The sequence below is a fragment of the Nicotiana sylvestris genome, chromosome 4 (assembly GCF_000393655.2).
Source record: "Nicotiana sylvestris chromosome 4, ASM39365v2, whole genome shotgun sequence".
Lineage (NCBI taxonomy): Eukaryota > Viridiplantae > Streptophyta > Magnoliopsida > Solanales > Solanaceae > Nicotiana > Nicotiana sylvestris.
In genome coordinates, this window is record NC_091060.1 from 125,689,660 (window position 1) to 125,761,748 (window position 72,089).

Consider the following 72,089-nt stretch of genomic DNA (forward strand, 5'->3'; position numbering starts at 1 on the left):
AAATTATAACCCGTTGTGTTATTTCCGCTGGGGAACATTACTCATCGTCGTGTTGTTCCCGTGTGTGTCGGGGCAAGTCCTGGTTTGCTTAATTTCGCTTTCATTTGGAGAGAACTGTGCATTTCCTAGGTGAGTCCCAGTTCGCTTGATCGCAGCAGACTCAACATAAGGATGAGTGGGCGCTAATACTTTTACCCAATAGCGATATCGGGGTCGATTTTCCACAGGGAACTTCAAATTGGAGTCGAGTATTTGTATGGTCTAGGATAGTGTTTTAGCTCATAATTGATCTTCTAACATTTTTGGTTTTCTTTTGTTTAAGAGCTACAATTTATCAACTACAGTTGTAAAACTAGGTTATGCTAAAATTATGATTCTAAATTGTATGCAAGATAGATAAAAGCACTAGGGATGCAGCATTTACCTAGGTGGTCCACTAACGGGTAGAAATTCCTAATGCAAGAATGACGAATATGGGGCTTATGCTATAACCGTTGCACCTTTTACACCCACTCTCACACCTCTCGGTAGAGAGAGTGATTTTGCCCAATTGACTCTCTCGAGACCAATTGGGTAGGCTAATTTGCCCAAGCAACTTATGGTTCAAGTTGGGTAATTACTCTCTCGAGGTTTAACCCGTTAATTGGGACTACCATTCTCATGGGTCCATCCCGATTCCTTGTTGGAGTTAATCTTGAGGTCATAGACTCTCTTTCTCAAGAAGAGTCAAGACCCACTAAGCTAGACTTAGTGTTTGCAACCACCAAATCTTAGTGAAAACTTAAGATTAATCCAAATAGCAAACACCCAACATCATTCATGCACTAAACAATCACACCCATCAATTTCCCACACTAGGGTTGAGCCACAACCCTAGCTAATGGGTTTAGCTAGACATAGTAGTAACAAAAATCAAAGAAATAATAGATGAAATTGACATAATAGTTAACTACAATGTTAATCTACTTGATTCCACTTTAAAACTAGAAGAAATGACCCAAAATAGGCTGATAATAGGGTAACACGAGTTCAACTGCTCTCTGCTCTCGAACCGCCTTCCAAAAAAAACTGCTGCTAAAAAGTAAAATATTCTATTTATACTACACAAGAAAAACCAGACAAAAATACCCCTGAGGGTCTGGCGCGGACCGCGCACAAATGACGCGCGGCCGCGTAGGGCTCTGGGTCTTCATTACTTGCATCTGGTACTGGGGGCGCGGACCGCACAAAAGTGACGTGCGGCCGCATGAACTTCATCCACGCGGACCGCACTAATTAGGTGCGCGGTCGCATGGGCTTTTGTCTCGAGTGATTGCTTCTCTGATTCTCTTAGGCGCGGACCGCACAAAAAGGGACGCGGACCGCGTTGGAACTGGGCGCGGACCGCGCGAAAAGAGGCACGGACCGCACAACTTATCTTAAAAATATCATGGCCTCTGAACTTTCCTGCGCGGCCGCGTGGCAAAACAGTGCGGTCCGTGCAAGTTGAACTTGGATATGCCCAGCTTCTGAACTCTCCTACGCGGCCGCGTGACAGAATAGTGCGGACCACGCAGGGCCTTTTGATCCCCCCTTTCAGTTGTCTCTTGACACTTGGCAGATTTCACTCCTTTTTGAGCCGATCTTTAGTATTTGTCATCTTGTCGCTCAAACCTGCAATCAAGTGTCATTTGTAAGCATTTTGGGACTATTATATGGCAATAAATGCACAAAGCTCAGGTAAGAATAGGTATAAAAAACATGCAGAAATCGCAGTTATCAACTCTCCCAAACTTAAACCTTTGCTTGTCCTCAAACAAATAAAATGAGACCTACCCCTCAATGGAAAACTACCAAGTAATTCTTGTTTATCCTAAAGTAACCTCAGCAGGCATCAATTGGGACTAGAAATTTCCCTCAATGCAAATGCATCCTCAACATATTTAAACTTGCAAACTTGTGGATCAAGTGCGACACAAGAGCATCAAGAGTTCACACATTTCATCACGGAACCTTTCTCAATTTCTTTGGTCATCATGGAACCCAAACTCACACATCCTTGACTTTCCCTGAGTGAATCTCACCTATTAGGGTATTTGCACACAAATCGAGATGAATGGATTTCTCTCTCGTCTCTCACAAAGAAGAGGCCCTGAGTTCGGCTCTAAGTACCATATGCTTGCCCCTTATGTAAGTATCCACTAATGTAGGCTTCCCTCAACTCAAGATCATATAGGGCTTTTGAGGAGTCATTGTGAAGGCTTTTGGTAAAGGTAGGACGTGTTTTTGTTCAAATGGGTTTAATCTTCCCTTAAGCCCTTCTTTTGATTTATTTTGGCACACTTTCTTGACTCAATTGAGTAGTTCACTTCTTTCAAGGGGTTAGAGGGACACATTGTCACTCTTTCTTTTGCAATTCAAATCCTTTCTCCTTTTTATCACTTTTCTACACCTTTTTCACTTCTTTTTGTCGTCCTTGGATTCCCTTTTTGGTTTTTATTCATTTTTGTCTTTCTTTTTGTCTTTTTCTCTTTTTCATTGCCTTCCTTTTCTTTTGCTTTTGCATCTTTTTAGCACATTGATGCCCTTCCTATCTCTCCCACCCAAACTTAGACATTTGCCATTTACTCAAGGGAAGATTTGGGTGCCAAGAGGGGGTTTCGTTAGGAACGGGTATAGGTTTTTAGCTTGGTTCATGAACGAAAAAGATTTAAGGCTCAAAAGGGTTGAACTAGGGATTATTTCATTGGTAGGTCATGAAAAGTGTTCAAATTTTGCATTTTGGATCAAGGAGAGCCTATACTCACGTCTCAAGTCAAGTTCTACCTATGATTTCGCCTCAACAAACATTCAGGGCAAGTTCTAGACCATCGGCTCGGTACTTGGGCTCGCGATTCGAATTCTCACCACACACACTCAATGGTTGCCTAAGACGGAGTTGAGGGCCCACAACAACCTTAGATATGATTCAAGCACCCCATGGCCCAAAATGACCACGTGATGATTATTTGGTCAACACAAGAGTCTCAAGGCCACAACTTTCACCATCCTAAACACAACATAATGTCTTCGACCATAGGATCAAAGGCAAATGTGTTAGGCCCAAGTGAGGCTTTGCCTGAGGTATCCTTAACTACAAAAACTTGAAAATCAAAAAAGAAAAGAAAAATCAAAAACGGACTCAAACCCTTAAAAAGGTTGTCACACCATCTATCATTGGGAAGAGCCACCCGGTTCGCACAATATCTACCCTTGGAAAGAACCGTGACATTAAGAAAACCAAGGGCTTATTGCAAACGCCAAAACAAAACACAAAGGCTACGAGCCTAACTTTGCAACTAAAACAAAAAATAGAAAATCAAGATGAAAACCTAATGAATATGTACAAACGGGGAGTAGAATATACAACCAGGGGGAAATGAATATATACATAAACTCTGAAGATCATCTGGAATGAACAGTTATACACAAACCATCTATCCACTACTAATGTATAGAAATTAAAAGAAGGTAAAATAATATATACAGTCATCCTGACAGTTAATCCAAATAGTAGGGCCACACCCCCATGAATAAGAGCTAGCATTGTCCCCAATGCTAACTACCAAATAAGACATCAAAAATAAAAAATAAGCAAAGGATATAGAGCGGCCCCTCAAGCCTCACTAAACAATAGAAATCCAAACTAACAGAAAAAATGAAAATAAGAAGTTATACTAGTAGAGAGTAATGAGAAGAAACAAAAAATTAGGCTATGCATGAAATGAACAAGATTTGTTACCAGGGATTAGTGAAAAATCGACTAAATGAGCAGGGAGTGCGGATGAACAGTGAAAATTTAGAGCTCCAGATGAAAATTTGCGAAAAGGTTCAAATGATGCCCAAGGCTTCTATTTATAGAAAAACCCTGGGGCTTTCAGCTTACCTACCAGCGCGGCCGCACAAAAATGGCCGCGGTCCGCGCTGGTTTTCTTTTAGTCACATTTTGACTACTCAGCCCACGCGGACCGCACTGCTTTGATGCGCAGCCGCGTGGGAGTTTATCAGAGACTTGGTAATTCCCGCTTCTCACACGCGGACCGCACAGAAAAGGACGCGGTCCGCGTTGAATTTTTTTATGAGGATGAACTCACTGTTGCTCAAGCCCATGCGGACCGCACTGCTTTGATGTGCGGCCGCATGGGGCAATTTCCATGGACTGATCATTTTTTTGTACTTCTTCCCTGCACTGGTTCAACATAATCCCTGCAACACTTCCCAAATTATCAGCTCAAAAATCCTACTCTACAACAGAAAAACAAAGAAAAGGAAAAAGACATGGGTTGCCTCCCACGAAGCGCCTGATATAACGTCGCGACACGACGCATGTTACCATCACAGTAATTTCAAATGAATGCGCGCTACCACGTGGCTGTCATCAATCTTTCCCAAATAATGCTTGACGCGATGCCCATTGACTCGAAAGACTTCACCATTTTTATTTTTGAGATCAATGGCACCAAAGGGAGTTATCCCAACCACTTCAAAAGGGCCGCTCCACTTGGACTTCAACTTGCCCGGAAATAACCTCAACCGGGAATTGAAAAGAAGAACCATATCACCCACTTTGAATTCCTTCCCTCTGGCATACTTGTCATGAAGGTACTTCATCTTGTCCTTATACAAGGACGAGCTGGAGTAAGCATGAAACCTAAACTCATCAAGTTCATTCAATTGCTCCACCCGAAGATTTGCAGCTACATCCCATTCTAAGTTCAACTTTTTCAGCGCCCACATAGCTTTATGTTCCAATTCTACCGGAAGATGACAAAGCCTTCCCAAACACCAACCGATACGGCGACATACCAATCGGCGTCTTGAAAGCTGTACGATAAGCCCAAAGAGCATCATCCAATTTCTTCGACCAGTCAGTCCTATTTGCATTGACAGTTTTGGATAAAATACTCTTAATCTCACGGTTGGACACCTCAACTTGGCCACTCGCTTGAGGATGATAAGGGGTGGTTACCTTGTGATTTACCCCATACTTGGCTATCAGAGAGTCAAAAGCCCGGTTGCAAAAATGAGAACCCCCGTCACTAATTATGGCACGTGGAGTGCCAAACCTCGTGAAGATACTCTTTTTCAAAAATGCCACCACACTTCGAGCTTCATTATTTGGCAAAGCTATGGCCTCAACCCATTTCGACACATAGTCAACCGCTACCAAGATGTAAGTGTTGCCACAGGAACTTACAAATGGTCCCATAAAGTCTATCCCCCAAACATCAAAGATGTCAACCTCTAGAATTGTGTTAAGGGGCATCTCATCTTTCTTCGAAATCCCTCCGGCATGTTGGCATTCATCACATCTTTTCACAAAGTCACCGGCATACTTGAACAACGAAGGCCAATAGAAACCACAGCTCAACACTTTAGACGCCGTCCTTGCCCCGCCATGATGGCCACCATAGGGCGAAGAGTAACAAGCTTCCACAATACTCAGTTGCTCTTCTTCAGGAACACACCGGCGAATTACACCATCGGTGCAGATTTTAAAAAGATACGGCTCATCCCAATAGTAATCCAAACAATCCCGCTTGAGCTTCTTCCTTTGGTTAGAAGAGAGCTCATACGGAACCACACTGGTAACAAGGTAATTGGCAATGTCGGCAAACCATGACATGTCTAGCATTGAAACCGAGAGGAGTTGTTCATCCGGAAAAGCATCATTTATCTCAAGGCCATCCAAAGGCCTGCCTTCCTCCTCCAATCGAGGCAAGTGGTTCGCCACTTGGTTTTCACTACCTTTTCTATCAATGATCTCCAAATCAAATTCTTGAAGAAGAAGCACCCATCTCATTAACCTCGCTTTAGAATCTTTCTTCGTCATCAAATACCTAAGGGCGGCGTGATCGGTATAAATAATCACTTTGGCCCCCATAAGGTATAGGCGAAACTTCTCCATGGCAAAAACAATGGCAAGCAATTCCTTTTCGGTGACCGTATAGTTCCTTTGAGCTTCATTCATTGTCTTACTTGCGTAGTACACCGGATGGAACATCTTGTTGATTCTTTGGCCCAAGACCGCCCCCACCGCAACATCACTAGCGTCGCACATGAGCTCAAAGGGCAAGCTCCAATTTGGTGCGGTAATAATGGGGGTAGTCGTCAACTTTTGCTTTAGAAGCTCGAAAGCCTCCATACATTTCTCATCAAACACATATTTGGCATCTTTCTCAAGCAATTTACACAACGGGTTAACTACCTTAGAGAAGTCTTTGATGAATCTTCGGTAGAAACCCGCGTGTCCAAGAAAACTCCTCACCCCTTTGACAGAAGTAGGGGGAGGGAGCTTCGAGATAACCTCAATTTTCGCTTTATCAACCTCAATCCCTCTTTTTGAAATTTTGTGACCCAACACAATGCCTTCTTCTACCATAAAATGGCATTTTTCCCAATTGAGAACCAAGTTTGTATCTTCGTATCGGGCCAATACACGATCCAAGTTTTGCAAGCAATCACCAAAAGAGTCCCCGACCACACTAAAATCATCCATGAAGACCTCCAAAATGTCTTCCACCATATCGGTGAAGATTGCCATCATACATCGTTGGAAAGTCGCCGGTGCATTACATAACCCAAATGGCATTCGAGAGAAGGCGAATGTGCCATAAGGACATGTGAAAGTTGTCTTTTCTTGGTCTTCCGGGGCAATGAGAATTTGGTTATAGCCTGAATACCCATCCAGAAAACAATAGAAAGCCCGACCTGCAAGACGATCAAGCATTTGGTCCAAGAACGACAATGGGAAATGATCCTTTCTAGTCACCTTGTTCAACTTCCGGTAGTCCATGCATACCCACCAACCCGTCACAGTGCGAGTTGGAATAAGTTCATTATTGTCATTAGTCACCACAGTCATTCCTCCCTTCTTTGGCACACATTGTACTGGAGAAGTCTACGAACTATCAGAAATTGGATACACCACACCGGTGTCAAGCCATTTGATGACTTCCTTTTTAACCACCTCTTGCATGACTTCATTGAGTCTCCTTTGATGTTCAAGAGACGGCCTAGCATCATCCTCCAATATTATCTTGTGCATGCAAAACGCGGGGCTAATACCCCGAATATCCGCCAAGGTCCATCCAATTGCCCGCTTGCGCTTTTGAAGAACCGCCAAAGTGGCTTCAACCTGCACGTTAGTCAAGCAAGAAGAAAGTATAACCGGCAAAGTAAAATTAGGACCAAGAAATTCATACCTGAGGTGAGGAGGAAGTGGTTTCAACTCCAACACCGGTGGCTCCTCAATAGATGGCTTGGTGGGAGGAGTTTTGCGATTTTCAAGATCAAGAGATAACTTCCTCGGTTCATAAGAATATGAGCCCATGCCATGTAATGCATTCACACACTCCACCCTTCTAGCATCATCATCAACATCCATGTTCAATAGCACGGCCTCAAGTGGGTCCTCAACATTAGCCATAGCGCTTGTGTCATCCACTATCACTGCCGTGACAATGTCAACAAACGAGCACACCTCGTTGCTATTTGGTTGCCTCATTGATTTGCATACGTGGAACACCACCTTTTCATCACCAACACGGAAGGTCAATTCTCCCGCTTCCACATCAACCAAGGCCTTTCCCGTAGCTAGGAAGGGCCTCCCAAGAATGATAGGCACCTCAAAATCCACTTCACAATCCAAGATCACGAAATCGGTTGGCAATATGAACTTATCAACACGAACAAGGACATCATCAATAATTCCCAAAGGCCGCTTCATTGATCGGTCCGCCATTTGAAGCCTCATAGAGGTTGGACGAGGTTATCCGATTCCCAAGGTCTTGAAGACCGAATATGGCATTAAATTGATACTTTCCCCCAAGTCGCAAAGGGCTTTTGCAAAGTCGTCACTTCCAATGGTACATGGGATAGTGAATGCGCCGGGATCCTCAAGTTTTGGAGCCATAGAATGCACAATTGCGCTCACTTGATGGGTCATCTTGATTGTCTCACACTCCATTGATCTCTTTTTTGTAACCAAATCTTTCATGAACTTTGCGTATCCCGGCATTTGCTCGAGTGCCTCCACCAAAGGCACGTTGATAGTCAAACTCTTCATCATTTCAATGAATTTCTTAAATTGGTTGTCACCCTTTTGATTGGCCAACCGTTGAGGGTAGGGCAGAAGAGGTCTAGGCAAGGGTGCCTTGTCTTTTGGCACCTCCGGTTCGGGCATATCAATGACGTGTTCCCTAGACGGGTTCACGGCCTCTTGAGTCTCCTCCTCACCCTCATCAATTGCAATTCTCCCATCATCATTTGCACTTGGTTCGACAACATCCTCAACTACCAACGGGGTCTCATCATTTTGCAACTCATCTTCATCTACCGGAACTCGGTTATCTCTTGAGGCATGCACATCACCGCCTCGTCCACTTCGTGTTGTCACTGCCATCACATGATTGTTGTGCCCTCCCTTGGGGCTTACTACCGTGTCACTTGGTAGAGCACCCTTTGGGCGAGTATTTAAAGATTGAGAGATTTGGCCTAATTGCACTTCCAAGTTCCTGATAGATGTGTTATGCGAAGCTAATTGGGCCTCGGAATCTTGACTTTTTTTCATCATTTGTTCGAACATGCTCTCTATTCGACTTATGTCATTGCCCAACGAACTCGACCCTTGAGATTGGAACAGAGGCGGGTTATTGGGCTGTTGATACATTGGGAGCCTTTGATAGCCTTGCCCCCTATTACCTTGACCACCATTGTTGTTGTTCCAATTGTTGTTCCCGCTCCAATTTCCTTGATTCCCAGAATTATTGTTCCCCCAATTGCCTCATTGATTGTTGTTGTAATTCCAATTGCCGCCTTGTTGATTGCCCCAATTACCTTGGGGTCTCCATTGCTGATTCCCTTGGTTGCCTCTATTCCCTTGGTAGTTGTTGACATATTGGACTTCCTCACTTTGGTCATCAAAACCTTCATTCGAATACCCACCACCATCATTGTTGTTGTCATATTGTTCACAATTACCTTGAGGTTGTTGTCCTCTTTGCCTCCTTTTCAACATAGAAACACCTTCCATTGCATTGACTTGGCGCGGGTTTTGGACTTGTTGCAATTGCGGATTCATAGTTGTTGTAAGTTCGGCTATAGCTTGGCCATGATCGTGCAATTCCTTGTGCAAATGGATGACCGTGGGGTCACCTTGTGGCACATTTGCTCGGCTTTGCCATGCCGAAGAGGTGTCGGCCATTTCATCAAGTACATCACATGCCTCTTGGTAAGAAAGTTTCATAAAATTCCCTCCGGCCAATTGGTTCACAATGCATTGATTTGTGGTGTTGATGCCCCGATAAAAAGTTTGTTGAATCATAGCCTCGGTCATGTCGTTATTAGGGCACTCTTTCACCATTGTTCTATATCTTTCCCATATTTCATGCAAAGGTTCTGTTGGCTCCTGCTTGAAAGCTAGAATTTCATCCCGAAGAGCCGCCATATGACTTGGAGAGAAGAACTTGGCAATAAATTTGTCTGCCAATTCATCCCATGTTGTGATAGAATGATTGGGGAGCCTTTCTAACCAATCCAATGCTTTACCCCGAAGAGAGAACGGGAAAAGCCTCAATCTCAACGTGTCTTCGGACACGTTTGTCTGCTTGCTACCCCAACAAGTATCCACGAACCCCTTCAAGTGCTTGTAGGCATTTTGATCGGAGGCACCCGTGAAATAACCTCGTTGCTCGAGCAAGGTCAGCATAACATTTGTGATTTGAAAGTTCCCCGCCCGGATTCGGGGAGGAACAATAGCACTGGCGTATCCTTGATTTGGTAGAACTCTGGGAGCCACTCTCGGCGGTTGCGGAGGAGGGTCTGGAATGTTGTTGTTCTCATTTGCATTTATATTGACATTCCGGCCTCTCCGTGGAAGTTGAGGTAAGACCTCATCTTGTTCTAGATCTTCTACCTCCTCCCCCGCTATCACATTGACGAGAGGGTCATTTGCATTAAGAGCCATGGTACCTGATTGATCAACACACAAAATTAGTAAATAAGAAGGAAAGAGAAGCAAAACACAATACTAGCTACACAGATAGTCAACACCGTAAAGTTCCCCGACAACAGCGCCAAAAAGTGATCGCAACAGACTCAACCTAAGGATGAGTGGGCGCTAATACTTTTACCCAATAGCGATATCGGGGTCGATTTTCCACAGGGAACTTCAAATTGGAGTCGAGTATTTGTATGGTCTAGGATAGTGTTTTAGCTCATAATTGATCTTCTAACATTTTTGGTTTTCTTTTGTTTAAGAGCTACAATTTATCAACTACAGTTGTAAAACTAGGTTATGCTAAAATTATGATTCTAAATTGTATGCAAGATAGATAAAAGCACTAGGGATGCAGCATTTACCTAGGTGGTCCACTAACGGGTAGAAATTCCTAATGCAAGAATGACGAATATGGGGCTTATGCTATAACCGTTGCACCTTTTACACCCACTCTCACACCTCTCGGTAGAGAGTGTCCCAATTGACTCTCTCGAGACCAATTGGGTAGGCTAATTTTCCCAAGCAACTTATGGTTCAAGTTGGGTAATTACTCTCTCGAGGTTTAACCCGTTAATTGGGACTACCATTCTCATGGGTCCATCCCGATTCCTTGTTGGAGTTAATCTTGAGGTCATAGACTCTCTTTCTCAAGAAGAGTCAAGACCCACTAAGCTAGACTTAGTGTTTGCAACCACCAAATCTTAGTGAAAACTTAAGATTAATCCAAATAGCAAACACCCAACATCATTCATGCACTAAACAATCACACCCATCAATTTCCCACACTAGGGTTGAGCCACAACCCTAGCTAATGGGTTTAGCTAGACATAGTAGTAACAAAAATCAAAGAAATAATAGATGAAATTGACATAATAGTTAACTACAATGTTAATCTACTTGATTCCACTTTAAAACTAGAAGAAATGGCCCAAAATAGGCTGATAATAGGGTAACACGAGTTCAGCTGCTCTCTGCTCTTGAACCGCCTTCCAAAAAAAACTACTGCTAAAAAGTAAAATGTTCTATTTATACTATACAGGAAAAACCGGACAAAAATACCCCTGAGGGTCTGGCGCGGACCGCGCACAAATGACGCGCGGCCGCGTAGGGCTCTGGGTCTTCATTACTTGCATCTGGTACTGGGGGCGCGGACCGCACAAAAGTGACGTGCGGCCGCATGAACTTCATCCACACGGACCGCACTGATTAGGTGCGCGGCCGCATGGGCTTTTGTCTCGAGTGATTGCTTCTCTGATTCTCTTAGGCGCGGACCGCACAAAAAGGGACGCGGACCGCGTTGGAACTGGGCGCGGACCGCGCGAGAAGAGGCGCGGACCGCACAGCTTATCTTAAAAATATCATGGCCTCTGAACTTTCCTGCGCGGCCGCGTGGCAAAACAGTGCGGTCCGCGCAGGTTGAACTTGGATATGCCCAGCTTCTGAACTCTCCTGCGCGGCCGCGTGATAGAACAGTGCGGACCGCGCAGGGCCTTTTGATCCCTCCTTTCAGTTGTCTTTTGACACTTGGCAGATTTCACTCCTTTTTGAGCCGATCTTTAGTATTTGTCATCTTGTCGCTCAAACCTGCAATCAAGTGTCATTTGTAAGCATTTTGGGACTATTATATGGCAATAAATGCACAAAGCTCAGGTAAGAATGGGTATAAAAAACATGCAGAAATCGCAGTTATCATCGCTCAATTTTGCTTTTATTGGAGAATGCCGCATGTTTCATGGGTGTGTCCCAGTTTGCTTAGTTATGCTTTTACTGGAGAATGCTTCATGTTTTATGGGCGAGTCCCAGTTTGCTTGATTTTGCTTTCACTGGAGATTGTTTTTCGATAGTTGATCTGTACTGAGACATTTCTGTTATTTGTGATATGCTGCGACTTAGAGGGTTTTGCTCGATTATTACTTGTGAGATGGCATGCTACGAAACCATTTCCTGGGGTGTTTTGGTGGCATTGGTCCCTTGCTTGCGTACCTATGCGAGTGCTTGCGTTCCTGTTTTGAACCAACAAAAGAGTGAAGATAAACCCAAATGAAATTATCTGTTACCTCGACCCAGCAAGCTGGTGAAAGGAGAAGCGGTGTTGTAGGGTTACTCGCTCCGCCTAGTACTCGAATAGTGGTTTCTGATTTGGTAGCCACATTTAACTTTGCCATTTAGCTGCGCCTAGACTTTCGTGAGTTGGCTTACCTCACCCCACACCGAGGCCGAGTCCGATTCCGATATGCGTAAACAATAAGGGAAACATGTCATGCTTTGTTTATAAATCATCCAACATGCGTGATACGAAAATAATACGGGATATGCCTGATCTTCCAAAGGGTCATGTAGTAGGTTATCATCCCTTCCCAAGGGGTGGAAGTACAGGTCGGTATACAGGGTGAATACATCGCATTGGATCGCGGTCATGACAAGCACATAATGATCGTGGTTCTACTTCGATCGTGTGTATGACCTGCTAAACCCATCGTTACGATTGGGGCATGGGTCTCGTATAGACATTGGTCATAATTTTTATTTTGTGCAGGGATCTGACCTAGATTGATATGGTTATTTCAAAAACTTATCTACCATTCTTTTCAAGTTGGCTTTGTCATCGAAATGGTGAGGTTGTAACAGCCTGGAAGTAATACTTGACTGGTTCTAGATCTAAAAGAAACTAAAAAGTTTAGCTAAGAAATCCTCACATACAACGCCAAATTAACCAAAAAGTGTTCGGCCTTTTAGTTAAACCAATTAATGATAAAATAGAGAGTAAATCTTAGCCAAACTTAATCGTCTTTAGATCTAAGCATAATGGGTATTAAAATCAAAGAGACCGAGTTTATACAACATTTCTTAGAATGATTGAAAGACATTAAATGTAAATAATAAGCTTACATCGTTGATATAATATTCCGTACTTGTAAAAGCAAAGAAGATAGGGAAGGAATCTCGTTGATAACTATGAGATCTAGCTTTATTGATCCAACTAGGGAGATTACAAAGGTTTGTAACCCAAAATCTAGACTTCTTCCTTTGTTCCTTGGAGGTCTCTTCCATGCCCTCTGTCCTCCTCCTTCTTATTCCCAGACCCTCCTTATATATACTATCAATTTTTCCTTTTGCCCAACGGTTCTTAACCAAATACCCTCTCATGACTGTACTCTCCCTCCCTAGCCTAAGCGTTATGCTCTGCTTTATAAACCTTCTGACGGCTCGATCTCGACAGTGGCCGAGATACTCGTCGCCATTATGCCTCGGGGGCACGACCATGACTTGGTCGACCCCTTACCATTCCCTTTAATTGATAGCCATCTGGTGATCAAATTTTGACCCATACACCTCCCATGTCTATTCATAACTGAAATATGAAAATATATTGGTTGATGGTAATAATAACCGTTATACCCGTAGCAGTCAAAAGAGGGAGGAGAGTCCGACGAATCACAGATTCGAAACGGGCCGTGAGGATGAAACGTGAAAAATATTGTCACCGTTTTACGTGGAGCCGCCAAGTCATGATGAACGGTGCACCCTAGCCCACGGATTTTCGTGATCTAGTGTTTTTCTCCGGAATCCCGGTGGGTCCCACACTCTAACCCACCACTTTTGGTTATAAGTACCAGCTCAGCTCTCTCCAAATTTCGCCGTTTAGCAAACAGCGTTTCTCAAAAGATTTCCAGAAGTTTCAATTCATCTTCTCCTTTCTCCCAAAAAACTCCGTTTTCATATCATTTTTCAATCTCCGACACCGGAGAATTTTTCCAGTATTGAAGCGGTTACTTCTCCGTTTATTTCTCGTCAAAAGTCTCTCAGCTTCCCTTTCTTTCAAGGTTCGTTTGTGGAACCTCCTTTTCCGCTAACTATTTCCTTCTAGAATGTACTGTAAACGACGGTTGCACTTGTGTTTTTCAATTAGTGTTGCTTATTTACGGTTTTCTATGATAAATCAATGAAGTTCCAGTTTCATTGCCTTTTTGTGTGCTAATACCTATGAAAATGCAGCTAAAATTTATTCTGCGCCGAGTTTATGATGCACTTAGTTTCGATGTTGTTAAACTTTTATTCCACCGAATTCCCGGCTATTTTCTTTTAATTGTTTCTGCAAACCTTGTAATTCAAAGGTTTAGATGTTTTTCCTCAGCAGGCACGATTTCATTTTTTATAAATTCATGTGAATGGTTTAGTATTTCAATTTTTTGTTAACTGTTAATCTCCTTATGCGTGAAGACTTGTCAAATTAGTTCATGAATTAGTGCTTATTTAAGTTTCTTTTGGTGTATTTAGGATAATGGCTCACTGTCAAAACCAGGAGTTAGAGTATATGGTGGATGAGTACTATGACACTACTGATTTTGATGACAGTACTTTCGCGGATGAATCTCCACGAAGTACTGATGTTGATGACTCTTTAGACTCCGATTTTGAGGATGATTTCGAAGTGGTATGCGAACAAATTTTAAACTTTTGACATGTTAGTGGTGGTATTGTTAATTTTTAGTTAACCATGTTGAGTTACTGTTCTTTGATTTTGCAGAGTAAGTCAAAGACTGATACATCAGCTGTAGAAGCTAGAAATGGCAAGGATATACAAGGAATTCCGTGGGAAAGGCTTAATTTTACAAGAGATAAGTACCGTGAGACGAGGTTGAAGCAGTATAAGAACTACGAGAACCTCCCCCGCTCTCGTGAAGATCTTGAAAAGGTTTTTCTTCCGCTCTTTTCCTTTCCAACCAATCAATACTAGGAGTTTATGCAATTTATGCAACTTTGGGAATTGACAGTTGGAGGAACATGTGGATTATCTTATTCACGGTTTACTGGCTTATATCTAGAGGATCTAGACTTATGTTATGTGCAGTTGAGATCCCTGAAGAGGTCTGAAATGACAGCGTGGACTATGATTAAGCACCTTTTCTTGGAATTTAAGAAAAATTTAATTGATTGACGTTTTATAAAGCTGCTGTCTTTTAGTCCATAGATGCCTTTCCTTCAGTTAGTGATTTTAGGAATCTTTAAAATGGACAACTAGTGTCCCTTTTTTGGTGACTGTTTGGTGTCATATTGTTCCTTTTAGCTTATCCCCGTACATCTTTGGAGAATTGGATTAGTTTCATTATTTGTTTATTTACATCTTTCACCAGAGTGATCATGTAAAAGTTGCTTCGTAAACAAAATTAGTAGGCCTTTGCAGCATAAGACAATCGAAATCTGTTCAATGCCAAGTTAAAAGCTTTTTTTTTTCTAGTCTTTTCCAAGCTTCTATTTAGAACTTTTGACGTGGCCAAGTCTAAAATTTCCCTCACTATTTTAGGGGTGCAAGGAAGTAGGAAAAGGACACAGCTTCTACGACTTCCAGTTCAATACAAGGCTCGTCAAATCCACTATTGTGCACTTTCAGGTACAAAAATTCTGTCTTTTTTGTTTGTATAAATCATTGGTTAACCTTGATGCAGAAAGCAGTTGATTGGTCTGCTTCACCTGTAGTCCTAGTGTTTTGATTTAGTCTCTGCTGTCCCATTTTGCATAATTCAATTAAACATGGCAAACGACTCCATGGTCGCTTTTCTTCATTCTGGCCTTTCATGTTGTTATTTCCTCTTCCTTTTTAAGTTCTTCTGTAGTTTGTTATTTACATCATAATAATTTTAGTCTAATCTTAGCGTGAATTTAGAGTTAACAATAGGATTTGGTCATTTTGAGTCTTTTCATTGTGTGGGCCTTAGGGTTGATGATCCCTGTAACCTTTTTCTTCTTTCCATGCAATAACTGTACCTTTGCAGGTGCTATGCTCCTCTAACGTTAAGGATATTTTAATTTAAACCTTTAAGCTGTAAGCTTGCCCTCTCTTTCTTCAGAGGTATGGAGTTCGTACCATTGTCGAAGAATTTAGCGAGTGTGATGCTTGATGTGGAATTACTCAAACATTAACTTTTTGTACCTCTGACGCATCTTGGACAGCTTTCTGGGACAGTTTCTCGAATAATATGTCACCGGGGCTAGTATGTTTGATGCTTCATATGGCCTCCGAGCTGGCGAACTTGCTTCTGATATAAATTTAGTGTTAACTTGCCAATTTTTCTAGCAGCTTTCTTTTTCTTCTTCTGTCTAGAACACCAAAACACTATCCTGAACTTTGGGTGTTGTCAGTTTCATTTTGTTGCTTCCACAATATATAGGCTCTCTGCTTGTGGAAGCTACAAGATTTATGTAGGGGCCAATCTTTCTGATTTGCAGAATTTAGATTTTTTAAATTTTCTTTTCAGTATAAGCAGTTCTCTTGTGCCTGGATCGAGTTTTGATCCGGGAGTTTTATTCACAATATCCTTTTTGTGCAGATTGTAAACACTTAGGGAAGTGTGTCTCATGAAACTTTGTAATAGTACAAGATCCTTGTTTGGCGCTTCACTCTTGAATATTTCATCATGAATCAGCTGAATGTATTTTGAGGCCAGGGTTTTGATATGGAAGCTCAGCGGTGAGGACTGAACTTGGCTTTTGGTGGGTTTGTAATATGTTGCGGACATCGAATGTAGTTCTTAGTCCAAGTTGCATGTTGTGTTCCATTCTAGCATCTATGTGATTGAGAGTTCGTGCGACAGAGTAGATAAAAGAGCACACATCATTTAGTTCTACAGTGTCAAACAGTAAAGTTGAGCTGATGATTGAAATTTCCAAATTCCCCTTTTCGCTTTGTGTGTCCCTCTATAGAATTGCTTGATTTTATTTCTTTTGATCTTTTTATTTCCATGGTCCTGCATTTTCAGTTGGTCACTGACTAGCTCTGTTGCCTTCCCTGCATGGTTCACGCATTCCTAGTTAGATCCCAGTGATCATTGCATACTTCTTGGCTGTCACTTTAGAAGATATTTAGTTGATGAACATTTTTGCTAGTCATTATGTTGAGTGGTTAAGTTTTAATTCTTGTTGTAATGTTGTTTGCTTGAATTGTATCTTTCCAATTAACCAATATCATGTGGGCATTTCAATTGTATCTGTATTTCAGCCTTAAATGCAGGATAGCGGTTATTATGTTGAGCAGCTGGGGCGAGCGTTTTCCATATGGTATGATAGGGAATCTCTGAGAATTTAAGAGGCCTTTTGGTCATTCTTCCGTTTATTCTAACCTCTTAATGGCAGCAATAAGTTATTAAAATATTTTTGCTGCTTCATCATCTGAATCATTTATTGTGTGAATGTGCAACCTCAAATGTCTCCTTACGTATTGTTCCATGTGATATCTCTATTAAATGCATACACGAGTTCTCAACTTTTCATTATCTTGTTTATGGTTCTCTCTTCCGTTTAAGAGGGTTGCATTTTCTCTTCTTTTTGTTTGTTGGAGATGGATTCTGCACCAGGCTCTTTAAGTACTTGCACAGAGTGGGGTGTAAATTTCAATCTGATGTATCACAACTATTGACAGTTTTGATCATTATCAGATTTCTTTGGTACGTCTTCTCTTGTAGCTGCCATCTGCAGCCAGTATCTTTTTCCATTAAGGAAAAAAGATTAACTGATCTGTGATATTCCGTTGCGTTGTCCTTTGAACTTTCTGACAACTGCATTTCTTAGTTATGTAGTGTATTAGTTGGGAAGTTTGAGATTGAGTTGTGTGTGTGTCATTCATTTGACAGTTCATGAATTCATTTAAAATCTTTCAGTGGCATTATTGTGTGGTGTTCTGCCTTGATGAACCACATTTTGAACTTGGGAGCCTAGTTGCTAGGGGTGGGCATAAAAGCTGAAAAACCAAATTCCGAACCGGACCGAATTATTTCGATATTTCCGTATCGATTTATTCGGTATTTCGGTACTATTTCGGTATAGGATTTTTAGTTATTCGGTATTTCGGTACGGTCCTCGGTATTGAAATTTTGATATTTCGGTTTACCGAAATACCGAAATACCGAATAATTTAAGTACACCTTCCTTCACTGCCCAGCCCGTTATCAATTTTCAGCCCAAGTTTCTAACTTGTTATTTCTTATCCTTAGCCATTAGCCCACTAAGATTAAGCCCAACGCCCCAACCTAACATTAGAAATTATTATAATTAGAAAAGTAAAGGAACTTCTCATATGTGTTGCTGTTCTACTCATTTATCACTTTATTAGAATTTTTTAATGATATGATTTCTATTATAAATTGTTAGAAGTAAAGAAAGTACTCACATTCTACTGCTATGTTCATGTAGTGATTTCTATTAGAAATTATTAGAAGTGAAGGTACTGCCCACATTTTCTTCTTGCTATACTCATTATCACGCAATTAGAAATTTTCTAATGAATTAGAATTCAGTAGTTCAGCATTGTTTAGTTCACAAAAATATGGTATGATATCGAACCGTACCGAAACCATACCGAACCAAACAAGAAGATACCGAACCATACCGAACTACTTTGGTACGGTATTTGGTATGCACACTTGATATACCGAATACCGAAATACCGAACCGTAATTTTCAAATACCGTACCGAAATACCGAACGCCCACCTCTAGTAGTTGCTGATTTATTGTCTTTGTTATGTGGTGCTCTACGCTTAATTATCACATGTGAACTTTGGGCTCAGTTGCTTATTTACTGCTCCCAAGAGTTTTCCTCTCTTTCCTATTCTTGTTGGTCCTTTCTACAGCACTTGGCACCTTCGCAATCTATCTATTAAGCTATTTGATTCCATAGATGTATCATGCATTATTTGGGTTGTGTTGCCTTTTATATGGACAATTACCAAGGCATAGTGTAGCTTGCTCACCCATGGTCTTTTCTTTACATCTAGCGTTCTAGATTGCGGTGAGGCATCTCTTTCGAGTCTCTCTGGCATTCTTCTTTTGCTGCATCATGTTTCCTCTCGTCATTGTGACAGTTGGCAGTTCCTGACTTCTTGGTTTCTTCTCTGTTTCGATTTATAGTATGAGGAAAGAATTACTATTCGTTTGCTTGCCCGACTTGCTTTCTAACAAACCAGCTCTATCACAGGTGATATGTGTATCTATGAGTGGTAGATTGTTCAGTTGTAGCAGGCTAGCAGCTGTTCAGTCGCTAGCTTATGCGTCATTGACCACTAATAGTTAGGACTAACTAAATGCTGACTTTCGACTTAACTTTGTTTTTAGGGTTTTCATATGTTGTTCTCTTCTATTTTCTTTGTTCTTCTGGAGCCTGACCCAGCGAAGGAGAGAGGGGGGCGATTGATTTTTGTGGTCCATTCTGCATTGTGTTTGTGTAGGTTATTTATTCCAAATTAGATACTTCGCTCTTCAGCTAGTCATATGGTTGACTGTTATTGAGAACTGTCTGAACACTGAACTGTACACGACTGCATGCCTAGCTTCTGATATTATCCAAGTAAAACTTAGGTTCAGATATCATGATCAAGTACTGCTGTGCAGAAATGATGCTTTGTTTATCTTAAGCTTTATAATCTGCCAGCATTTTTCTTAAATATTTTATGATAAGTTTTTTTTAACAAGTGACAGCATTCTGAAGTTGTTGTTTTTGCTTTATTGGATATTTTTGTATTATGTGATGTCATTGTTTGCTCCATTAAAAGCTTGTATGCTGTCCATTGTTTAGTGTATCAACCAGTTTATATTTTTGTTTCAGTTGAGGAATCTCTTATGGTCTACATCAAAACATGATGTGTATCTGATGCAAAACTACTCCGTGATGCACTGGTCCTCACTTCTCAGGAGGGGAAAAGAACTGCTAAATGTTGCTAAGCCATTGGTGCCCACTATGGTTAGGAATGCTTTGTGAATTTGTCTATATGCTTAAATGACTTTTGGCAGTCAAGAATTAATTCTTTGGTTTGTGTAGAAATACCCTGGATCAGTGTCTCAAACACTTTCTCGAGTGCAAATCAGCACTTTGGCTGTCAGAGATGGTTTAATGGCTGCTGGTGGTTTCCAAGGGGAGCTTATCTGTAAGGTAGGATGATAATATACTGTTTGAACAGATTTGTATTCTTCCTGAAGTAATGGATACTGATATGATTTTAACTCGTGCAGTATCTACACCATCCTGAAGTTGCATTCAGTACAAAAATAAGTAACGAAGAGAATGCTATAACTAATGCGGTGGATATTTGTTATAGTCCGACGTAAGTCCCTGAAATTGTCTTTCTGTAGCTTTTCTTGAATTTGTTGTGGAGACTGTTGTACCAATGCTTATATGGTTCTTTGCAGTGGCTTGATGAGGGTAATCACTGCTAATAATGATCAGCAAGTCAGAGTCTTCGATGTGAAAAACTTCGCTTGTACCAGTCGTTATACATTCCCTTGGTCTGTTAATGTGAGTAGCAGGGTTTTAAATTGCCTCTTATGAAGTAGTATCACAACTTTGACAATTCTCGTTGGCTTTCTACTCACAACTCTCTATTTCATTGCAGAACACCTCTGTTAGCCCAGATGGTAAACTACTTGCTGTCCTTGGTGATAGTCCAGAATGTCTAATTGCTGATGGTCAAAGCGGGAAGGTTGGTCTCGTCCATATTTTTTAAACGAGGGGGTGTTAACCTTTTAACCCTTTTAACGATTAGTTGCTCATGTGTTGACCTTTGCCTGATGCTTCAGGTTGTCAGCAACCTAAAAGGTCACCTAGATTATTCATTTGCATCAGCTTGGCACCCGAATGGAACAATTTTGGCAACTGGTAACCAAGACACAACTTGCAGATTGTGGGATATAAGGAACACATCACAGTCTATAGCAGTACTCAGGGGAAGGATGGGTGCTATCCGTGCAATCAAGTTCACATCAGATGGTCGCTTCATGGCCATGGCTGAGCCAGCTGATTTTGTCCACATTTTCGATACACAATCTGATTATGGTGCCTGTCAAGAGATTGATTTGTTTGGCGAAATTGCTGGGATATCCTTCAGCCCTGATACTGAAGCTCTCTTTATTGGAGTGGCTGACCGAACCTATGGAAGCTTGTTGGAGTTCAACAGTAAACGTTGCCACCACTACCTTGATTATGTTTTCTAGTGAAGTGCGCCTGAGCATGTGGTTTAGTTTGGTCATCTGCTTGTTTGGTGTATAATTTGTGTATAGTAATGCGGGCCTTCTATGACGATGATCAGAAGGCAGGTACCTCTAGGATTTGGACAACTAGTGGGATCTGGAAAGAGCTATGGTGACGTTCCAGTGTCTGGCTTTGTAGGGAGACTTTCTGCGGAAGTATATTTTTTAAGCTTCAAGAAATCGGAAGATTTTGCAGTAGTAAATGCAAATCGCAGTGGATTTGTATATCAGAACGAATTAAATGGTCAAACTTTTGCCTTCTATTTTTGTTTTTATATTTTATTTTAACTTTCTGTTTCATTTTGCCCTTTCCTCTTCTCGCTTTTCCCCGGATGGAGGTGCCAGTTAATTGTCTGTATCCAACTATCTAAGAAACGCAGCGTAGTCTAACCCCTAACGTCTCGTAGTTTCTGTGCGAGGACTCCAAACTGAGCCTCTTTTATTTGCAGCGTAAGGAAAAGAGAACGATACTGAACTTTGGACGTTATACGGGTCTCAGTTCGATCAGAAACAGTTCAATAGACAAACTTGCCAGCTTGCCCTGGTTAAGGTAAACATTCGAGATTAACGTATAGAGTGTGGTATCCATTTTTTTTTTAATTAGCTCCTTTCACGAATCTGAAAGTACTTAGGTCAGCTATCACAAAAGGCATGTCAACTAGGATTTCCGTGAGTTTTGCCAAAAGTTTGAACACTTGAAAAGTTGGTTTATCGTTTAAGGCTTTAAGCTGTCACGATTATTATCCATTTGGATTGTTTGCAATGACTGCCAATTTCACCAAGGGTACCAATTCCAAAATTAACTAAAAAGGTACCTGCGAAAAAGGAATAAGAAAACTCCCACTAACAACAAGTAAAATAGGGGGGGGGGGGGGGAAGTAGTTGAACCCGAAACTTAAATAGTGCAAAAATTGGCACAAAATACGTTTTTACTGTTAAAAAAAAAGTTACATAAATACATAAAACGCAGTATTGAACCCGAAACTTAAATAGTGCAAAAATTGGCACAAAATACGTTTTTACTGTTAAAAAAAGTTACATAAATACATAAAACGCAGTATAATACTGCGTTTACTTTAACGAAAAGTTAGCCATTAAAGTTAAACGCAGTACTATACTGCGTTTTATTAAAAAATTATTTTTTTTAGAAAAACGCAGTACAATACTGCATTTAACTTAAACGCAGTATTGTACTGCGTTTCCCTATAATATTTGGGCCCACTTATGCAGGACTGCAGAGAATTAATTTTTAGTGTAAAACACAGTATTACACTGATGCAGTATTGTACTGCGTTTCCCTATAATATTTGGGCCCACTTCTGCAGGACTGCAGAGAATTAATTTTTAGTGTAAAACGCAGTATTATACTGTATTTTACACTGAAACGTATTATTATACTGTGTTTTACTCTGATTTTTGGGCCCACCAATAAGTGTTCTGCAGATAACTGACATAACAATAATTCAAATACATAAAACGTGGTATTGTACTGCATTTTACATAAAAAAATTTTGTACCCCAGGCTCGGACTTGCCTTATTTAAAGGCGTTTCAATTTTATGAAAATCCATTCAATACTTTCTTCAAACTTCCGTTCATACTTCTCTCTTCTTCTTATCATTCATTTTTTTATAATGTCTGAAGAGCCAAAAATAAGAGTTTTATTATATTGGGGGGGGGGGGTGAGGTTGTGCTGGAGAATAACTCTGTGAGGTATAACTCACTTCCACAATGTCATGTTAAATTGCCCACTATAATGGAGTACGATAAATTGGTATCGTTGTTACGTAAAAAGATGAGTGTGAGGAAGCGTTCGGTTAACCTTAAAGTAATCGGTAGATTTCCGTATTCAGTGACTCCGTAGGGGTTTGCTTATTATTCTGAGTTTAACATCGAAGATGATGAAACTCTTAGAGATTTTTTGGGGATTCCGGATGAATACAGGGAATTTATTGTAATAAAATTGTTGGAAATATACGTCAAGATTGAAGACGTTCCCAATAATGAGGGCGTGCATAGTAGGGATAACTCCCAGTCATCGGGTGGTTATTCTGGAGCAGTTTTTGCCGGACAGATTGCTGGTGAAAGAGCTTGCCTTGATTTAAACTTGTCACCACCGGCGAATGAGCAGCCACAAAATAATTTTTTGACTTTATATAATCCACAAGACGACTGGTAAACTTCAATTTTTTTACGCTTTAGCATTGTTTATTTTATGTTTTAATTGGATTTGTATTAACACTCATATTTTTCATAGGGGGTACCGTCTGGATATGAATTTTACAAGTTATGACCCTGCCCCTAGTTAGAATATGCGTAGTTCTGGCGTATTGGACCACGGTGGTCCATCCGGGAGTCGTCACCAACAAGAAAATATCCATTATGAAACGTCAAGACAGTACGACTTGTAAGTAAAATGATATAGCTATATGTAAAGTATTTATCTAGTTGGGTAACTTATTATTTTGTTCTTTTTGTGCAGTGAAAACGTGCTTCTTGATGTTCCTGACCTCACACAGTTGCTCATATACGACGTATTAACTCGTGATTTAGCAGATGCGCAGAGTCAGGAAGATAATAGTGATTATGACAACAATGCGGATGAGTCTGGAGATGACACACCCTTCCCTGATGAGGGTGATGATGAGGAGGAAGTGAATATTGAACCTGAGCTGACGAAGGAACATGTTCATCCACCTTCCGCTAGACAAAGATTGTACGAGTCCCATGTGCCATTTCATGAGCGGAATATTCCCTCCCTTGATAATTTGCCAAGTATGCCAAACGTGGATGCCCTCACAAGGGATGATGATGAAATTCGGTCAGCGATGTGGGATGAGTCTAGACTAGCGGTTCTGACAAAGGGCATGTATTTCCCCGATAAAGCTCGCCTAATTAGGGCTGTAAAAATCTACAATGTAAGAGAATGCCGTGAGATGATGGTAAGTGAGTCAACTACGGAGGTATACAAGGCTGTATGCCGTAGAGACTTTATGGGTTGTCACTGGATGTTGCGTGCCAGCAAGAAGAAATCAGGTTTGTGGAAAGTGGGTAAATTTATTAGCACCCACAGATGTGAAATGGACACATTCAAAGAGAATCATTTCCACCTGGATGTAGACTTGATTTCTCTTGTCTTGATTCCATATTTGGAAGTGTCCATTAGGTTCAAGATTAAAGAGTATATTACAGCCGTCCACCAGGAGTATGGTTATACTATAACCAAAAGAAAGGCATATCTCGGTCGCAAACGTGCCTTTGAACTTATTTATGGCGACTGGGATAAGTCTTTTTCATCTCTGCCCAGGTACATGGCCGCACTGCAACACTTTAACCCCGGGACTGTTGTTGAATAAAGGCTTGAGCGGAGTCCGGATAGACCGGAATATATTTTCAACTATGTGTTCTGGTCATTTAAACCAGCAATTGATGGTTTTGTGCATTGTCGTCCTGTAATTTCCATAGACGGTACTCATGTCTATGGAAAGTATGATATTAAGCTTTGTTGCAGTAGATGCCAACAAACAAATATTTCCACTAGCTTTTGCCATTTGTGCCAACGAAAGCGAAGAGACGTGGATGCTTTTCTTGAACCACTTGAAGCAACACGTTGTCAAACAACGTTCAGGTATTTGTCTAATATCTGATCGACATGGTGGTATTTTAAGTTATGTACGGCACTTGCCTGAATGGCAGGAACCCTATGCGTACCACCGTTACTGTGTGAGGCACCTGAAGGCCAATTTCCAGAAGAAATATCCTGATAAGGCCTTGCATGACTTAATGTGGATGGCTGCAACTGAGCACCAGCAGTGCAAATTCATGAGGCGCATGGAAGCGATCTGACAGCTAGATCCATGAGCCTATACTTGGCTGATGGGACATGAGCTTCATATGTGGACATTGCATGCTGATGGCGGCAGAAGATGGGGAGCCCTAACTATAAATATGTCGGAGTCATTCAACGGCTTGTTGAAGTCTGTCAGTGGATTGCCTGTCACTGCCATGGTCCGCATGACATTCAAATATAGTGCGGAGAGGTTAGTTGAAAGGCATGAAGCTGCATCGGCATTGATGTACAGGGGTGTTCAATTTATGTCAATACCCATGAGAAGATTTGAAAGGTATATGAGGCGAGCACATTGGCATTCATTTCTACAGTACGATCATGACCGGGGTGTTTTTGAAGTTAAGACCTCTATCCGCGGACACCGTGGGAATAATCTACAGACGGTGAACCAGAAGGTTGTGTTCATGTGGGAAATGAACCATCTACCACATGCCGTGCACACATGCATTGAAGTGCTTTCAACAAGTTGGTTTTGGGGCAACCAACTATATTGATAGGCAATACAGTGTTGCTGCATATGTAGACACGTATAGTGGGTAGTTGCAGCAATTAGGTGCTGAGCATTATTGGCCGCCGGGACCTTTTAAGATGGTATGTAACAAGGACTATTTGTGCAAGCTACAAGTGCAAAAGAGAACGCGTATACAGAACCAAATGGATGTTGGTGACACCGTTTATGCACGTAAATGTGGCATACGCTCGCAAACTGGACACGACCGTCGTAAATGTCCTTCAGGTGGTATGCGTGGCGGTGGTAATCTAACTCCTGGTGCAAGTTCGTCGAATGTACCCAACTATCAAGGATACCCCTAGTCTTTTGTTTTTGTATTATTTTTTTTAATGCGTGTCTGTACTTGTGTATGTTGCAATATCTATCAAATAAAATTATTTTCCATAATCTTGGTACATCTTATTTTTTAACATGACCTTTTGATATAGTTGTTCAAATATTAAACTTATTGGTGTTTGTAAAAAATACAAAAAATTTAATATTAAAAAATAAATTTAATATGTAAAGCGCGATATAATACTACGTATTTTTTTGAACTGTCTTGTCATTCTGAAAAAGCTGAAAATCATGTGAAAAGCAGTTTTCTTGCAGAAAATTTAATATGTAAAGCGCGGTATAATACTACGTTTTATTGAGTTGCTTGTCGTTATGAAAAAGCTGAAAACCATGTGAAAAAGCAGTTTCGTTTAAGAGAAATTTAATATGTAAAACGTGGTATAATACTACGTTTTATGTGAAATCTTGCCTATAAATAACGGGCGCATTCTAGTTATTTTATGTGCTTAACAATAACCAATAGCAAATATTTCCATAAAACCAAAGTTTCTCTTTAAGAAATATCTCAACAGCCCCTTTATGTCCCAAGGTGCTATTGCGGAGAAAATTGCAGTTTGTACAATTGGTGGGAAGAAGGTGGACGCCGCTACTGGGCGTGTATGAAAAAGTTTGATAGGCAACCCGACGAGCCTATATGTGATTTTGAGGTATGGATGGATGAACCATGTGAGCAGAAATACTACAAAGAGAGAATTTATGATTTTCATAATTTGTGTATGAGGCAATGGGAAAGAGAGTGTCGAACCAACCAAGAAATTGAGGAGTTGAAGGCGAAACTCAAGGAGGTGGAAGAAGAAAAAAAAAAGCTGGAAGACCAACTCAAGTGATTAGAGCAGAGAGTAGTAGCCGGTCGTGACTAAATAGTGGCTTGTACGTATTGAGCGTAGTAGTGTATCTTTATGTTTCCCTTGTCAAGTGTTTTCATTAGTTGTACTGTTTGTTTTTTGTTATGTGTATCTTTAGGTTTGCTATGTTTGTGTTTGTGTTGTCATGTTAAAATAAAATTGTTGTTCAAATTCTGTTACAATAAAAATATTGTTAAAATAGAATTGTTGCCATTATTTACATAATGTAGTATTTTCTTCATAGAATTGTTTAAATATTCAACTTATTGGTGTTACTAAGGAAGACCAATCTAAAAATTTTAAAAAAAATTATATGTAAAACGCAGTATAATACTACGTTTTTTTGAGTTGTCTTGTCGTTCTGAAAAAGCTGAAAATCATGTAAAAAAAGCTGTTTTCTTGCAGAAAAATTGAATATATAAAGCGTAGTATAATACTTCGTTTATGTGTATGTAAAGCATGGTATAATACTACGTTTTATGTGAAATCTTGCCTATAAATAACGAGCGCGTTCTAGTTATTTTCTGCGCTTAACAACAACCTATAGCAAATATTTCCATAAAACCAAAGTTTCTCTTTAAGAAATGTATCAACAACCCTTTTATTGCCCAAGGTGCGACTGTGGAACCAAAAACATGATGTACGATTGTTGGGAAGAAGCTGGACGCCGCTACTAGGCGTGTATGAACAAGTTTTATAGGCAACCCGACGTACCTACATGCAATTTTAAGGTGTGGATTGATGAACCATGTGAGCAGGAATACTACAAAGACAAGTTGTATCATCTTAATAATGTGTGTATGGGGCAGTGGGACAAAGAGCGCCAATCCAAGCAAGAAATTGCGGAGTTGAAGGCGAAACTCAAGGAGGTGGAAGAAGAGAAAAAAAATTGGAAGACCAGCTCAAATGGTTGGAGCAGAGAATACTAGGCAGTAGTGACTAAACAATGGCATGTACGTGTTGAGCGGTGTAGTGTATCTTTATGTTTCCTTTGTCAAGTGTTTTCATTAGTTCTACTATTTGTTTTTGTGTTAGGTTTGCAAGGTTTGTGTTTGTGTTGTACTGTTAAAGTAAAATTATTGTTCAAACGCAGTTAAAATAAAATTGTTTCTAAAACATAATTGTTACCATTATTTACATAATGTACTATTTACACAAAGTAAAAACATAAGTAAATCAATGTGTCTCGCAGCCTGTGTGCTTCAGTGCTGCTGCTGCCTTGAGTCGCATCCCCTGTCGCCCGGGTACACTATCTAGATCATCATCATCAAGCTGCCTCTTTATGTGAGGATGTGCAGCAGCATCGACACTACAGCTGGCAGGATCGGTAGAAGAGGCCGTCGGGCCGTCAACAACCTACAAAACAAGTACTAAGCTTAGCATGTGAAAATGTATATTAGTATTGTACGTGTTAAGTCAAAAAACATTTTCTTACCGTGTTCTCGTCGACCTCCTGAGTATATGCATCCGTGGTGTCCTCATCAAAGCATGTAGTGGCCTCAAAGATGGGCTGGGACGAAGCCTTCATAAGAAAGTTAAAAATTAATTAATGGCAGCTCATTAAGGAAAAGAAAACAAATTGAAATTTTACAGTAATAAAAACATACCTGCGCCTGTGGTAGATCCGCATCAACCGCCGAGGATGAGGCATAACTCTACCTTCGCCTGCCATCCACGTCCCGCGTCGGCCGATCCTCAGCTGCGGTAGATGGGACTGCAAAGTACTGGTGTACATCCCCGTCGAATGTACCCGTGAGCAACAATGCTCCTGACGGGGTGACCTGCGATGCTGGCAGAGATAGCTGAAGGCTGTACGACGGCATGCTGCTGGAAGGCTCATTTACCTGAGGTATATAACCTGGATGATCATCTCCAAGATCCTCATCTCCAAAATCCTCATCATGTCCCTCAATAGGTAGGTCGACAGGTGCCTCAACGCCCCCTTGCTAGGGACCACCTCCTCGCCGTCCCCCGCGACCCCGTGGGGCACCCCTCCCTCGTGCCCTACCCCTGCCTCGTGGGACAGCCCTACCCCGATAATAGTCCTCTGGCGCCGCATACTGAGCCTCGTGATCCAACCTCGTGCCATCTCTCGCTTGAAACAGGGTCCAACGAGCCAGATCTGCCACCCGCCGGCCATACTCAACGAGTGCAGCATTGTCGGCATGTTGCTGCATCTCCCATCCCAACTGGTAGACCAGGTGATGCCCAATAGCCTGTGAAACACTTAAGATATTAATTAAATAACGCTATATCACAAAGATATTAATAAGCCACAAAAACATACCAGTGCCTCGTGCCTCCCGACGTATGGTTTGTAGTGCTCGCCAAGTACATGAATGGGGTTCCGATCATTAGTCGGGTGTGACGGCGGTACCATGACGTATACAGCTGAATAGTGGACTCCTGGGTAAATGAAGGTGGTGGTGGAATACAGTCACCTCGCTGCTCCCAAATATGGACCTGCTGCTCTAGCCATCCCATAAATCTATCGTCCACCCTGGTACAGTCATCCCGCTGATAGTGTGTAGGCACCCATGCAGGCTCCTCCGGTATAGGCTGGGGACGGTGAAACTGGCGAAGCACACACTCTGTGGCATGATACTCAACCATATCGAAGAAGATCATCGGGACGGAGGAGCTCCAAAGCAGTCGGTCGACTGAGCAATAATCGGGCAGCTGAGCTAGCAACTCGTCGCTGTATGTCGTCCAGATGAACTACCAAATAATAACATAAAAGTGAGTATGCACAACACAACTCAATTTATAACAAGTAAGTGTAGGTACATATTTACCTGTCCGGCCACCAGCATATCTAACACATCCCTGACAAGGGGGAGATTATGATGAGCATCGGTCCCTCGGTAGTTCCCACGCCGGAGAACCCACCTAGAAGCTAGAGGGAGAAACGGATGAGTCTCACTGGGCTCTAGTGGTGGTAGAGGTGGCTGCAACGACATGATCCGCTGCCAGGTCCAAACCTAAGATAAAAGGTTGACGTAAAATTTAAGAGTTATTTCGACCATATAGAATTCAGAGTAATGAATAGAGTATTCGAAAATATTGTCACCTGTAGAAGGGGTAGAAAACCACATATGTCCACCTGCCAAAGCATGCTCGCCCGACACATGCTCCTATACAGTTATGCGAGAACAGCAACACCCTAACTGTACAGGAGTAAATCATCTAGCTGTTGCAGATGATGGAGAAAGCGCATACTCACTAGACTTCCCGAAGTGTTCGGGAACAAGACACCCCCAAAAAGCAGGAGCAATGACAACCTCGTGTACCGCTCAATATGGAGATTCTTCGTCTCGCCGGTAATGTCTGGGTGCAAAAACGTCATATGATCTTTGATGGCTGACAAAGCAACGCGACTGCCCCCTCTCTGTACAGCGTCACCCTGAGGTCTGTAACCAGTATACTGCCCCATCATATCCAAATACTGTCCACGCGTCATGGATCTAATGTACTGGGGCAGCGCAACGGCCCGTCCATCTACGCGCAGCCCGTACAAAACCTGAACATCCTCCAGTGTGATGGTGGCCTCTCTAGTGGGCAATTGAAAAGTGTGCGTCTTCGGTCGCCACCACTCTACCAAGGCCGTGATGAGAGACCAATCAAGCTGCATCCGCCCAATCCAAAAAATTGTATAGAAGCCTGTAGCCTGTAGGCGCGTGACTACGCGGACATGGAAATGATGCTGCGCCATGAAGTCCCACAAATTGTCAGGTCTCCGAGCGCGGAGAGGCTAATCCGATATATGTCCCTCCCATACAAAGGAGGACCTATGGTCGCCCTGCAACACTAATAGCTGATCCTCGGCTGGTCCAGGATGCGCAGGCGGAAAGTCCATGTCATCTACTATAATTTAAAGAAAATTAATTGTGTGTGTTAGTTTAATAAATTAAATAATTATTTTTAAAATTGGACTGAGTAATTATCTATGGGTTCCAGGCTCGATATTTGAGGCCCGGTAGCACCAAGTTATCCTTAATTATTATGTGTGTCAATTTCAACATTTTTAGAATTTTGTTAGTTTAATAAATTAAATAATTATTTTTAAAATTGGACTGAGTGATTATGTATGGGTTCCAGGCTCGATATTTGAGGTCCGATAGCTCCATGTTATCCTTAATTATTATGTGTGCCAATATCAACATTTTTAGAATTTTGTTAGTTTGATAAATTAAATAGTTATTTTTAAAATTGGATTGAGTAATTATCTATGGTTTTCAGGCTCGATATTTGAGGCCCGGTAGCACCAAGTTATCCTTAATTATTATATGTATCAATTTCAACATTTTTAGAATTTTGTTAGCTTAATAAATTAAATAATTATTTTTAAAATTGGACTGAGTAATTATGTATGGGTTCGAGGCTCGATATTTGAGGCCCGGTAGTACCAAGTTATCCTTAATTATTATGCATGTCAATTTCAGCATTTTTACAATTTTGTTAATTTAATAAATTAAATAATTAATTATTGAATTGAACTGAGTAATTATCTATGAGTTCCAGTTACTACATACTTAAACTACAGAGATTCTACGCTTAAAGGCTCTACATTTTACTACGCTAAAAGTCTATATATTTTACTACGCTAAAAGGCTCTATATTTTACTACGCTAAAAGACTCTATATTTTACTACGCTAAAAGGCCACTATTACATATAAAAACAACAAACATAACATACATATGAACAACAAACTAAATAAATAATATTTATTTATTATTTAAGCAAATAAAAACATAACATTAACAATAAAAATTATTTATCAAGTTTTAACTATTTTTTGTCCCAAAGCTAATAAATCGATCCGGGTATAAATAAGATACAAATTTAAATACAAACATAACACAAATTAACATGGAAACACATTCAACAATACAAATATGCATGTACTATACGAGTTTCAACAAAAACAAAATCGAAATACCTCAATTTAAGTTTTTTGAAATAGATTCAAATCGAATTTTTGAACCCGAAAGAAGGAATCCAAAGCTTGTGTTGTGTGGGGGACCTACACTCTTTGATTTTTGGGTGACGGGTGGGGCCCAATTTTTTTTTAATTTGACCGGGGGGGGGGGAGGACCAGCAGTGAGGACGGGGGAGTTTTTTTAATGGAGTCGTTGTCTTGGGGAAGAAGAAGGGGCCCTATATTTTATTAAAGGAAAACGCAGTACAATACTGCGTTTCCCTTAAATGCAGTATTGTACTGTGCTTTCCTTTAATTAAATATAGGCATTTATGGCAGAGTTATAAGGTGGGTCCAATTTTAATAGGAAAATGCAGTACAATACTGCGTTTAAGGGAAACACAGTATTATACTGCGTTTTCCTTAAAAAATTTATTTTTTTAATAAATTGCAGTATAGTGCTGCATTTAACTTTAACGGCTAACTTTCCGTTAAAGTAAAACGCAGTATTATATTGTGTTTTATGTACTTATGTAATTTTTTTAATAGTAGAAAGGTATTTTTTGGCCAAAAGGGCACTATTTAAGTTTCGGATTGCAACAACAATGACAAGACTTCGGATAATCTTTTCTAATTCCTATGAAGATTATGTATTGAAACTGACGTAGACTTCCTTGAAAACAACCTTCAAGTTCAGAGGCGGACCCAGGATTTGAGTATAACGGGAGCACCATTGTCATTAGAGTGAATTACCCAAAGCTAATAAAAAAATACATATAAACTCTATGATAGACCAATAAATAAGCAGCACAATCCACTATATAATATAAACTTGCTAAGCAAAAAACTAAAATAAAGTAAGAAGAGCTTATGCTTTGATTTCATCATACTCCCCAATTGACCCGCGAACACAAACTTCGATTTCATCAGATTCTCCAATTGATCTGCGAATTTTTAAAAAAAATAAGCATTCCAAGAAAATAAACAACTTTTTGCACATCCTTGCACACACATAGACTAAACTGGAATAAACTTTAAAATATAAAATAAGTGTAATGGCCTTAATCGCAATTCTTGACATACTAATAGTAATATCTACTGTTATCCAAAAATGAGAACTAAAGAAGACACAATTTACATCAAAAGAAAAACTTCAATGTTATAGAATATCTTTAATTGATATTAATACAACAAAAGTACATCATCCACTTATACTTGAACTCGACACGTTTTCATACTCTGAAAACGGTCAATAATAGCATCATTGCTTACATTTGTAAATACTTCTTTTTCAAAGTAACAAACTAAACAATCATTTAAAAATGCATCACCAATACTACTACGCAATTCATCTTTGATGTACTTCATGGATGAGAATGCTCTTTCTACCGTTGCAGTCGCGACAGGTAAAATTAGAGTCAATTTCACAAGTAAATAAACAAGTGAATATATCTCCACAAGATTTGCCTCAACCAACGCTTTTGCCAAATCACTAATTCCTTTCAAATTTGAGAATCTAGGGTCACCATGTTGCATGTGCAATATGAAAGTGTCAAGTTGGTGACTAAGATCTCGAAGCTTCAATTCGCCAAACTCATCTGGATAATACTTGGCCAAGGTCATTATTCTTTCTTTGTCAAAGTTAGCAAACGGGTTAGCCGGATTCAAGCTAGCCATACCAAGAAGCAAGTTACTACTAACAACATTAAAACGACGGTTAAGCTCCTGAAGTTGCAAATCAATCACTGTATAAAAAAGCTCAACACGTAGGTGATGTGAATAAGTAACACTAGAAGGCCTACACTTTGACTTTCCAGGAATATAGAATTCTTCCATATTAGGCACCAAAATGTCATGTTTAGTACAAAACAAATATAATTCATCCATTAATGATTTCCATCCTTCATCTCTCATTTCTTGCAACCTTTCCTTTGTAAGGTCAAGAAATATCATGGCATTGACAATATCTTGCTCTTTCTTCTGTAAAGCTTTACTCAGCTCGTTCGACATTAACAATACCTTCAACATCAAGTGAAGCAAGAACACAAATTCAAATGAATTGATTTTACTCAAAAACGCTTCTGCTTGCAATCTATCATTAGCCTCTTGACCTTCATATTCAATCACCCCAAGCACATGAACAATAGATGCAAATAAAACAACAAAATTATCTAATGTTTTACAATGTGATCCCCAACGAGTGTCACCTGGCCTTTGAAGCCCTCGCTCTTGATTTAATCCTTTCCCACTTTGAACTTCACCACTCTCTAGCAATTGAACCAATAATTCGGCATGATGATCCCGAAGTTGATCTCTACATTTAAAGGGTGCTCCAATCACATTCAACACATTAGCAGCAATAGCAAAGAAAGTTTCCACCTCCTTATGTTTTTTAGCAACCGCTACAAGCGTCAACTGTAATTGATGAGCGAAACAATGAATGCAATGTGCCGAAGGAGTTTCTTGCAAATTAAAGCTTTAAGACCATTCATTTTTCTTTGCATATTACTAGCTCCATCATAACCTTGTCCACGTATTTTGGATGGACTTAATGAGTGTTTCATAAGCAAAGAAAGTATTGCTTCCTTCAACGACTTTGTAGAGGTATCATGAACACGAACAAGACCAATAAATGGCTCGTTCACTTGGCCTTTTTTGTCAACATACCGCAAAACAAGGGCCATTTGTTCATGCTGTGAAATATCCTTGGATTCGTCAACTAATATCCCGAAATAATCTCCATCCAAATCATTGATTATAGCTTTCACGGTTTCTTGAGCACAAGCACTCACAATGTCCTTTTGAATTTTTGGCGAAGTCATCATATCATTTTTTGGTGCATGTTTCAATATGACTCTATCTACTTCAGGGAGCCTTTTTGCAAACCATTCCAAAAGCCCTAGAAAAAGGCCTTTGTTTTTTGAAGAATCACTTTCATCATGACCTCGAAAAGACAATCCAAAATACAAGAGAAACCTTACAACATCGATTGATGCATTTAAACGAATTCGGTGTTCATTTCTTTGTTTCTCGGATTGCTTATCAAAAGCAACTTGAATTGATTGGGATTGATTTGATAAGTCTAGCATCTTGTTGAAACACTTGTGGTGGAGGCTATTTACTTTACCAACATGTAAATCAAGTTTTTCCGAAGCTTTATTCCAAGCCTTAAAGCCCGTTTTTGTGAAAGAGTCACCCGTGCTTCCATGAACATAATCATTTTTGAATAAATAACAACATAAACAAAATGCGGCATCTTTCTTCACACTATACTCCAACCATCTAGAATACGAACCTTTAAACCAACCCAAACTAAATTGACGCATTTTATTCCCGAATAAAGTTTTAGGAAATTTATGATCAACCGGTTGGCAAGGTCCATTTTGAATGTAGTGTCTTCTTACGTCATCCCGTATTCTAAGACTATATTTATTAATGGGTACTCTCTCACTAGGGTTGGGATTGAGTAATTTCTCATCAAACTCATCTATAAAATGAGAGGAATTGTTTCTAAGACTAAAACTTGGTTGAGAAGAATTAAACTTCGTCAAAATACATTCATCTCAATTCACAAGAACAAGAGCTTCCTACAAAAAATGAGTTCAATAAATTTAATAGTCTATCAAGAATAGAAATTCATGAAATGCAAAAAGGGTCAAAGCAGAAAACACAACAAGAGAAAATTTGATTTAATTACCAGTGGCAAACCTAAATTTTGGGGATTCTTGAACCAAAAATTTCAAACCTAAATAAAATCATAGGTAGATATACAGAAAGGGCTAAGCACTCTCAGTATTTTCAGCAAATAGTTACAGGTTTAGCAGAAAAACTGAATGAATAAATATATAAGTAATTCCATTTTCCCATTAATCCCTTTCTATAAGCTAAGTCCACAAGATATGAAAATGGGTTACCATCAAACAATGCCCAGAAGGACTAAGCTCAAAAATCAGATTGAAACACAAGTATTACTATTTATTAGCGCTAATCCTTTACTTTTTTTTTTTTTTATGGAGAAAGAAAATAAGAAAACAAGAATATAAGAATCTGGGAGAAAGAAACTCCATCTAAAGCACGCATAGGATCTAGTAAAATCCATCCCAAATTCTCCATGCTCTTACAAGAAGCACTGACCAGAGATTCGATGCCCGCTACTTTTTCAAAGTAATGAGAGGAATTGAAATTGAGTTGGAGTGAGGAGTGATGGCTGAGGGGAGCTTCTGCATTTGAGCGAGGAAGAACTAGGAAAGGTTTACTGGTTTAGGGATTTAATATTTTGGGGCTTTTGTAGAAGAACTAAATAATAAAATTGACTATTATCTATAACTATTAAAATATAATAAAATTGAGAAAAGGTTAAATAAAAAATTATAAATTAGTCAACTGTTGATTAGTGACTAATAAATAGTATTATTGTACTAATAAAATTGATTATTCCAGTTATAAAAAGTGAAAGAAACTAAAAAAGAAATATTTGTGGAAAGGGGTTTCGAACCCCAGTCCTTTGTAGCAAAAGGAAGGTAAATATTGAAGACAGGCGGACCATTGCTCCAAGCAGCATTTCATTTTTAAAGGGGCCAAGAAAAATATTTAATGGGTCCCTAAAGTATATACTACATACAATATATATACAGAGTTTTTGCCGAGGTTAACGGGTTCACGTGACCCCTCAAGGCCTAGTGTAGGTCCGCCTCTGTTCAAGTTGTCTGTATTTTATAAAGCAAAGATGCCTCAAACAAATAGTGGGAGTAACACCTTTCGTAGTTACGAGAAACACACGAATAATCTAGCTTGAATTTGGGGTGCCCTTCGGTGGTTGAAATTTGTTGGTTTAAAGCAACTATCTTTGATCTCTCAAGGATAATGTTATCTTTTCTATGCTATGAAGCTGAAATTTGTTGAAAGTTATATTGATTTAAAGAGGATTCTGGGTATATTTAGACAGACATTTATAACTTGTTAGTATATGAATGGCCAACGTAGTAGCACGTGACACGTTTGATGCGACTGCCGACTAGGTAATGAGGTTTCTAATCAGTCAACAAAAGGATCCATAATTTGTAATATTCAACAAGGTTGTTGAAAAATGTAAAGAGAGCTCCGAGTGATGCTCGATCAGTTGAAAGTTGAAGTACTAAATATATTCAATGTTTAATTTTTTTAAAATACTATGATAGGTTATATGCATCATTGTTATATTTTGATGATCTAACAAATTTAATGATAAAAAATCAGATAAGGAACCTATCATATATCCTTAAGTACTCAAGAACAACAAGTTTCAAGCCAGGGACGTGGTTCAACTTTTCATAGTCAAAGAAACAACAGAGGAAACAGATGTAGGGCTATGCATAATTTGGTAAATACCGAATTACTATACTGAAATCGAAAATTTTGGTATTTGGTATACAGTATTTTGGTATTTGGTTTAAGTTTTAAAAAAAATTGGTATTAGGTATGGTGTTTGATATTTTAAAATAAAATATCAAAATACCGATACCGTACCGAAATATATATTATCAATTATAACATAAATATAAAAAATCTGAAATTTCACTTTCCTTTATTCTCTAAGTTCATCAATTAACTCTAAACAAGTAACAAGACATTTCTAATGATCAAATATTCTTTTATGTACAATTTTCTCTATTTGGGTCGATATTTGCTAGTTTTGGACAAAAAATTTATCAACAAACATTTTTCGATTTTGTATTTTTGAGTACTTTAATTAAGAATATTAGAGTCTATGGCTCTATGCACTAGTTAGTATTCAAACCGAATAAACCGGAGTTACCGAACTGAATAAAGCGAAACCGAAAGGAGAAAAATTGAACCATACCGAATTTAATTAGGTACGGTATTGGTATAGGATTTTAAGAAACTGAAACTGAATATCGAACAGAAATGTCTAAATACCGTACCGTACCGACCGACGAACACCCCTAAACAGATGGACACCAGTTCCTTTACTGACTGTACTAGTCAACCCCCCACAGCTGTAAAGTTGCTGCCTGCACACACAAACTGTGCAGCAGTCAACTTTATGGGAATGCCCTTGTACCAAACATGCTTGCATCATTCAAGTGATGTCACCTATGTAATATTAACATTGAAGCAAAGGCAAAACATTGCACTTGCACATTCTATAATTGATCAAACTTTCTCTAAGTGTGTGAATCTTGCAAGTGACTGTTACACCCCGTAAGTTTAACAACCTTGATACCGTTATATATGGTAATTTGAGTGGAATATATTTGTAAAGTAGTTTGAAAAAAAAAATATAATTTTAGATAGTTATAAATATTACTACTTTCAATTATACACATAATATAAGAAAGTTTATGAGATTTTCTTTATTGTAAAGATATAAATTAATTTTTTTTCGCAAGAAAAGAAGGTTATCTTTTTACCATTTTAAGAATTAAACGTATGAAAATTTTTGCTCTTTATATGAGATTAGGAAAATTATAAGTTGAGAAAATATATGTATTTTTACATGGATATTTTACTGAAATAATACTGTATATATTTATTAGTGTTTTTAAAGGCGAGGGCGTGAGGCGGAGCGTTTTACTTAATACGGGGCGAGGCAAAAGCCTCGAGACATAGGGCGTAAGCCTCACGGATCTTTAATTTTTTAAATTTATGAATAAATAATATAGCATTATAACACAATAAAATATAAAGAGATGCATTAAAAATTTAAGAAAACTAAAAAGAATTAAAGAAACTCATATAAAATAAAATATTTATCATGTTTTATAAGTATAAATAATACAATACTGTTAAAGTTACTATGAAATATAAATTAACTCCAACCTCTTAACTTTCAAACAATTAAAAATTATAATTTCTTAAAAAATATTATCAAACTGCATATTTTACCTCTTTAAAAGTAAATACACAATAAGTTTTTTAACAACTATAATTTAAAATATTACTCATTCATGAGTCAATATAAAATTATTTTTAAATACTAAAATAAAAAAATTATGATAATTTTGAGAGACATACTAAGACATGAAGATCAATATAAATTTTGGTTATCTATTTTTAGAAGAAATATTCAAATGATATTCACCCTCACGATGTTCTCAATTAGTAATTATGCAATAATATATTTCGTTATTTGAATTATTCACAATTTTTATATTTGTATAGATAAAAGAACTTTAGCCATTCATTTGTTAAAGAATTTTGATAGTTAACAGTGCAAATTAGTGAATTCAACACATAATTTGCATAAGAACTGTTGGGCGAGTCCCGAGCGTTGGGCGCTAGGCGTGTTTAGGGCGCACCGTCGGACGCTTGGGGGTGTAAGCCTCAAAGAACTAAGCCCCACACATGACTCTCAAGGCGTGTTGATAGTGCCCCGCCCCGGGGCGTGCCCTGAGGCGAGTCCCAAAAAAGCCTTTTAAAACAATGATATTTATTTTATATGGTACCACCTGACCATGATAGTAAGTTATATAAAGTGTATTAAAAATAAGTAGAATTTTAAGTAATTTAAGATAATTTTTAATTACGTAATTAATTATCAAATAACGGGACATTACCTAATTAACTAATTAGTTGGATAAAGATTAAATTCTTCCCACCCCTACGTGTGGCATGAAGCCACTAACCAAACCAATGACTCTTAAGTGATTTTGATTAGGTGGCAACCATGTATTAAATAAATTCAAGACACTATTTTTTTCTTTGGTTTTTGTTTACTTCCAAAGACATCAGGACAGAGAGTATATGCTCTCTTTGACAATTCCAAGGTTAGATTTTTCCTATATTAAACATCCTAAGGATTTCGATGAAACATAAACGGGAATTTTTGCAACTCTTTCTCTTTGGGCCACTTTCGTAATCCTCCAGATCAGCGACTTCAGGTTGTTGGCCAAATTGCCATAAAAATAGTGAATTTTTTGTATTGAGCTGCCTTTAATACAACCAGTAGCAGAACGCTACATAAATATGGAAGATATTGAAGAAACATCTCCCTGGGTAGCCCAACTTGCTGTCACAAAAGGAAAGAGAGGTCTCAAGCTTCATTGGATGATTGAATAACAATGACTACCATGAATCATCAGTTCGCAGATGAAGATGTTACTTATAATCACTTGAGATAAGATTAAGCTACATTTTATTATGGTATTTTTCTTATAATCCCTGAATTTCTATTTACCTTAAGCTACTTGAGTTGTGTCTCTGTATTCTCACCGAGTAGTATTGGTGAACAGTGGTAAGCTGTAGTAGATAAGTAATATTCTGACTACCTTCTGGCACTCACTGAGAAGTTAATTAAACTTATGAATCTTATTTGTAAGCTTAATAAATTGTAGGTAGCATTTTTACGTCAATTCATTTATTTGTGAACGGTAACATCGAATATGTATTAACAATTTGGTAAATTCAAACTTGAAGTTAGTGTAACGTACTATTGCGTCTGGCCAATATGAACTAAAACAGTTGCACTTCTTCTTTATCTTGTGTTTGTCATTAATTAGTGTTCTTATTTTTATGCATATTAACTTTTCATATGACTTATTCTATTTCTCCCTCTGTTTCCTTCATTTACTTGTAGTATACATTGGTACTTTATGTTATATGGTTATTAACATTTGGGAATTTCTTCATATTCTACCACTGCCAATAGTTTTGTCAGGTACCAGAAAGGAGAAGACTAATCACAGGATGAAAAATGCACTAACTTTCATAAAATACTCTATTCGTAGGAATGCTAAAGATGTGTATATTTTTATTCTTCCATGTGTCATATTATTTTAGCATCTGTTCATTGGCCTCAGAAATATGTACGTTGATAAAGTTTATTTCAGGATATTAATCAGAGACATAATGGCTTTATGATGTACCAAGAGATTTTATTAACATATTTCATATGCATTTCATGCATTTATACATGCACATAGACCCATGACCAGATGACGTTATATACACGTATATATGTATATATATGTATATGGGATATGAGAAAAGGTTACGGCGTTATATACGCACCATCACCTGATCAGCTGGTATACGATGATGATGTTGCCCACAACGGCTGAAATATGACTCAAACGGCGTTATATACACGTATATATGTATATATATGTATATGGGATATGAGAAAAGGTTACGACGTTATATATGCACCACCACCTGATCAGCTGGTATACGATGATGATGATGTTGTCCACAGTGGCTGAAATATGACTCAGACGGCGTTATATACACGTATATATATGTATATGGGATATGAGAAAGGTTATGGGGTTATGTACGCACCACCACCTGATCAGCTGATATACATTGATGATTTGCCCACAATGACCGAGATGATATGATGAGATGCCCTCAGAGGCTTTATGATGTTATGTACGTACAAACCTATGCATTGCATGCCATTTATATGCCATTTATATGCATATGCATGATAATATAACTCTTTCACGATTTCCAGTTTGGGGAGTGTGTGCTACAGTGGCTTCCCTGTGAAGGTAAGGTCCGCAGGCCCATGTACAATATACATTTTTGGTACTTATTATTTGAGTAGGTTGTTTTAAATTGGCATCTGGGTGTTTATGATATTTTTGCGCTAAAATTGTCTAAATACCATCAGATTGTTAAGGTTTAGTTCAAAAGGAAAATAGGTATTCAACATAATTGATAGTCGAACTTAAAAATTTTGACTGCCAAAGTCAACTTAGAACAATTAGTTTAAAACATACTATATGAAGGATGACTAGCCTTAAGGTCATGTTGCAGTAGTAGACCCACATACAAGACATGAAGCCTATATATTAATTAACTAACTAATTAATTAATTATTTAATATTGACTATATGAGAATAATACGAGAACAGAAATGCATCAAACATGAGACCTATTTATAAAATGGAATGCTTCTTGTTCGTGAGGACAATAAGAAGGGCAACAAAATTCAGTTCATATTTGATCGATTGCGAATGTAAGATTTCAGTCCTATGGGTGCAATATCCTCCTAGGTTCTTAGATCGGACTTATTATATTTTTAAATAGTGAGTTCATAGTTACTATTGTTTAATTTTAATAAATTTTCAAAGAGAAAATGACTCTCTATAGCCTTTCAAAATTTTAATAGAGACTTGCATGATGAGTCATTTACTCCATGTTTCTTCTATGCTTTTTATATATTATTTTACATGCTTTACATATTCAGTACATTATTCGTACTGACGTCCTTTTGTTGGGGACGCTGCATTCATGCCTGCAGGTATAGATAATTAGTTTGATGAGCCCTCATAGTAGACGATATTGGCATTCAGCAAAGGATCGGTAAGACTCTACCTCATTCGGAGCGCAGTCGAGTTTTATGAGTCATCGTGTCAAAATTTTGCCACATACTTATGGGTAAGTCAGTACCCTGTCCAATTTGATGTCAAATAATCTTAGCGGCTTTGTAGACAGAGGATCATTTTGTGCAGTATGTTAGAAGTCTTGACGACCCATATGTATTCATGCTTTAAGAACGATGATTCATTAATATAACATTTGACCATTTACAATTGTACATTTCAAGTTGTGGCCATGTTGGTCCATGATAGTTACAAAAGGAATGAATGAGTTACAGAGTGGTTCATTCGGGCCAGTGCGGCACCGGGTGCCAGCCACGCCTCCCAAGGTTTGGGCGTGGTAGTGACTCTCAAGGCTTCAAGAAAAAAGAACAACATAACGAAGGACCAGTTTCCTGCATTGTGTCATTACATGTCCTTAGTTGTGTTGCACCTTTATTAAAGTGATTTGTTTGTAATTCCTACTTAGTTTAGTTAAGAAGTATTATGTTGGAAACCGTTGTAAAATCATAAACCTTTGTGTTTGTGTCTTGGCTAGAGTTAGTCGAGTTGTAAGCTTTATAATAGAGTTATTGCAAAGGGGCTTGTAAAAGAGTTATTACAAGTTAGTGGAGGGATTAAAAATTTAATTCCTAGGTTATAATAATTTGTAATCTAAAGTTTGCTCAGTAGTGAAGTTGAAATACTATGAGTGTAAGTCGTGATTTTTAATCCCGTGAGCTAGGAGTTTTCCATGTAAAACTCCATTATGTCATTTATTTACTGATGTGTGTGTGTGTTCCGTGGGAATAAATAGAGAACCTAGTTCTCTATATAGTTTGGTTGACCCTTAGTTTCTATCAATTGGTATCAGAGTTGGTTCTTTTTATCAGGCTAACACCTAGAAAAGATCCTCATGGTTGCTCCACCAAATTTTGAAGAAGGTCAATCTACCTACAGACCACCAAGATTCAACGGCCAATACTATGGATGGTGCAAGATAAGGATACATGATTTTATCATGGCTGAAGATTCAGAACTGTGGGATGTTATCTGCAAGGGCCCCTTTGTTCCTACGAAGACCATTGGTGAGCCAGTAGTGATAGTTCCTAAAATAAGAAAGGAGTTTAACAATGTTGACCACAAGACTGTAGAGAAGAATTTTCGAGCAAAAAAGATTCTCGTATGCGGTATTGGTCTAGATGAATACAACAGGATCTCAGCTTGTCAATCTGCTTAAGGAGATCTGAGAAGCTCTCCAAACAGCACACAAAGGGACAACTCAAGTCAAGCAGTCGAAGATTGACATGTTAACCACTGAGTATGAGCTCTTCAGGATGAAGGATGATGAGTCCATTCAGGACATGCACACTCGCTTCACCTCCATCATCATTGAGCTTCACTCTCTGGGAGAAATCATTCCTAAGAACAAACTTGTCAGGAAAATACTTAGTGTATTACCTGGTTCCTGAGAAAGCAAGGTAAATGCCATCACAGAGGCAAAGGATTTGCAGAAGTTGACCATTGATAACGAGTTCTGTGCTGAAAATGGTATAAGTCACAATTTTTCAGCTCCAAAAATACCTCAACAAAGCGGTGTTGTGGAGAGGTAAAATAGGACTCTTGAAGACATAGCTCGGACAATGCTGATTGACAGTGGTGTTGCAAAAGGTTTCTAGGAAGAGGCAGTCAACACTGCATGCTACTTGGTGAACAAGTGTATGATCAGGTCCCTCCTAAACAAAATCCCGTATGAACTGCTGAATGGGGGAAAACCTAAGCTTACACACTTGAGGACATTGGTTGCAAATGTTTTGTCCTCAACAATGGTAAGGAACCTTTGGGAAAATTTGATGCCAAAAGTGATGACGAAATATTTCTTGGATATTCATCACAAAGAAAGCTTACAAGGTGTACAACAAAAGAACTCAATGTGTTGAGGAAAGCATACATGTGATATTTGACGAATCACACCACCCTATTGGAAGAGATGCACACGATAGGGCTGATCAAGATGGAGAGCTATCAAATGTTCCCGGTGGATTCATTGATATGGCAAATGGAAAGGTCAACATGATGAGTCAGGTCAAGGAATCAAATGACAATGGCACATTTGAATCTCCAACTGATGTAGAGGAACCTGGTCCCTCAATCACGTTAACTGAAGCAGAAAATAGAGTTGTGGATGTTGTTCATGGAACTCCAGCTGTTGAGGTGAGAAACAGGACTCATGAATCATATACAGAAGGACTTGGATCCTCTCATAATAAAATTCAGGTGTCTAATTGGAAGCATAAGAGTTCACATCCTCTTCGGAATGTGATCACCCTTCTTGACTTAGGGATTCAAACTAGATCAAAGTCAAGAAACTCATTTGCCTTCTCAATATTTCTCTCTCAAATTGAGCCCAAAAATATCAAGGAAGCATTGAAAGATGCTGATGGGATTACGGCTATGCAAGATGAGCTCCATCAATTTAAGAGGAACAATATATGGCACCCGGTTCCTCGACCTGCTGACAGAACTGTCATAGGAACCAGGTGGATATTTAGAAACAAACTTGATGAGTTTGGAAGCACAACAAGAAATAAGGCAAGGCTAGTAATTCAAGGCTACAATTAAGAAAAAGGAATTGACTATGATGAAAGTTTTGTTCTAGTTGCTCGAATGGAGGCCATCAGAATCCTCATTGCCTTTGCATCTCATATGGAATTCAAATTGTTTCAGATGGATGTCAAAAGTACTTTTCTGAATGGTTTTCTAAAAGAAGAAGTTTTCGTCAAGCAACCGTCTGGTTTCGAGTTCCATGAGCATCCTAAGCACGTGTTTAAACTGGACAAGGCATTATATGGACTGACGCAGGCTCCTCGTGCATGATATGAAAGGTTGTCCAAAGTTCTCTTAGAAAATGGCTTTACAAGAGAAAAAATTGACAACACCTTATTTCTGAAGAAACGGGGGAGGAAACTACTCTTTGTGCAAGTCTATGTTGATGACATCATCTTTGGAGCAACAAATGATTCTTTATGTGAGGAATTACAAAACTCATGGGAAGTGAGTTTGAAATGAGCATGGTGGGGGAATTGAATTTCTTCTTGGGTCTACAAGTCAAGCAAACTCATAAGGGCACAATGATAAGTCAGCAGAAGCATATCAAAGAGATTCTGAGGAGATTTGAGATGGAAAGCTCAAAAATCATTGATACTCCCATCGCCACTTCCACTCGCCTGGACATGGATGAACCTGGTTCTCCTGTAAACAAGACCATGTATAGAGGTATCATTGGGTCAATCCTGTATCTCACAGCAAGCATACCAGATATTGTTTTTAGTGTGGGACTTTGTGCTAGGTTTCAATCTAATCCAAAGGAATCTTATCTGAAGGTTGCCAAGAGAATCCTGAGGTATCTCAAAGGAACGCAGGACCTGGTTCTCTACTATCCCTCAAGAGATAATTTTGATTTAATAGGGTATGCTAATGCTGACTATGCTGATTATCTGGTGGATAGGAAAAGCACTTCTGGCATGACACATTTTCTGGGTTCGTGTCTAATTTCATGGGGCACAAGAAAGCAAAACTCAGTGGCTCTTTCAACTGCAGAAGCTGAGTATGTGGCACCTGCCTCTTGCTTTGCTCAACTGCTGTGGATCAAGCAACAACTAGAAGATTTTGGTGTGTTTTTTGATTGTGTGCCCTTACTATGTGACAATACTAATGCTCTCAACATGGTAAAGAATCCAATTCAACATAAGAGAACAAAGAATATTAATGTGCGACATCACTTCCTCAGAGACAAATGTTGAAAAAGGGCTCATCTGCATAAAGTTTTGCATCACAGAAGATCAAATTGCAGATATCTTTACCACAACACTGAGCAGAGAGCACTTTGAAAAGAATCACTTGGCACTAGGATTGATGAACTCAAGCTAAGGACCTGATCCCTCAATGATTAGCTATGAAAGAAATGAACATGTAAAATAGCTAAAAAGTATTTTCTGGCAAAGTCTAACTTATCTCTATACCGTTGTTGGTAGACACGCATGACGATTACAGAGCAAACAAGTAGCTAATTGTATCGCACTTTAGTCAAAGGATGTGGCTCACACTTACAAAATCTGTCAGGGAACCTGGTTCCATTGACACAGGTTAGTAGTTCCTCTGTACTCTCAAGCACAACTTTTTAACGGCTAAAACGGTGCCACGTCATTAAAATGTCAGTTTTCATCTTTCCCGCTTTATTTAACCCAAGCGTCCTACACGTTATGAAATGACCCGTCTAGCCAAAAATTGATAACTGTTTCTAACTGGTCCCTCATCCCTTTTAAACAAATCCAAACACGGTCACTCTCATAACTGTTCACATCACAAGCCAAAATTCCCATTTTTTCTTCAACAACCAAACACTCTCTTATTCCATAAACTCTCACTACACTCCACCATGTCTGAAAATCTCAAAGCCAAAATTGTTCCAAGCATCGTCCCCACTGCGTCTTCACCTGTTAAAGCACCAGTGGCAGAGCCTTTGACCCCTATGACATCCAGTCCAAACCTTAAGCTAGAGTCACAACCACCCACTGCCTCGTCTCCAACCCAATCAAGTACTGGTCTCATCGGAGTCGCAAACTTTGACTCCCAAGAAGTTTGTGGGTACAACCTCTCATTTAGCCTCACTAGAAAAATGGTCAACGAAAATACAGTGGAGGGAGAAGAAAATCAGGAAATTTCTAGTTTGCAGTGGAAGAAAGTTCTAAGATACAACAAGGCATGGATCGAAATAGTGATGAACCAGCAATGACTACCCCAGGCCTTGACTTAAATGTTGTTGTATCTACATGTAATGCTCTTCCTATGTATTCTGAGTTTACTCTGGTGTTGCAAGAATAAGAGGCTATAGAGAATATGCTTAACTGCTGAGGGAAGTCTGGTTGGTGGTTATAAGGGTGTGTCTGAAACCAATTGTTCTTATAGGGAAGGTAATAATATACAGTTAGAGGGTAGGGAACTGGTGCCTGTCGAAACTTTGGCACTTGACAGTATTAATGGGGAACAACTGAGGGAACTGATCCCTCCACCCAAAAGGAGTCCTCTACTTCTACTTGGGCTAAAACCCCTGGTTCTCCACAAGAACCCAAGTCAGTACTGATCCCGCTCCCTCACCTCATTTCTATGCTGAGTCATTATCAATTGTTGTTCCTAAAATAAGATCTCTTTTTGAGGAGAAGAATGAGGATAGTGAAGAAAACTATGACAATGTGGCTATTGCAAGCTTCATTAGTGCTAGGAGTAGAAAGGCAGCTCCCAAGGAGTCAATTCCTAAGAGACCTACCACTAGGTTGCAAAAGAAGGAAGCTCTTAAGTCAGTTCTAAGGAAAACAAAGAAGAAAAGAAGAAGAGGAGATTGGTCAAGGATGGAAAGGTTGTAAATGAGAAGGTAGTGCCTCCAGCACTAGTTGTTGATATTGATGATGAGGTGAATAAGGAACCTGGTTCCTAACTTCGTAAGTCCTTAAAGAAACTTACAATTCCAATGTCCAGGAAGGAGTCATCTATGAGTGAGATTGGTTCGAGCAATGTTGAGGGTGAAAAATATGGTGAGAAAGTAGTTGAGGACTCTGGTGAAAGAGTGGCTGAGGAATCTGTTGAGAAAGTGTCTGAGAAGGTATCTAAGAAATATGCAGACAAAGGAAAAAGTGTGAGAAAATCAGTGATGCGGAAGGCTGGTACCAATAAGGAATATGGTTCCTATAAGAAGGCCAAGGTGAATATGGCCAAGGAGGAGGGAAGGGAAAATTTGAGAAACCAGAAGGTGATATGGGGCCGCACATTTGCCCTTGATATTCTTGACATGTTAGGAATGCGCCAACTGGTTGTATCTATGAATTCCAGTAGTGGACACATTTGTTCACAAGTGACAGTCCTAAAGTGTATGAGATAGAGGTACATAGCTTCTATGTCGACTCCTTTACAGTCGAGGATGATAACATCTGCATGAAAGTGAATGGTGTTGATTTTGTGATGGATACTACTGTACTGAGAACCATCTTGGGAGTGCCTACTAGCTGAATGTCCTCTATTGAGGGGGACTTGTTCTTCGAACTTTAGAAATGTCATCTTGAAGGATAAGGTAGTACAACAAGGGGAACAGGTACACAAGAAGGCCCTCCTTCCAGTGTACCAACTGATGTTTGAAATGGTGAACAAAGTTCTTCTCCCACGTGTAGAAAGAGTTCCATTACGTCACGAGCAGACTTGGTTCTCATGGAAGCACTGGATGCCTACACCATTATAAACCTGCATGGTCTTATGATAGAGCACATAAAGAAAGTGACATATTTCAAGGATGGTAATCATAGGCTGCCTTACGGGTTCCTCCGCACTAAAATATTTGAATTCTTCAAAGTCCCTTTCGGAAAGGCTAAAGTGGATACTCGCAAGCAAACCTTCTCCAAGATCACCTTAGAAGAGTGTGAGTGCATTGATAGAAGGGGAGGGGCTGGCAGTAATTCCTCTATCTCTCAGGTGATTAACGCTCAAAATAGTGCCACTGAAGAGATAAGGGAGCTGAAGACATGGAATACCATTCTCGAAGGGTAGCTCAGTCAGACCTAGAAGGCACCTAGTTCCAACAATTCCCAAAGCACAGAGGTTTCCTGTCTGACAAAGGAAAATGCTGACTTCAGGAAACAGGTTGAGGACCTGAAGGAGAGGCTGCCCAACGAGCAGATGTCAGCAAATGCTCGAATGGACATCCTCTTTAGAACCCTTGCCTCCTCATCTGGGCCTCCCCCTTCCAGTGCTCCTTGAAATTGTTCCCTTCAAAGTGTCTAATTATCTGTCTTTGTTCCCATGTGTTTAGATATGTTTTAATGGTTGGTACCTTTTGTTGTTTTATTTTGTGGATGATTATGTAACATCTGGAACTGCTCCCTATTTTATTTCGAAAAATTAATAAATATCCCGTCCTTTTGCTATGCATGCCTTGCTCTTCTGATCTATTTTTAGTCATGTTTGCGTGCACACATGTGGCATGAGTTAACCAAGCTAGACTTCTTTTTGATTATTGCTTGCTACTGTTCTTTTTATGATGCCAAAAGGAAAAAAATTAATTGAGGGGGAACAAGATGGGGAAAAAATTCAGGGGGAATACATGAAATACGTATGTCATTCTGGTTCTTAGGGGGAACTTCAATTATAAGTTTGTCATCATCAAAAAAAGGAAAATTGATAGGTTATATGCATCCTTGTTATGTTTTGATGATCTAACAAACTTAATGATAAGAACCAGATAAGGAACCTGTTACATATCCTCAAGCACTCAAGAAGAACAAGTCTCAAGCCAGGTACGTGGTTTAACTCTTCAGAGTCAAAGAAACAACAGACGGAATAGATAACTACCTTGCTGACTATACCAGTCAACACCCCACAACTGTAAAGTTGCTGCCTGCACACGCAACAGTGCAAACTGTGCAACAGTCAACTTTATAGGAAATTGACTTGTACCAAACATGCTTGCATCATTCAAGTGATGTCATGTATGTAATATTAACATTGAAGCAAAGGCAAATCATTGCGCTTGCATATCCTAGAATTGATCAAGCCTTTCCTCAAGTGTATCAATCTTGCAAGTGACTCTCAAGGCTTCAAGAACAAAGAACAACATTACGAAGGACTAGTTTCTTGCATTGTTTCATTACATGTCCTTAGTTGTGTTGCTTCTTTGTTAAAGTGATTTGCTTGTAATTCCTACTTAGCTTAGTTAAGAAGCATTGTGTAGGAAACCGTTGTAAAACCGTAAACCTTGTGTTTGTGTCTTGGCTAGAGTTAGTCGAATTGTAAGCTTTGTAATAGAGTTATTGTAAAGGGACTTGTAATAGGGTTATTACAAGTTAGTGAGGGATTAAGAGTTTAATTCCTAGGTTACTATAGTTTGTAATCTAAAGTTTGTTCAGTAGTGAAGTTGAAATCCTACGAGTGTAGGTCGTGATTTTTAATCCCGTGAGCTGGGAGTTTTCCACGTAAAACTCCATTGTGTCATTTACTTACTATTGTGTGCGTATGTTCTGTGGGAACAAATAACAAACCTGGTTCTCTATATAGTTTGGTGGACCCTTAGTTTCTATCATACTATATATATATATATAAACTTTAGGTGATCAAGTTACTTAAAAATAACTTTAGATGATCGGTCATAAAAAATGATTATAACTAAAAAATAAAATAGGATACGAACTGCGACAAGTTAACATACATTAATAGTGTAGGCAAATTTTACATTGTCAAGTGTGTATAAACTATATTTATTAATTCAAACTTATAATCGAGACAGAGACCGTTTACTATAAACTGATTCACGGCTCCTATGCTGCTGGTCACCTTAGAGAAGAAGAACCCAATTTTTATCTGCGGAAGCATTTCCCATGCGGGGTGTCAGTCGATATTTAAAAATCGATTAAACATATAGAACCATGCCATACCAAATCGATATTTAAGTTTTTTAAAATAAAACCGTAGGTTAATATATATATATATATATATATATATATATATATAATTGTACCGATAATTAGGGGAGATTTTTTATTTTTTTTATTTTATGAAAATAAACTGATAAAATACCGAACCGTACTGAATATATTTACAGGTGAAAAATATATTTATATATTAAGCTTAATAATAATAAGGATCTTTACACAAAATAACCGGCCATATTAATTATTTACTTTTTCTAGCCATACACATAGATTATCCATAATTATATATATGTAATACGTAAATCATGCATATATTATACACATTGGCTATTTTTAGGTTAAGTAGTAGGGTGCGCGACTATTTGAGTTAATTCTTCTAATAATAATGCATTAAATTTTTCTTGGGCTTTGGAATTATGAAAATGGCTACAGCCAACAAGTGATTAGAATTAAAATCAAAATCTTAATTTCCAAATCTATTATGCTATTCCTACTGAAATTTAATTATTTCCAGCATATTCTCTAGCAAGACACAAAGTATTCTAGTGATTATGAGTAGCAAATTACAATGTATTGAATATATTTTCTTTCGTATGATTTGGTTTGATCTTTTTGAATATTTAATCTTCTATAGACTTTATTCTTGAGTCCCAACTTAGTTAATATCTTTCTATTCGTGTGATTTATTTTTTCATTGTCTTTGCTTAGTTTATTTTATATTGTTGTAGAGTAGTTGATGGATCTATACTTTGGTCATCTTTCATATTTTCTTAATTCATTACCATTTAAATAGTAAAACTGTTTAGATAGTTTTGCTAACTCCTATAAAAGTATGTATGTTATTGCATTCTACTTTTACTAGTGACTTTTACCTGATATTTAAAAAATATCGAAAATTAACCGAACCTTACCGATATCGTAGAGAAACTGACATGATTGTGACAGTTTCGAAAAGTCTAATTTTGGTTATACGTAATAGAATTACCGAAAAATTGATATGGTAAAATTTTGTAAAAGGGAAACTATCAACTATGTCCACTTATAAGTAGCTCATTACAAAAATTGGTCAATTCATAAAATATTAATAATATTAGCCAAATATTATTAATATTAGCCAATTAGCTATTTGTAGCAAAAAAAAAATTAAATTTTTGCTTTCTTTTGAGTGAGTGTTATTAGAATAGATTGGGTACATCTTAAGGAGCTTCAATCTCAATTTTGGGATGATTTGGTGAAGTTTTAAGGTGATTTGAATTGAAAATTCGAAGTAAAAACTGAACATGAAAAAAAAATGATATGTGTATCACACTGTGTATCATTTGTGTATCACATATGTATCATATTTGTATCAATTGTATATCACATGTATATCCATGTATACTTGTGTGTGAGATATGTGTGTAATACATATTTGATACATGTGTCGCAGAAGAATTTTTTGAACTCGATTTAATTATGAATTTTGATACAAAACCAATCCAAATCACCTCAAATCTTCCTCAAATTTTGTATATTGACTTATCTATATGTTTTCAATGAATTTCAACTATACCCATTGAAAAAGTTTCTTTTTTGCTTAGATTTTTGGAATATTGTATATATTTATTTGTATTTCATCATCTTATTTTCTATCTCATCCATGAAATTTCCTTTCCGTCTTGCATCTCATGTTGCTAATCACGCTTAAAAATATGAAAGTGATTTTTGCATATGAGATTCTTTGAGAGAAAGAACATATTTATTTAATTTTTTAATTTTTATATGTACTTGGCTAGTTTTTGTAAGTCTATAACCGATGGTTAGATATTGGTAAGTTGAGACTTATTTTGGATATTTGTATAAGTTTTCCTTTATAAAATAACTGGCTGAACCGAATCATTAACAATTTAACAATGCTCCTCCTTGTTCCAGCTTTTTGTTGTTTTCTGTTCTCCGAATTCCAAGTATTATTGTTAAGTGATTTAACAAGTATTTTAGAATTTATTTTGTTTATCAATTTGATACGAGGAAAATTAAACTCATATACTGTAGTATTTTGGTGTACTTTTGATTTAAATGACCAAATTTTTATTTAATAAAGATGAACCAAATAAGTTCGATTTAACTCCAAAAATTAATAAAATCAACTTTCGATAAGTAAAAAAATACTACTCCTACCAAACAAATGAAGCAGAGGAGTGATTTAACGCTGTTAGTTGGAGTCAGTTGGAGTGTTCTTGTTACATCTTGTACCTTAGCATTAGAATGTGCCGCAGTAAATCCACATAAGTTCGAAGGGATTATGTCTATTAGTAGGTTATAGAGGGTTTAAGACATTACTATTATAAGACACTATAAGTTTACAACCTTGATACCGTTAGATATTATGCTAGTGTGGTATTTTCTTTTAAGTGAAGTATTTTACTAAAAGTTTTATAAGTATAATTTTGGATAGTTACCATTATTATTATTTTCGGATATGATAAATTATACACCTAATATGAAAAAGTTTATGAGATTTTCTTTATTGTAAAGATAAAAATTTATTTTCTCACAAGAAAAGAAGGTTATCTTTTTACAATTTTAAGAGTTAAGCGAACGAGAATTTTTACTCTTTATATGAGATTAAGAAAATTATAAGTTGAGAAAATATATGTATTTTTACATGGATGTTTTAATAAAATTATAATGTATGTATTTATTTTATATGGTACCACTTGACCATCATAGTAAGTTATATAAAGTGTATTAAAAATGAGTAGTATTTTAAGTAATTTGAGATAATTCTTAATTATGCTAGTAATTATTGATTTTTAGTGGGAGATTAACTAATTTATTAGTATATTTTGGATAAGACTATTCCCCTCCTAACATGGCAGCAAATTAACCCCAAAATTAGTGATTCTTAAATTTGTATGATAAGGTGTCACATTAGAGGCTCATCCACTTTTTTTTTGCATGTGTATTAATTTAAGAGCTTCTCTTAAAGGAAAGTTTATTGAAAAATATACTGGCTTATTGTTTCGAATCTGTAACGACCCGACCAGTCATTTTGCTTTTTAGAATCCCGTCTTCCAAAATAAATTTTTTTGCGCTCGCTTTAACTAATTTACGACCTTCAGGGATGGTTGGTTCGGAATTTGGAAGAGCTTGGGTTGAAATAGGCTCATTTGATTCCTTAAGATTTTCTTAAAAGGCTAAGTTTGACTTTGGTCAACATTTTCAGCAAACGGACCCGGATTTATGTTTTGATGGTCCCAGAAGGTCCGTAGGAAAATATGGGACCTGGGCATATGCCCGGAATCGAATTCCGAGGTCCCTAGCTCGAGTAATAAAGTTTTATTAGAAATTGTTAAACTGAAATTCTAAGGATTTAAAGAAATTAAATAATGATTGATCACGTTGGTATCGGGCTTGTATGTTAGCTCCGGAGCCTAGTACAGGTCCAATATAATATTTAAGACTTGCCCGCAAAATTTATTGTCAATCCAAATAGTATAAGCACGTTTCGGCGCGTTAGAAGTGAACTGAAGAACTTGAAGTTCATAAGTTTGATTCAATTGGTTATAGGGGTGATTCTTAGATTTAGCGTTGTTTTGGGCGTTCCGAAGGTTTGAGCGAGTCCGTTTCATGATTTCAAACTTGTTGGTATGTTCGGACGGGGCCCGGGAGCCTCGACCGTCAATCGGACGAGGCTCGAGTGAAGTTAGAAAATTTGGGAAGAACTGAAGCTTCAGGTTGCTGTCATAACCGCACCTGTGGTTGGTCAGCTGCTGGTCAGATGCAGCCAAAGCAGGCCAAGCCAAAGCCGTAGAATTGGCTCCTTAGCCGTAGAATCGGCTCCTTAGCCGCAGAAGTGGTCCCATCTCGCTTGGCCAATTCCGCAGATACGGCCTTCCTCTCGCAGAAGCGGGACCGTGGATGCGGTCCCCTGACCGCAAATGCGGAAATCACTGAAGCAATGAGCTTCATTTAATACGAGCTCTAAGCCATTTTGGCCATTTTTCACTCACCCATTGGGTGATTTTGGAGCTCTTGAGAGAGGACTTCTACCTAGCATCTTGAGTTTCGGATCGTTCGACTCCAAATTGAGGGTTTTGAGCACGTTCTTGGTATTGGAAGTACACTTTGGAGCGAGGTGAGTCTCCTATCTAACCTTGTAAGAGGGAAATTATCCCCATAGGTGATATAATCAAATAATTTGCCACTGAATGCGGGGGCTACGTACGCACTAGATGACGAGAGTCCGTGCGTACCTACTATTATGCTAAGTCCGGGTAGTCTAAGACCCAAAAGCATGCTTTATGTGATATTCTTATAATTTTACGTTTAATTTGGATTGTTTAAAACATGATGATTATGGTAAATAAGACTAATAAGAGGAACATTTTCTTCTTGCCCCTTTTAAAGAGAAGTTGATATTTCTGTGAGTAATTGCTCCCCGGATATATATTGTTGTCTGCCTGTTGTTGTGTTTAATTACATTTGATTGCGTCGTATGTCTGATTCGCGAGCGGGGTAATAGATGCATCTATGGTTCGCGCCGTTTGACCCTCGACAGTACACAATTTACTTTTATGTTGGATCGGGCCGTATGACCTCGGCACTACTTGCGCATGCTTTTACTCAGTATTTTTCTGTGGATTGAGCTTTGTTATATGCCATGAAATGTAAGTGGCCAACTGTGATATTATCTAGGAAAGGACCTGTTATTTCCTGCTATAAACTATTAATTATTTGTACTATCCATGCTCAGTATGATTCATTTCTCATATTATTTGACCCTAGTAAGTGTCAAGTCGACCTCTCGTCTCTACTTCTTCGAGATTAGACATGATACTTACTGGGTACCTATTGTTTATGTACTCATACAATACTTCTGTACTTAATTGTACAGGATATGAGGTAGGTACATCTGGTTCCCAGTCTGGTGCGCATTCTTGATCAGTGTCCGAGACTTCCACGGTGAGCTGCTCCCTTCCTGTGCCATTCAACAGCATGATGAAGTCTCTCTTTATTTTGTCTGTCTATTCTATTTCAGACAGTAGGATAGATTTATTTTTTTGTATATTCTACTAGTTGTCCATAAACTTGTGACATCAGGTCTTGGCACACACATTGGTAGACTATTCTTTTGGGGATTGTATAACTATTTTTGTACGTTACTAATTATCACATGCTTTTAACTTCAAATTTAGAAATTTCTGTACTTGTTTTAGTAAAGTGAAAATGAGAACTTATTAATTACTTATTAATTCTTCCGCGTTGGCTTGCATGATAAGGGTGTTGGGCGCCATCATGACCTATAATGGAATTGGGTCGTGATAATATGGTATCAGAGTACTAGGTTCACGTATGTCTCACAAGTCATGGGAAAACCTAATAGAGTCTTGCGGATCGGTACGGAGACGTCTGTATTTATCTTCGAGAGGCTATAGGATGTTAGAAAAACTACTATTTATTCAATTTCTATAGTGCAGTGGTTGGTATACTAAATTTCCCTCTTCTATTCTCTCACAGATAGTGAGGACATGCACGATTGATGTTCCAGACCCGGGAGGGGCTGCTCCCCCCGTTGCTAGAGGTCGAGGCAGAGGCCAGGGGAGGGCACCGGCCCGAGGTAGGGGATGAGGGCGTCCCAGAGCTGTCCCAGTAGCACCACCAGCAGATCCTGTGGGAGATCCTATCATTGAGGAGCAGGGCGAGGTGCCCGAAGCTGAGCCTACCCCGACGGACTTTATGATAGCACCGAGTTTCTAGGAGATCATGGGCCGTATGCTGCGGTTCATGGACACCATGACTTAGGCTGGTTTATTTCCAGCGGATCCAGCTACATCACAGACATGAGGGGGACCATAGACCCCTACTACTCAGGCTCCTGGTCATGCAGCTGCAGTGTATCAGACTCTGGGTACACTACCCGCAGATGGGGCTCATCCAGTTGCTATAGTGATGCTCGAGCCCAGACCAGCTGCGGATGGTGACCCATAGAATTTATTGGATAGATGGACTAGACTTCACCCTCCTGTCTTCGGGGGTGAGCGTCATTAGGATGCCCAGGACTTCATAGATAGGTGCAGGGACAGACTGCACAACATGAGGATATTAGAGTCGCATGAGGTTGACTTCACTACTTTTCAGCTGGAGGGCAGGGCCCGTAGATGGTGGTAGTCTTATATTCTTGGCAGGCCAGCAAGTTCTCCTCCCATCACTTGGGGTCAGTTCATACAGTTATTCTTGGACAAGTGTATTCCACCCTCTGAGAGGGAAGAGATGCGGTATCAGTTTGAGCATCTTGACCAGGGTCAGATGTCCGTGACCGATTATGAGGTGAGGTTTTCTGAGTTATCTCGCCATGTACTCATGATACTTCCCATGGATGCAGAGAGAGTGCGGAGATTTATTGTAGGCTTGCACCCCGGTATTCGAACTAGCATGGCCCGAGAGGTGGAGATGGGTACTGAGTATCAGCTAGTGGCGGAGATTGCTCGCATGATTGAGGGTTATCGCCAGAGGGATAGAGAGTAGATTCAGCAGGATAAGAGGGCCCGATTTTCTAGAGAGTTCACAGGTGCCCCCGCTAGGGATAGAGGGCACTTTGGGAGGGGTCAGCCCAGCAGGCCCCCGTATTCAGCACCACCACCACCTCCCCGGGGTGCTCTAGTGAGGCCTTATTTCAGTGCGATGCCTAAGAGTTCTTACCGTCCACCAGCTATTCAAGGTTCCTCCGGCGGGTATTCTAGTCATCAGGGTTCTTCCAGTGCTTACTTCAGTGCCATGCCAGAGAGTTCATATCGCCCACCAGCAGTTCAGGGTTCTTCTAGTGGATATTCGGGTCAATAGGCTCAGACTTCAGGGCAGCATGCTATGGTGCCGAGTCTACGAGTGTGGAGATCCGGGTCACATGAAGAGGACCTGCCCCAGGCTTCGGGGCAAGGCAGTACAGCAGGGTCAACAGCCTATGATTTCAGCACTGGTTGCCCAACCGTCTAGAGGTGGGGGTAGACTGGTAGAGGCCATCCTAGAGGTGGAGGCCAGATAGGGAGAGGTCATCCAGCTACTGCTCAGTCAAGTGGAGGCCATCCAGTCAGCGCTCCAGCCAGATTCTATGCCCTTCCGGCTAGGCCAGATGCATTGGCCTCAGATGCCGTCATCACATGTATTATTTCCGTCTATGGTAGAGATGCTTTAGTATTATTTGATCCAGGGTCCACCTATTCATATGTATCATCTCTGTTTGCTCGTTTCCTGGTTATTTCTCCTGAGCCTTTGGGCACTCCGATTTATGTGTCCACTCCAGTGGGCGATTCAGTGGTTGTGGATCAGATCTATCTGTCCTGCATGGTCACATTCTGCGGTTTTGAGACTAGAGAAGATCTCTTGTTGCTTGATATGATCGACTTTGAGATCATCCTAGGCATGGATTGGTTATTTCCATATCACGCCGTCCTAGATTGCTATGCCAAGACTGTTACATTAGCAATGCTAGGGTTGCCGAGGTTGGAGTGGAAGGGTTCCACGGTTGATACATCTAGTCGGGTTATCTCTTTCTTAAAGGCTCGGCATATGGTCGAGAAGCGGTGTTTGGCTTATCTGGCTTATGTTCGGGACACCACAGCAGAGTCTCCGATGATTGATTCAGTTCTAGTAGTCCGGGAGTTTGCCGATGTGTTTCATTCTGATCTTCCTGGCATGCCACCGGATCGTGATATTGATTTCTGTATTGATTTGGCTCCTGGCACCCAGCCTATATCTATCCCACCGTACTATATGGCTCCTAAGGAGTTGAAGGAGTAGCTTGAGGAGTTGTGAGCAAAGGGGTTTGTTAGACCCAGTGTATCACCTTGTGGTGCACCAGTGTTATTTGTGAAAAAGAAGAATGTGACTATGCGGATGTGCATTGATTACCTCCAATTGAACAAAGTCACCATCAAGAACAAGTATCCATCGCCTTGAATCGATGATTTGTTTGACCAGTTACAGGGTGCTAGGGTGTTCTCTAAGATTGACTTGAGGTCAGGGTATCATTAGTTGAAGATTTGGGACTTGGATGTTTCGAAGACTGCATTCCGGACTAGATATGGCCATTATGAGTTTCTGGTGATGTCCTTTGGCTTGACTAATAGCCCAACAACATTTATGGACTTGATGAACATGGTGTTCAGGCCTTATATTGATTCCTTTGTCATCGTCTTCATTGAAGACATCTTGATATACTTGCGTAGCCTGGGAGAGCACGAGCAATATTTTAGAGTAGTGCTTCAGACCTTGCGAGAGCAGAAGCTATATGCTAAGTTCTCTAAGTGTAAGTTTTGGCTAGAGTCAGTAGCATTCTTGGGGCATGTTGTGTCGGGAGAAGGTATTAAGGTGGATCCCAAGAAGATTGAGGCAGTTCAGAGTTGGCCACATCTTACTTCAGTGACCGAGATCAAGAGTTTCCTGGGGTTAGCCGGTTATTACAGATGATTCGTGCAAGGCTTTTCATCTATTGCATCACCTCTGACTAGATTGACCCAGAATGGTGCTCCTTTCCGTTGGTTTGATGATTGTGAGGCGAGCTTTCAGAAGCTCAAGACAGTTCTGACTACATCGCCAGTTCTTGTGTTGCCTTTCGGTTCAGGGATGTATACGGTATATTGTAACACTTCGGGCGTTGGATTGGGATATGTATTGATGCAGTAGGAGCGAGTTATTGCTTATGCTTCGCGCCAGCTGAAGATTCATGAGACGAATTATCCTGTACACTATTTGGAGTTAGCCGCGATTGTTCATGCTCTTAAGATATGGAGGCATTATCTGTACGGGGTGTCATGTGAGGTTTATACTGATCTTCGCAGTTTACAGCATTTGTTCAAGCAGAGGGATCTCAATTTGAGGCAACGTAGATGGCTTGAGTTATTGAAGGATTGTGATATCACCATTCTTTATCATCCGAGCAAGGCAAATGTGGTCGCGGATGCCTTAAGCAGGAAAGTAGAGAGTACGGGTAGCTTGGCATTTATTCCAGCAAAGGAGAGGACACTAGCTTTGGACATTTAGTCCTTGGCTAACAGACTTGTGAGGTTGGATATTTTAGAGCCCAGCCGAGTTCTTACATGTGTAGTTGCCCAGTCTTCATTATTGGGGCAGATCAAGGCCCACAGTTTGATGATCTATATTTGGCAGTTCTCGGAGAGACAATGCTGCAGGGAGGTGCCAAGGTGGTTTCTATTGGTGAGGATGGTGTTTTGTGACTCCAGGGTCGTCTATGTGTTCCTAATGTTGATGGTCTGAGGGAGAGGATACTAGAGGAGGCACACAGTTCGCAGTATTCCATTCATCCGGGTGCGACAAACATGTATCGTGACTTGAGACAGCATTATTAGTGGCAGAGGATGAAGAAGGACATAGTGGAGTATGTGGGTAGGTGTTTAAATTGCCAGCAGGTTAAGTATGAGCACCAAAGGCCGGGTGGCCTACTTCAGCAGATGCCTATACCAAAGTGGAAGTGGAAGCACATTACTATGGACTTCATAGTTGGGTTGCCCCGGACTTTGCGGAAGTTTGATGTAGTGTGGGTCATAGATGACAGGTTGACCAAGTCGGCACACTTTATTCCGGTTGTGACTACTTACATTCAGAGAGATTGGCTCAGATTTACATTCGAGAGATAGTCTGGTTACACGGTGTACCTGTTTCCATCATATCAGATAGAGGCCCTCAGTTCACTTCCCATTTCTGGAGAGCCATTCAGAGTGAGTTGGGTACCCATGTAGATCTTAGCACAACATTCCATCCTCAGACCGACGGGCAGTCAGAGTGGATAGTTCAGATCTTGGAGGACATGCTTAGAGCATGTGTGATTAATTTTGTAGGACAGTGGGATCAGTTCTTGCCCTTGGTAGAGTTTGCTTACAAAACAGCTATCAGTCCAACATAAAGATGGATCCATTCGAGGCTTTGTATGGTCGGCGGTGTCGTTCTCCTATCGGGTGGTTTGAGCCTGGTGAGGCTAAGTTATACGGTACAGACTTGGTACAAGATGCCTTGGACAAGGTAAAGTTGATTCAGGAGAGGCTTCGCACAGCTCAGTCCAGACAGAAGAGTTACGCGGATCAGAAGGCGCATGATGTATCATTCATGGTTGGCGAGAAGGTCCTCTGAAAGTCTCGCCAATGAAGGGTGTTATGAGGTTCTAGAAGAGGGGTAAGCTGAGCCCAAGGTTTATTGGCCCATTTAAGGTGTTGAGGCGAGTTGGGGAAGTTGCTTACGAGCTTGCCTTACCCCCCAGTTTATCGAGAGTTCATCTAGTTTTTCACGTGTCTATGCTTCGGAGGTATTGTGCCGACTTGTCCCATGTGTTAGACTTCAGTACTATTCAGCTAGATGAGAGTCTGAGTTATGAGGAGGAGCCAGTTGCCATTATTGATAGACAAGATCGCCAATTAAGATCCAAGAGGATTTCAGCGGTGAAGGTCAAGTGGAAGGGCCAACCAGTCGAGGAGGCAACCTGGGAGTCTGAGGAGGCAATCTGGGAGTCTAAGGAGGATGTGCGGAGCAGATATTCACATTTATTCAGCACCTCAGGTACTTTTCTATGTCCGTTCGAGGACGAACGTCTGTTTAAGAGGTGGAAAATGTAATGACCCGACCGGTCATTTTGCCTTTTAGAACCCTGTCCCCCTAAATAAAACTTTATGCGCTCATTTTAACTAATTTATGACCTCCAGGGATGGTTGGTTCGGGATTTGGAAGAGCTTGGGTTGAAATAGGCTCATTTGATTCCTTAAGATTTTCTTAAAAGGCTAAGTTTGACTTTGGTCAACATTTTTAGCAAATGTATCCGGATTTGTGTTTTGATGGTCCCAGAGAGTCTATAGGAAAATATGGGACCTGGGCGTATGCCCGGAATCGAATTTCGAGGTCCCTAGCCCGAGTAATGAATTTTCATTAGAAATTGTTAAACTGAAATTCTAAGGATTTAAAGAAATTAAATAATGATTGATCACGTTAGTACCGGGCTCGTATGTTGGCTCTGGAGCCCAATATAGGTCCAATATAACATTTAAGACTTTCCCGCAAAATTTGGTGTCAATCCGAGTAGTATAAGCAAGTTTCGGCGCGTTAGAGGTGAATTGAAGAACTTGAAGTTCATAAGTTTGATTCAATTAGTTTTAGGGGTGATTATTAGATTTAGCGTTGTTTTGGGCATTCCAAAGGTTCGAGCGAGTCCGTTTCATGATTTCAAACTTGTTGGTATGTTCGGACGGGGCCCGGAAGCCCCGGGCGTAAATCGGACGAGGCTCGACTGAAGTTGGAAAATTTGGGAAGAGCTGAAGCTTCAGGTTGCTGTCATAACTGCACCTACGGTTGGTCAACCGCAGGTGCGAGACCGCATAAGCGGTCGTCCTCTCGCAGATGCGGCCAAGGCAAGCTAAGGCAAAGCCGCAGAAGCGGCTCCTTAGACGCAGAAGCGGCTTCAAGACCGCAGAAGCGGTTCCAACTCGCTTGGCCAATTCCGTAGATGCGGCCTTCCTCTCGCAGAAGTGGGACCGCGGATGCTGTCCCCTGACTGCATATGCGGAAATCACTGAAGCAGTGAGCTTCATTTAATACGGGCTCTAAGCCATTTTGACCATTTTTCACTCACCCATTGGGCGATTTTGGAGCTCTTGAGGGAGGACTTCCACCTAGCATCTTGAGTTTCAGATCGTTTGGCTCCAAATTGAGGGTTTTGAACACGTTCTTGGTATTGGAAGTTCACTTTAGAGCGAGGTAAGTCTCCTATCTAACCTTGTAAGAGGGAATTGTCCCCATAGGTGATATAATCAAATAATTTGCCATTGAATGAGGGGGCTTCGTATGCACTAGGTGACGAGAGTCCGTGCGTAGCTACTGTTATGCTACGTCCGGGTAGTCTAAAACCCAAAAGCATACTTTATGTGATATTCTTGTAATTTTACGTTTAATTTGGATTGTTTAAAACATGATAATTTTGGTAAATGAGACTAATAAGAGGAACATTATCTTCTTGCCCTTTTTAAAGAGAAGTTGATATTTCTGTGAGTAATTGCTCCCCGGATATATATTCTTGTCTGCCTGTTGTTGTGTTTAATTACATTTGACTGCGTTGTATGTCTGATTCGTGAGCGGGGTAATAGATGCATCTATGGTTCACACCGTTCGACCCTCGGCAGTGCACAATTTTCTTTTATGTTGGATCAGGCCGTACGACCTCGACACTACTTGTGCATGCTTTTACTCAATATTTTTCTGTAGATTGAGCTTTGTTATATGCCCTGAAATGTAAGTGGCCAACTATGATATTATCTAGGAAAGGACCTGTTATTTCCTGCTATAAACTGTTAATTATTTGTATTATCCATGCTCAGTATGATTCATTTCTCATATTATTTGACCCTAGTAAGTGTCAAGTCGACCTCTCGTCTCTACTTCTTCGAGATTAGATAGGATACTTACTGAGTACATATTGTTTATGTACTCATACTACACTTCTGTACTTAATTGTACAGGATCTGAGGCAGGTACATCTGGTTACCAGTCTGGTGCGCATTCTTGATCAGTGTCCGAGACTTCCACGATGAGCTGCTCCCTTCCTGTGCCGTTCAGCAGCATGATGTAGTCTCTCTTTATTTTGGTTGTCTATTCTATTTCAGACAGTAGGATAGATTTATTCTTTTGTATATTCTACTAATTGCCCATAAACTTATGACACCAGGTCTTGGCATACACATTAGTAGACTATTCTTTTGGGGATTGTATAACTATTTTTGTATGTTACTAATTATCACATACTTTTAACTTCAAATTTAGAAATTTCTGTACTTGTTTTAGTAAAGTGAAAATGAGAACTTATTAATACTTCCGCGCTGGCTTGCCTGACAAGGGTGTTGGGTGCCATCATGACCTATAATGGAATTGGGTCATGATAGAATCATTTCCTTCTCTTTCCATCATAAGCTATGGACCCTTAAGATTCCATCCAGACATGGTTTTCGTCTTTGCTGTTATAGGCTTGTAACAAAACATTTTGATGATAAACTTGCATGTATTTGGGGATTGACTAGACTTTTCGGCATGCAGTTCAACCATTTGTTGTTTGGAGTTACAACATAATGCCATGGAGATATCTGATGTCAACATTAGAGCTCTAAAATACTGATAAAAAGAAATAAAATATATATTTGAACTCTGAAATCGGTTCAGCTACTGAATTGAATTTTGAAACGGTTGTCAGTTATTGCCACTTTTTTCATTGTTTTTTGGGGATAAAGTTATAGTTTTATTGCTATTCGAGGCAGCCCAGTATACAAGAAGTATAGGAACTAAGAAAATATGGTTAGGAAAAAAATAATATCCAATCATCTACATTAATGAGAACATTGTGGGTGCAATCTTTCTAAAAAATATCGTACGGATGTTTCCTACTACGATCAGCCATTACGTGTTTTTCGCAAAAGATGGGTGTTAGAGGGATTGTCAAGAGAATCGGCTCAGGTATGTTAAGGCTATCCCTTCTTTCTTTTTGGCATGATCCAAATAATACAAATGAAACTAGCAAAATACGCAACTTTCATAAATGACTCTATTCATAGAAATACTAGGGGTGTCTATATTCTTGATTCCCCATTTGAATTATTATTATATCTTCTGTTCATGGGTCTAAAAAAATACATATGTGATAAAGTTTATCCGAAAGGCATATTGATTTTTATGGCATTCCGAAAAATCTTATTAACGTATCTCATATGTATTTCATGCATTTATACAAGTACATTTATCCATGACCAGATGGTGTTATATACGCATATATATATGTATATATATATATATATATATATATATATATATATATATATATATATATATGTATATGTATATGGAATATGGGAAAGGTTATGGCATTATATACGCACTACCACCTGATCAGCTGGTATATGATGATGATATTGCCCATAGTGGCTGAAATGATATGATGGGATGCCCTCAGAGGCTTGATGAAGTTATGTACGTACAGACCTATGCATTACATGACATTTATATGCATATGCATGACATTATAAATATTTCATGATTTACAAAGCTATCCAGACTACAGGTTGAATCCTTTACTCCACGTTTCTTCCATGTCCTTTATATACTGATTTACATACCTTACATACTCGGTACATAATTCGTACTGACATCTTTTTGTTGGGGACACTACATTCATGCCTGCAGGTATAGATAAAATGTTTGACGAGCCCTCATAGTAGACGATATTATCATTCAACGAAGGATCGGTAAGACTCCACCTTAGGAGTGCAGTCGAGTCTATGAGTCATCATGTCAGACTTTTGCTACAGACTTATGGGTAAGCCAGTACCTTATCCCATTTGATGTCGTATAATCTTAGAGGCTTTGTAGACAAAGGTTCATTTTGTAAGTATGTCAGAGGCCTTGACGGCCCATATGTATTCATGTTTTAAGAAAAAAAATAGTTCAATGATACAGTGTTTTCCACTTATAGTTATACATTACGAGTTGTGGCCATGTTGGTCCATGATAGTTACAAAGAAAAAAAAAGAGTTGCAGAGTGGTTCGCTCGGGCCAGTGCGGCACCGGGTGCCTGCCACGCCTCCCCAGGTTTGGGGCGTGACAAAGTGGTGTTAGAGCGGGTCGTGTCCTAGGAAGTCTACAAAGCCTGCCTAGTAGAGTCTCACTTATGGACGTGTTGCGCGCCACATTTATAATTGAGAGGCTACAAGACATTTAGTAAATGTTACCCTTCTTTTGTTTATAGATCGTGCCATAAGGCTAAGTCGTAAAAAGTCAGTATAAAGTTTCCAACGAATTTTTTATGCACTAGAGGTGCTATCACAATAGAGCTTTAAGGCGTAGATATAATTTCTACTTATGTGGAAGGGAAGTTATGAAAGATACAGAAGATACGATGCAAGATTGAAAGGTAAGTAAGGTAAAGGTGAAGGCGATACCAGATACTCAAGTACGAAAGGCTATGAATAGTCGAGACTTCAGATATAGTTTGGGTTTTAGTTTAATTTACAGAGGAGACCCTACTGAATTTTTTTGTAAATCTCAAAGAGTTAACATTCGAGGACGAATGCTTCTAAAGGGGGGAAGGATGTTACATCCCGTACCTTAGCATTAGGATGTGCCATAGTTAATCCACATGAGTTCGAAGAGATTATGTCTATTAGGAGGTTATAGAGGGTTTAAGACATTAATATTATGAGACCCTGTAAGTTTACAACATTGATACCGTTAGATATTATGTTAGTGTGGTATTTTCTTTTAAGTGAAGTATTTTACTAAAAGTTTTATAAGTATAATTTTGGATAGTTACCATTATTACTATTTTCGGATATGATAAATTATACACTTAATATGAGAAAGTTTATGAGATTTTCTTTATTGTAAAGATAGAAATTTATTTTCTCACAAGAAAAGAAGGTTATCTTTTTACCATTTTAAGAATTAAGCGTACGAGAATTTTTATTCTTTCTATGAGATTAGGAAAATTATAAGTTGAGAAAATATATGTATTTTTACATGGATGTTTTAATAAAATTATAATATATGTATTTATTTAATATGGTACCACATGACCATGCTAGTAAGTTATATAAAGTGTATTAAAAATGAGTAGTCTTTTAAATAATTTGAGATAATTCTTAATTATGCGGGTAATTATTGATTTTTAGTGGGAGATTAACTAATTAATTAGTATATTTTGGATAAGACTATTCCCCTCCTAACGTGACAACAAATTAACCCCAAAATTAGTGACTCTTAAATTTGTATGATAAGGTATCACATTAGAGGCTCATCCACTTTTTTTTCATTTGTATTAATTTAAGAGCTTCTCTTAAAGGAAAGTTTATTGAAAAATATATTGGCTTATTGTTGATACCTAATTTTTCTCTGTATATTTTTTAATATGCAAAATATTTTTAAAATAGTATATGTATGCATATATAAGTATGTTCAATTATTTTATTATTCTGTTTTCTTTTCTTATTTTTTAAAGATTTTAAAACCAATTTATTCCCCTATTTTATTCATAAAAAACCCAATAATATTTTAAAAATGATCATTTTGGTAATTAATTTATTGTATTCTCATATTTATTCCAAAATATAGCTAAAATAATTTTTGTACATTTTTACAAATTTATTTAGTATTTTTAAAGCTAAATTGCATATAATTGAATATTAGCCTCTTTTAGATTTAATTGCATTTATATCTATAAAAAAATTATGTCCAGTATTTTTAATTTTATAATTATATGTTATAAATTATTTTAGTACTTTTAATTTATTTTCAGAATTTAATTTGCTATTTTTATAAAATAAATGGGAAAAATTGGCTATTTAAAAACTAGCCCAATTACCTTTCAATTATAGCCTAATTTGAACACCAATTGGAACCCAATTTTACCCCGACCCAATTCACTTCAAATCCGACCCTTTACCCGTTTAAATGACCCACCCGGACTCCCACCTAATCCCAGACGTTGATCATGTAGATCAACGACTCCCATTACTCCCTTCCTTTTTTAACCCAAACGACCCCTTCACCCTAATCCATTTCTCACAATACGCCGCCTCTGAATCCCCCTCCTCTCTAAAATCCTCTCTACAACAACATCAAACCCTAGTCGCCGCCACCTTAATCTACCCTAATCCATGGCTCTCCAGGATCATCTAAGACCTGTATCAGCCTCCCATGGCTTCTACGTGTTCGTTTATGTGGTTTCATAACCAGATTCTGAAGGGGCTTGGTCCAGTCTTTGCTCGATGACTGTTCTCCGGTCGTCTCTGACCTTTCTTTGGCCAGCCATGGCCATTCGAGTCAGACCCTTGACTCTCCTGTTTAGATAGATGGCTTTCAAGGCCTTTATCGTCACTTGGGGTTCTTCTAAAACCCTAATCTCTAAGAGCTTCTCGACTTCTTTCAGGTTCACTTTAGATCTATGCTTGCTATGAGTTTTTAAAGTCTTTCTCGAAGCTTCTTTAATTTTGCTTTCAGGAAAAAAGACTCTTCATTTTTTTCAAATTAGGGTTTTCCTTCAAGTTCTTCTTTTCAAATTGTTTTCTGAGTTTAGCATGATAAAAACCCTAATTTCTTATGGGGTTTCTGAGATTATTTGTTAAGTGTTTGTTTGATTTACTTGTTTATCATCTCTAGACTCGATGGGTGATAAAAACCCTAATTTCTTTGGGTTCATTCGAGTTTCTGAGACTATTTGCTAAATATTGTCTGATTTATTTGTTCATCATCTTTAAACTCGATCGATGTTGAAAACCCTAATTTCTTTTGGGGTCTATTCGAGTTTCTGAAACTGTTTGTGCGATTTATTTGTTTATCATCTTCTAAGCTTTAATGTTATTAAGGAAAAACCTATGTGTTTGGGTTTGAAATTGCTCGTTGGAATACCTAACTTGATTTGAAGTTCCTTTGTTTCAGCATCTCTTTTCTTTATGTGATTCCTTTGATTCTAGGTTCTTACTATCTTTGAAACTTGACTATGCTTTTCGGAAGGGTTTTCGCACTTGACCCTTTGCATGCTTCTCATACTCTATCCTTTTTTTTCTTTTCTCTATACTACTGATTCAATGAAACTTGACCTACGTGACTATCATGCTCCGAATATTTGCTGTCTACTAACTTTGTGCTACTATTGTATACTGTTTCTTTTGCCAATAGTTTGGCCTTGTATGTCCATCATTTGTGCACTCTATTTATATGCAGAGGCCCCTTCTTTGATTGATTCTCAATTTTGGGACTGATTTCAAAACTTCTCTTTTGTTAACTCTAATTTTACTCGTCTGTTAAAGTGATTGATCCCTTTCCTTACTTATTGCCTTGCTGAATCTTTCCCCAAAACAAGTGTATCTCTGTACTTGGACTCTATTGTGTACTCAATGCTTTACTACTTCCTTTTATGGTAATAACCAGTCGGCCTACCAACTGATTTTCTTTCCTTCTCTTAAACCTGTTAGCCCCGTTAAAAAAGTGATTCCTCAATTAAAGGGGAATCACTTGGTTGATTAATTCTAATTGTTGATTACTTCCATATGCGCATTTATTGCCTTATTTTTTACATGCTTTCAAAACTATAAATACCCACCTTCTCTTCTTTCAAACACACAAACACAAGGCATAAAACACTTGAGTTCAAACACACACTCCACTAAAATCTCTCTCTTTTCTCTGTTGCTACTTGTATTGCTGCCTTACCTAGCCAGCTGAAAGCCAAGACTAGGCTGTGGGAAGCTTTCTTATTTTTCTCTGCATTTGCATCTTACTGGTATGTTCTAATTAAGCTTCTGCACCAACAACAACATGTTTCTTTACTGTCTCTTCCATCCTTGTTTGTCTCCTGTTTGTATTTAACCAAGTTCCATTATTAAACATGTTGTAATCTGCCCCTTCCTATTCTGAGTTAATGCTTCTGTCCATTACTTATTATAACTTGTGAATCCTAAATCCCCATCCCTAAGGTGTTTAGTATCTGTGGTTGGTTTGGGGCATGACAATATTGGACATTGCCGTGTATGACCCAAACCTAATCACCCTGGGATCATAACCTCCATGTCTCCTCTAGATGTTGTGTGTTCTGATTGGTTTATAGGCATGTCAGCACCTTCTATTACTGTGCATGTCCAAAGCTGATCCTTGCCTAAGTACATAGTCTCCTTACAATGGATTTCCAACCCCTGACCCCCTTTGCATGAAGTTATTAACTCTGTGTGTTACTAATTACTGTCTCCCTATCACCCTTTACCCCTCTCCTTTATCCCCTTAGTTTTAAGACTCTGTTCCTGCACTTTCACTATCTTCTTAGACTTAGGTTCTGCCCCTCTTGTGTGAGCCTTGCCTTGGACCCATGAGCCCCTCTGAACTTGGACACATAAGGGCTGACACTTCCACACTGCACTCATCCCAATATGGTTCCATAAACCTGGGTGTAAGCACTGCTCGGGGTCCTTCGAGACCCTTAGGGAACTCTAACACACCCAGTCTGAGAAAGGCTTTGAATCAATGGCATTTGAGGTGGTTTATTCCATAACTCAGAGAGGAAGTCAAGAATCAGGCTTCCTCTGGTTGTAACTTTTCTTTTGTACTTTTCTGATGTAATCCATTATCCAGTTTGTAATAATTTATAATAAACATTGGGGTTGTCTAGTGAGAAGGGTTGGGTAATTATGTATGCTTAAGGGTAGAAATCATGCATATAGGATCTGCCGTTTAAATTCTACATGTTTTGAGTTCTGCATTTTAGAAATCATGCCTACAAGATCCGTTTGTTTAAATTATGCATTTGTAATTCTGCACGTTAGATACCATGTCTATAAATCCTGTTTTTATTAAATTTCTGCATGTTCTGCATCTAGAGAGTATGCCTATAGGACTTGCTTAAATTCTGCATATTATGGTCACATTTAGATACCATGTTCCTAGGATCTAATTGGTTAGAATCATATATCACGTTCATAAGGTTAAGAATCAGTACCCCTTTTAGAAATCATGTCTATATAAATAAAATGAGCAATATTAGACATCCTGCCTATAGGATCTGCAATCAGTTTAAAATTCAGTCTATTCTGAATCAGTTTTAAACAACCTTCCTTCTTTATCTAACGAGGTTTAGAAAGCATGTCTATAGGATCTCAATTGTTCGTTTTAAAACTGTTACTATTTTTCCACTTTCTAAATCAGTAATAGATATCATTTCACCCAAACGCTTAGGCAAGCCTTAGGTGATGATAGTAATAAAAATTAAATCCGTTTTTGTTAATTGCTACAACCAACAGGTAGGCTTGATTCAGACTTCTTATCTGAGTTATGTAATAAACTACTCTACTTCAATAATTAACTCCCCTCATCTTTAGTATTTTAATCAGACCTTAAAAGTATGTGCAAGTCATGCTATTTATGTGTTTTGTTTGAGGAGGTATGCATGAGCTTTTATCTGTTTACATGCTTCCCCCAACATGCAGTATTATATGTTTTGTATGTCGCCTTAGATTTTTACCTTTTGAAACCAAAATCAGCCTAATAACCCTCCCCTTTAGGAATAGTAGTCCTAAACTCCTCCGAGACTGATAGGAATGGGACGGGTAATAACATACAATAGTGATCGAGACCAATCCACGCTTTGATACCTTAACGGGGCGGGAAGGATAGATATGGATATGATGAACGGTGTTCTAATACCACGTGTATCCCCTTTTTTGTGGAGTGCCATATCGGGTATCACATTGATGTGATTCATATTAAATATAAACCTAGGACCCCCTTTCCCTTTATTTGCAAACTTCTTTTCATAAATTCTTCTTTTAATTGTTCTTTCTCTTATGCGTTTAAATTTAAGTCCCCTAATATTTGAGCCCATACTTGTCTATTTACTAAATTGCACAAATTCACAATCAACTATCTAGTCGGGAACCACACTAGTGGATCTTCAGGGGTGCCTAACACCTTCTCCTTAGGATAATTTCAAGCCCTTTCCCTATCTCTGGTTGTTCAAATAACTTAGAATTGAACCTTATAGGTGTCCTAATTCACCTTAAATTATTAGGTGGCGACTCTTCAAATGGAAACCCAGTTCCCAAAAGGAACGGGTTGTCCCATACCAAATGTCATAATCTCGATTTCACGAGAAAACGGGGGCGCGACAGCATGGCGACTCTGCTGGGGATATTTAGGCTTTTACCATTACAAACTGTTATTCTGAATTTATACCTCTTTATGTGCAATAACTTGTTTAATTCCTTTAAGCATTCAATTTCCTTTTCAGCTACAAAACTGACTTGTCTTCTTTGTTTCTTTCCTTTACCATTACCTTAAATTATGAAAACGACTGTATATACTGCTTTCTTAATGTGCAAATACATGTCAACATGCTTTTAATTATTGCATAACCATGCTCAACATCATACTCCACTCGTGCCAAATAAAATACCATAGCAACGCTTATAATGAGTGGTTGCTCTCTTCCTATATTATTACCCCTTAAATTCGGAAAGGGCATATTTGCGGTAAAACCAGTCGATCAGCGGTGTAGTCGACGGTTCCATGCCTTTTCCCCTTGAGTTGTCCGCTCAAGGGTACCAGTCTAAAATCCCATAGAAACCTTACTGTGTTAAACTGTGCATGCATCATGGTCAAACCTAGCCGGGTCAGTTATGTTGTCCACATAATGACCCTTTAAGATAGCCTTGACCAAAGTCCACTAGGTTTCCTTGAAACCAAACGGACGTCACCACGTTCTGTGCATTTATTTGGAGAACTAAATGCTTCATGCTAATTGCTGGTATTAAATAGTCGAGTCTGGTGGGGATAAGGGCCTAACCTTATTTGTCTTGCAGAAATGAGGCACGAAATCCCTAGATTCGGCATGGTCACTGTCACACCTCCTTTTTCCGCACCCGCTAGGGCGCAAGGGAGTTTTTTCCAATTAAAGGACAATCGAAACGGGATTGGTTTATTTATTTCAGAGTCGCCACTTAGGAGATTTTAGGGTGTCCCAAGTCACCAATTTTAATCCCGAATCGAGGAAATGAATGACTCCATATTACAGTCTGCGTACCAGAAATCCGGATAAGGAATTCTGTTAACCCGGGAGAAGGTGTTAGGCATTCCCGAGTTCCGTGGTTCTAGCACGGTCGCTCAACTGTTATATTTGGCTTGATTATCTGATTTTATACGAATATGAACTTATGTGCAAATTTTAACTTTTAACCGCTTTATTATTATTGTTTTTACAAGAATGTGAACATCGTTTAAAACACGTCTTTGGACTGCGTCACATGAAATGCACCCACAATCCGGA

At 39.0% G+C, this 72,089-nt stretch overlaps 3 protein-coding genes across 3 annotated transcripts; 2 read left to right on the top strand and 1 right to left on the bottom strand.

The window, feature by feature from the left end:
- The first annotated feature begins 13,668 nt into the window (after positions 1 to 13,668).
- Positions 13,669 to 21,333, top strand: LOC104215123 (uncharacterized WD repeat-containing protein C2A9.03). Its single transcript, XM_009764871.2, has 10 exons — positions 13,669 to 13,842; positions 14,297 to 14,453; positions 14,547 to 14,714; positions 15,324 to 15,410; positions 19,616 to 19,750; positions 19,829 to 19,939; positions 20,020 to 20,111; positions 20,197 to 20,302; positions 20,400 to 20,486; positions 20,584 to 21,333. Exons 2-10 carry the CDS (start codon positions 14,301 to 14,303, stop codon positions 20,995 to 20,997), a joined length of 1,353 nt encoding a protein of 450 aa, XP_009763173.1. The 5' UTR covers positions 13,669 to 13,842; positions 14,297 to 14,300; the 3' UTR covers positions 20,998 to 21,333.
- Positions 21,334 to 32,703: 11,370 nt separating this feature from the next.
- LOC104223201 (uncharacterized) lies at positions 32,704 to 35,607 on the bottom strand. Its single transcript, XM_070173484.1, has 4 exons — positions 35,571 to 35,607; positions 34,563 to 34,981; positions 33,955 to 34,454; positions 32,704 to 33,895 (listed from the first exon to the last, which is right to left on the bottom strand). Exons 1-4 carry the CDS (start codon positions 35,605 to 35,607, stop codon positions 32,704 to 32,706), a joined length of 2,148 nt encoding a protein of 715 aa, XP_070029585.1.
- A 9,238-nt stretch (positions 35,608 to 44,845) lies between these two features.
- Positions 44,846 to 45,601, top strand: LOC138890123 (secreted RxLR effector protein 161-like). The gene has a single exon (XM_070173485.1). The coding sequence runs from the start codon at positions 44,846 to 44,848 to the stop codon at positions 45,599 to 45,601; it is 756 nt and encodes a 251-aa protein (XP_070029586.1).
- Positions 45,602 to 72,089: the final 26,488 nt, after the last annotated feature.

Excerpts from the sequence above, each read along its gene's own strand:
- LOC104215123 (XM_009764871.2), top strand. The coding sequence starts at position 14,301 with ATGGCTCACTGTCAAAACCAGGAGTTAGAGTATATGGTGGATGAGTAC. Across the intron at positions 20,112-20,196 it reads GATATTTGTTATAGTCCGAC|TGGCTTGATGAGGGTAATCA; the intron begins GTAAGTCCCTGA and ends GGTTCTTTGCAG. Across the intron at positions 20,487-20,583 it reads CTGATGGTCAAAGCGGGAAG|GTTGTCAGCAACCTAAAAGG; the intron begins GTTGGTCTCGTC and ends CTGATGCTTCAG.
- LOC104223201 (XM_070173484.1), bottom strand. The coding sequence starts at position 35,607 with ATGGAGAATTTGGGATGGATTTTACTAGATCCTATGC. Across the intron at positions 34,982-35,570 it reads GATTTTACTAGATCCTATGC|ATGAGTTTGATGAGAAATTA; the intron begins GTGCTTTAGATG and ends CTCATTTTATAG. Across the intron at positions 33,896-33,954 it reads AAAGCTTTAATTTGCAAGAA|GGTTGCTAAAAAACATAAGG; the intron begins ACTCCTTCGGCA and ends GACGCTTGTAGC.
- LOC138890123 (XM_070173485.1), top strand. The coding sequence starts at position 44,846 with ATGGGAAGTGAGTTTGAAATGAGCATGGTGGGGGAATTGAATTTCTTC.